At 43.2% G+C, this 72,089-nt stretch overlaps 1 protein-coding gene across 1 annotated transcript; it reads left to right on the forward strand.

Annotated features, from left to right (window-relative positions):
* The first annotated feature begins 27,846 nt into the window (after positions 1 to 27,846).
* LOC147432988 (alpha,alpha-trehalose-phosphate synthase [UDP-forming] 5-like) lies at positions 27,847 to 53,102 on the forward strand. Its single transcript, XM_086492731.1, has 4 exons — positions 27,847 to 28,109; positions 28,250 to 30,502; positions 30,625 to 30,898; positions 52,244 to 53,102. Exons 2-4 carry the CDS (start codon positions 28,509 to 28,511, stop codon positions 52,541 to 52,543), a joined length of 2,568 nt encoding a protein of 855 aa, XP_086348857.1. The 5' UTR covers positions 27,847 to 28,109; positions 28,250 to 28,508; the 3' UTR covers positions 52,544 to 53,102.
* Positions 53,103 to 72,089: the final 18,987 nt, after the last annotated feature.

Genomic DNA, 72,089 nt, shown 5'->3' on the forward strand with positions numbered 1-72,089 from the left:
CGTGTCAAGGTACGCCAGGTTTTATTCCACCTCTGATGAAAAGTTTCCAGAAATTTGTTTCTGCCCAGCATTGAAGGTGGGTCATTGTTTTAGGTACTATGGTTTGACTGGCATTGAAATGCTGTGGAGTTTCTTTGCCTCGGGCCACGGCAAAGGGGAGCATGTTGGGGCAGGGGCAGTTGTTAAGAGGGCTTTAACACATGAGCAGTTCAAGGCTGATGCATGGCACATGAAGTGTGCCAAGGATGTTGTTGGCTTCTTGAAGCATAAATTTAATGATGAAAGTGGTCACATAGGGGTGAATTGGATTTTTTGGGAGGTCCAAGCAACTGAGGTGCCAAGGGAGAAGAAGTGGAATTGCAAGCGAGTTGAAGGCTCACAATCAATACACTGTGTCAATGGATACTCCAAGAGCGACAAGTGTGCACTCCGTTCCAGACTTCTCGCTTGTTTTTGTGAATTTTGTATGTCCCAGCGTTGGAGGCGATGCTTGAACAACACACATGTTGAGTACTGGGAGTATCTAACCCTTGAGGCATTGGATGGTGACAATGCAGAAAGTGAATATTTTAGCAATGACGAAGGATCAGATCTGCCGATGTATGGTGGGCACCATGACGCAATTAGTGATGCTCTATGCATCGGTGATGCCTTTGCCACCAATGCCAATGAAGATGGAGCTGACTTCTACCTTTTGAGGTGCTCACAGGAGAAATACAAAACAACAAGAGCCTTGAGTGATTCCTGGGGAAACATACTTTCTGCAGGGAGCTATTTGGTTGAGGGGTACTATTACGAGCTAGTGGAAGGTGCCGAGCATATCTATTACATGCTTGCTAGTCAACCAAAAGTGCTTCTTGCATCACACTTGGTTAGATCGATTAAGATACCCTTGGAACCCTTAGAAGGAGAGCCACATAAGTTCAAACTCGCTGCAGAAGTATATGAAAATGTGTACAACAGTATGCCAATAGTGATATAGGTTGTTGCCCAAATAACTTGTAGAAGTACCAGTAATTAGCTTCAAAGTACCATGAAACTATTCCACAGGTGGTTTTTGTAGGAGCCTATCGTAGGAGTCAAAACCTCTTGCAAGCCAGTCCAAACAAGTACTTGTAAACTCTTTTGTCTACTTGAGTAACAAAAATAGCATTTCAATTCTGGAACACAAAGTACCTATCTGTCAGCCTAAAGTACCTTACAGGTAGTTCACAAGCACATCTAAAAGTTTATCTACCGGCCCAAAGTACCTTTAAGGTAGTCCTCAAGTGGTTTCTGTATGTTAAGATATGTAAGTAACAAGCACTTGTAAAACCTTTTGTATGCCATCCCAAAGTACATTATAGGTTCTTTACAGGTCTGACAACCAAAAGTACCTTACAGGTAGTTCACAGGTGGAAACTGTATTAAACTATGTAGGAAACAAGGACTTGTAAAAGTTGTTGTATGCCAGCCCAAAGTACTTTATAGGTTCTTTACATGTCTGACAACCAAAAGTACCTTACAGGTAGTTCACAGGTGAAAACTATCTTAAACTATGTAGGAAACAAGGACTTGTAAAAGTTGTATGCCAGCCCAAAGTACCTTATAGGTTCTTTACATGTCTGACAACCAAAAGTACCTTACAGGTAGTTCATAGGTGGAAACTATCTTAAATTATGTAGGAAACAAGGACTTGTAAAAGTTGTATGCCAGCCCAAAGTACCTTATAGGTTCTTTACAGGTATGACAACCAAAAGTACCTTACAAGTAGTTCACAGGTGGAAACTGTATTAAACTATGTAGGAAACAAGGACTTGTAAAAGTTGTTGTATGCCAGTCCAAAGTACCTTATAGGTAGTCCCTGGGAGGTTTCTGTACACAACAAGTTTTGGTATGCCAACCCAAAGTACCTTACATTGTAACTGTTTTAAATTGGGAAACAATAACAGAATCAGAAAAATAACACTTCAATGCTTGGACACTTAAACAGTCTTAAACTACTTGAATCAGAAAAATAACACTTCAATGCTGGGACACAAAGACAACGCATCCAACCAGTTGGAATATATTACATCTTCAACAATTTGGCATCAAGTCATTACATCAGTTATAATGGCAATCAAAATGAAGCCAAAAAATTTGTTTCCGCATGGAAAGTAGCATATAAATATACAAGGTTCTGGCACGGGTTTAGTTTAGTTACAAAAGGTACATAGAGCATCTGTCATCCTAAAAAAATCAAGGGACGTCATCGTCGCTTGCACTCTATGGGCATGAGCTATGGCCCACATAAGTACGCATCATACGATGTCTTTTGAAACCCTTTTGCAATTGCTGTGAATACATACTTGTCGTCATCAGTAGGTTTTGGTTTGCTAAATGTGTCCGCCAAGGCACGACGATCTGTAGCATGCTGCCATCCTTCTAGCCAGGCCTTTAGATCTTTTGACAAGTATTGGCTAGAGCGGTGCTCAATACCAGGCGCTATGATGTAAGTACCACAGGGATTATAATGACATTTATAGGAACTGTTGTCAATTAAAAGGACATTGCTGGTATCATACCGCTGCAGCTTCGCCAAAAAAATTCTGCAATACCTTGAAAAATGTTGGCCTTCCACCACCAAAACAGTAACTACCCACATCACATAACTGTTGTCCAGCCCATCCACTAATATAACTGTGAACCTGGGGAAAACATCTTTGAATTCTTGAGCCCACTCTATTGAGCATTGCACTGCTCCATATGTAGACATTTGCCCATGTCACAGCCCATGCAATAAAATCCTGTGCATCTTTCGAAACAAACAGGTACCTGCCATCTGCCTCCTCATGCTTGACAAATGATGTAGCTTCAATATCGGGGACAGACGAAGGGTCATGCTTATTAGGTGTACATGTAAGACAAAGTACACCATTAAGATCTAATATGAGGGCTGATCGGGTTGGATCATCATATGGCAAGGAGGAGATAACTGGGGGAATGTACTTTGGGGGATCTCTGATGATGATGATTTCCTCTACGGGCAGCTTGAGGGTCCCCTTTTCCTTTGGACACTCTGTAAAAGACAGCATTCAACATTGAAAAATAAACACGAGGCAATATTTGACATAAAAGCGACAAAAACATAGAGGCCGACAAAAACATAGACATTGTGCTTATGAAACATAAAAGCGACAAAAACATAGAGGCCGACAAAAAAGTTTCTTTTGCATTCAAAATCAAGAATCACAGTTATATTAGTGGATGGGTTGGACAACAGTTATGTGATGGGAAACACTAGAAGTTATATTAACTAGTGTATCCAACCCCCCCAAGTCACAATTTCTTCTAGTGTATCCCACTCGAGGCTTCGGGGGGTGGGAAACACTAGAAGGATTGCGGAGGGGAGTACTCTTTCTGGGAGTCTTCTTCACGGCAGGAGGTGATCTGGGTGCTTCCCTCTCTCCCATATCTCCATCTACATGATGAGCATGGTGCTTTGAACGTGTGGACTCCGAAGGTCTATTCTTTTTGGAAGATCCACCTATGTCATAAAACAACACATCAGCCCCATGCAGACATTGCATAGAAGTTGACAAGTCCAATACCATTACCACTTACCATCACTGTTTTTCTTGCGCTTCTTTGACACCTTCACCATGTCACTCAGAAAGATGGGAGAATCTGGATTCTCATCACCAGCTACCATGCGCTGCACTGCATCCACTCCCTCTTGCGCTATTGCCTCCGCATCGTCAACCGTTGCATCTTCCTTTGGACTACTTTCGCTTGGTTGTGGCTCAACTGCTGCTGTGCTTGCAGGGGGGTCTACCTTCACAACAGGAGTGTCCTCACTGGAGTACACACTATGGGCTTCAGGAGTAGCTTGTAGCACAACCTTTGGCACGTCATCCTGTTTCGGCGCCACACAAGGAATATGGCCAGAACCTGCAAGCACATCAGTGAAGTTTAGGCTTGTGCAATCAGCAGATACTTCAAGGCAACCTCAATTGTTCTTGGATTTATATGATATTGGAAGCAACGGTAACCAACTTGTATGCAGGAGCATTGATATAAGTGAATCTGGAATACTACTCTTGCAAGAGGCGTCTGCACATACCGTCTCTGATCTAAGCCAGGCAGCAAAACACAGAGCATGGTATGCATGACCACATGCTAGCGTGTATACACAAACCACATGGGAAGCCATGAATGCAAGACCACATGCAGCACATAGTCCTGGAACAGAGAATGTAGCCTGCAAGTGGCTCAAGTGCTGGCCAGCTGTCGGAAGCAGTAACATTGTGTCACCAGCCTTCACCTGCTCCAACATGCTCTCACAAAAGTTGATATGTTGCACACACGTACTCGCTGATGCTTCCAAGTCAGTCACTTCTTTCTGCATGACAAATGAAGAACAAAAGGCCCACAGGAATTAGATATGAGAACCACCATAACAACACAAATTACCATGACAAGTACCTTTGACAGAAAAAACTACCATAAAAAAGTACTTTGGACACTCCAAAAAACCGCCAAGGCAATTAAAAATACCATGGCAAGTAGAAAAGTACCTTGGACACTACCACCATAACAGAAAACTGCCATTCCATTAAAAACATAAAGGCAAAAGCTACTACCATAACAAGAAAGACTATCATGATAAAAAAGCCACCATGACCAAAAACAAATTACAATGACAAGTTTCTTGGACACTACACACTAATAAACAATGACCGTACAACCACCTTAATAGGAAAAACTACCTTTACAAGTACCTTGGGCACAACCACAATAGCAACAAACTTCCTTAAAGAAACAATCAACCATAGCAAAAAAAACCATGAAAAAGTACCTTGGGCACTGCCACCATAACAGAGATGGCTTTCCAAAAAACCTCTAAGGTAATGACATATACCATGGATAGTAGAAAAGTACCTTGAGCACTACAACAATAGCAAAAGAAAAGTACCATAGCAGGAAATACTGCCATGAAAAAAACACCACCATGATCAAACGAAGTACCATGACAGGCATTTTGGCCATTACATGATACCTGGAAAAATAGCCATGACCCTTGCACCTGTCATGGTAGAAAAAACTACCATGAAAAGTACCACAATAATAGACAAACTTCCATGGAAAAAACAAATACTCATAGCAAAAAAACCACCATGGAAAAGTACTTGGTCAATGTCACCGTAACAAAAAGAATGTAAAAAGAAACTACCATGCCAAGTACCTTGGGCACTATTACCATGATAGAATCCCACAATAGAAAAAACTACCATGTCAGGTATGTTGGGCACTTAGCACCATAACAGAAATAATTGGCATGACAAAAACAACCATCTAAATAGAAAAGAGTACCATGTCAAGTATCTAGGGCATTACCACATAAATAGAAATAACTGGCATGGCAAACAAAACCACCTAAATAGAAGAGAGTACCATGTCAAGTACTTAGGGCATTACCACATAAACAAAAATCCTGCCTTGACTTGGTCAACACGTACCTGGAGACGATCCACCTCATCTGTTATGTTCGAGCTGCTTGCATCGGCCCCAAGAGCTGTGAGTGCACTAGTTAGAGCAGCCATCTTGCCTTCAATCACCAAAAAATCAGGGTCAATATCGACAACTCCCTTCATGCTGGACCGCAATATCTGGAGCTCTTGCAATTGCCCCTGAAGCATTGCCGCGGCTGAAGATGTCCCTTGTATCTTCCACATATTTTGGTTCCTGTCTTGTAGCTCTACTCTCACATTATCCAATGTTGTGTTCAAAACCTTTAATGCATCCCTTTTTGCATCCAGAATCTGCTCCACCTGTGCATTTACTTGTTGGCTTATAAAGGAGGCACTAACTAGAGAAGTGCTGCCAGATAAGAGAGCATTTTGCCCACTTTTATGACTTGCCCCGACATTGTCAAGACGAAGGGGCTGAAGTGATGTCCCCTCATTATTCTCCAGCCAAATCTTTACTTTCTTGTCAATGCCACCCGGAAGCTTCTTGCAATGGTCCAAAACCTGTTCACCAAAAGCAGCCCATGCAACCTTTCGACCTGCAAGATCTTGCCAAGCAGCTGGGCATCGCTCATACACAAACAACGTTGCAAACTTGTGTGTGATCTCTTTGTTGGCTGGCATGCTTTGGTAGACTTTGTGAAACAGTAACCTACATTCGTCTACAAACTCAGGTCGCATCATATGCAGAAAGATTTTAGAGCCCTTCTCCCTTTTCTTCATGAAGACCGACAACCAATCCTAATTTGTGACATCAACCTCACTGAGGTGCTGGTAGAGCTTGCCCTCCAAGCTTAAGCCATACTCCTCATGCAACTCCTCTCGTGTGTAGCAAAATCGAGTTTGCTTAGGGTATTGAATCCTCCAGGAAGATCTTGCTACAAACCACATTTGACATAGTAAACAAACATTGAAAAGAACATTTCTACAATTGAAGAGATAGAGTTGATATGTACCAATGCTTTTTTCGCCGATAGTTTCAAACTTCATGCCCAATATTGTGGAGCTCCTAGGCTTGCTACTGGATGAAAGCATGCTAGCTGAACCACCATCACCTGCTGCCATGGTGCACTTTCGTGGTGGAGTCTTCATATTACTGTACAAACAAAAAAACACAATCCATGATTCACAATGTCCTCAAACAAACACATTGCTCAACTACAACGAGAGAGAGAGAGGGGGGGGGGGATTACAGTACCTGGTGAAGATTGAGGTCGCACAGAGAGGGTAGGCGTCTGCACTTCTTCCTTGCTCTATTCACGCAGGGTGCATGAAGATGCAGTAGCGCGTGGGTAGCTTCCTACTGTGTAGAATGGCATGCAAGAGAAGTCACAGTCACCTTCTACCCATAAACAATGTTCAAAAAATGATGGCATTCTTGAAGTGGCAGCATTTTCCATTTCTTGCAATTTTCCACGTCCCCGATAAATTATTTGAAGGGAACAAATAAAACTTGAGAAGTACTTCAAAAACCACCTAGAAAAGCCCTTAAAACTGACCACCATTTCATGCTTTCACCCTGATAGATTGTCATCTAGGGTACCATTGGGCATTGAATGGTTTGTCCCCTCATTTTCACCAATCTTTTACTCAAATTCTTCGTCTTCAGAGTTAATTTCGATGCTACTAGTTCCAATGTCAGTCAAGCCTTCATTTGATAGGTCATCAGAAGCTATATGCATTGCCTCTATCATATTTAAAGGTAGAGTTGTGGCACTTCGTCCCCTCAGGTGTTATCCAAGTCGTCCCTCTATTTCCCCAAGTGTCTATGATTGTCGCTAGGTGGACCCAGTCCACGTTGTGAGACTTAGCCATTCCAGGTAGAACATCCATATAAGGGAAATCTTCCCCAACATTGGTGTCCTTTTTACACGTGTAACAATACTACAATAGGGCCGAGTGAATTGTGGTGTCAGATCAATGGTCAATTATAAATTTGTTTCCTAAAGGATGTGCTTGACCAGTCACACAAGATCAACACGAATGACAGAGTCTTGGAACTGTAAGTAGACATGGTTTTTAGACCAGTCATGCACCAGTTTTTCTTCCTTCATGAAAGAACGTCCTAAGATCATTTCAGATGACATAGTGTGCTTGAAAAAATCCATAATAATGAAGGTGTGTCTTACCTTGTGTCCAAGAACCTTGAGCTTGAGATCTTCTAGCATCCCAATAGGTTTAACGATGGTCCCATTGGCCATCTTTACCACTATGTTTGTAGTCCCAAGGTGAGGTCTCCCTATAGATTCCCAACAATTTTTAGTTACAATGCTAACCCCAGTGCCCCCATCAAGGATTCCCTTCACAATTAATCCTTTGGTAGTGATTGATAGGGTTGCATTGGCTTCACCGCCTTCAAAGTATTGTCCTAACTTGTTGACATGTATTTCAACAATAGAGTTATCTAGATTGGGTTGTGGATCTAAGGTTTCCTCCTCTACTGGCACTTCAATAAACCTATCTACCGGTGAAAATTGTGGTAACCCAACCTTCAGTTCTCCATTGAGGAAAGCTCAAAGGGCTAGGAATAGCTCGGGGTCTCCATATAGTTTAGACATGATGGTGGTTCTAACTTCTAAAGCCATGAAATCCATCAATTTGGCAATATTTAACAGAACTTTTTGGGCTTCATTTCCTTGACATGGGGACGTTGGAATCTCCATTTCTTCAATAGGGTTAGGTAATCCCATTGAAAACCTATCTACCGGTGAAAATTGTGGTAACCCAACCTTCAGTTCTCCATTGAGGAAAGCTCAAAGGGCTAGGAATAGCTCGGGGTCTCCATATAGTTTAGACATGATGGTGGTTCTAACTTCTAAAGCCATGAAATCCATCAATTTGGCAATATTTAACAGAACTTTTTGGGCTTCATTTCCTTGACATGGGGACGTTGGAATCTCCATTTCTTCAATAGGGTTAGGTAATCCCATTGAAAACACAGAATGAGCAGGCTAGGGGTATGCCAAAAAGGATGTTGATACTTTGCGTGATAGTAAATTGGATGCACCTTTGTCTAGTTGTACTCGTTTAGGTTCTTGCTATGCGTCTTATGCATCAGATTCTTATGCTTTGGTTGTGTCTAGTTTATGTGATGTTGAGGAACGTGTATCTTTTGATGAAGCACATAATTTAGAAAATTGGATGGCTGCCATGCAATCAAAATATGATGCACTTATAAAAACTGACACATGGAATTTATGTGATTTGCCTCCTGGTAAAAAGGCCATTGGTACAAAGTGGTTTTACAAGTTGAAAGGCAAGCCAGATGATGAGATTGATCGCTATAAGGCTCTACTTGTTGCAAAGGATTATGCACAACAAAAAGGCATAGATTATGAAAAGACTTTTGTTCCCACTTGTCGTATGACTACTGTGCATTTTTTATGTGCATTGGCAGCTCATTTTGGTTGGGATGTACATCAGTCAAACATTGTTACTGCTTTCTTGAATAGTGACATATTTGAGGAAGTTTATGTCATGCAACCTCGCGGTTTTGTCATTAAAGGGCAGGAAGATAAAGTGTGCAAATGTAAAAAAAGCTTTGTATGGGTTGATGCTTGGTATGAGAAGGCTGACACTCATTTGGTCAAACAAGGCTTTCGTAACAGTCCAATAGAAATCACATTGTATGTAAAGCGTGAGGGTGATGTACTTCTCATTGTGATTCTCTACGTGGATGATTTGCTGATCACTTGACCAAATGAGAGACATATTGCTGACTTTAAGGCTGATTTGAATGCTACTTTCAAGATGAAAGATCTGGGGCTGTTGCATCATTACTTGGGTGTACAGTTCAAGGAATGTGATGGTGGTATTGCCTTATGTCAAACAAGCTACATAGAGACATTGCTATTTAAGTTTGGACTTGAGGATTACAAACCTATTGCCACTCCCATGGAAAGAGGTTTGAAATTGAGTGTTCAGATGTTGGTGATCCTGCCGATGTAACTCTTGCCTTATTTATGTATGCAACACGAGGGTGGATATTCAGTTTGCAGTCTCACAGGTCAGTAGATTCATACATAGCCCAAGGTCTAAGAATTGGTTGGCTGTCAAGAGGATTTTTCGCTACTTGAGTGGCACTTTACATCTTGGCTTGTTTTATCCCAAGGGGTGATCATTGCTGCCAAATTTACATGCTTTTTCAGACTCGGATTGGGCTAATTGTTATGACATGCTAGTGTTCGCACGAGTGGCTTTTGTTTTATGATCGACAGTTCATGCATATCATCGTTGAGCAAGAAGAAACCTATTGTGTCCACTTCTGGTTGTGAGGATGAGTACAAGGTAGTCTTCACAGCTATGGTTGAGTGTGTATGGCTTAGACGCCTTATGGTTGATTTGGGTGTTGGACAAGACACTGCCAACACTATCTACACTGACAGTCAAAGCGCATTGGCAGTTGCGAGGAACCTAGTTTATCATGCTCGCACAAAGCACATTGAGGTGCATTACCACTATGTCAGGGAGAGGCTCTCAACAGGAGAGATCAGCTTGGCTTATGTACCAACAAAGGACAACCTCACAAATATTTTCACAAAGGCATTGTCTGGTGAGAAGTTTGAAGCTTTTCATAAAGCTTTGGGCTTACTCCCCTTTGTAGACTGATTATGTCCTTAGGGCATGGCACTTCCCTATACTCGATGTGCCAACTCTCATTCATCGAATCACTCCCAAGGGGGATTTGGTACCTTATACATGTGGTAGTGATGTGTGTGAACACACTTAGGACCGCTGGGAAAATTTTCCCCTCACTAGGAGGTTTTCTCCCCCGTGCATTGTATATACGCCCATCACTCTAGGGCTATCTTATCTTTCTATTGCACTGTGCGCTCCTTGCCGCACTGTCGAAGTAAGGGACTTGCCTAACACTGTGTGCGAGCCACAGACGGCTCCAAGCACACAACTAGCTTAACTAGTAAGCTCAAAAGAGGGCAATGGTGTGTCACTCACCGCTCTATGCTCCTGCCGTGGAGGATTCCTCGCCGCGAAGAAGAAGGAGACGCCGCTACGTCGCGCTCAACCGCTTCACCGCTGTCGTGCCGCCGCAATGCTTGATCACACACACACACACTCTCTCTCTCTCTCTCAAGTACACACACACACTAGTACACGAGGAGATGGAGAAGGAGATGGAGCAAGAGCACTCTTCTTGCATTGCACAAATGAGAGAATACTACATTTTAGGTTTAGAATGACTTTTATATGGGCTTGCCCCATTCACACTTGGGCGCCCATGCTTAGCCAACTAATCCCTTGAATGTCCCAGTTAGAGTGCGCCTCTCATCGGCGATCACTCTTACCCTTTTCCTATTGGACCGACAAGCCCGGTACCTGACTCTACCAAATACATAATACACGTCCGTCGTAGGTGATGGGGTGTCCGTAAGCCGTGAGGGTCAACATGCCCCCCTTACCCATTTTAGGTTTAGAATGACTTTTATATGGGCTTGCCCCATTCACACTTGGGCGCCCATGCTTAGCCAACTAATCCCTTGAATGTCCCAGTTAGAGTGCGCCTCTCATCGACGATCACTCTTACCCTTTTCCTATTGGACCGACAAGCCCGGTACCTGACTCTACCAAATACATAATACACGTCCGTCCTAGGTGATGGGGTGTCCGTGAGCCGTGAGGGTCAACATGCCCCCCTTCTTGATGTAGATTCTGTCCTCGGAAGCTATTGAGTTGAAGCTCGTTCGTAGAGGTGGGAGAGCATTTGAGATGAATGTCCTTAGCCTTCTTCAATCATTGCAAAATCAAACAACATTGGTACAGTAATTGCATTCTCATAAGCGATTAAAAAGCATATGCAGTTTTAGGCAGACAAATCGATTGGTAACAAAAATTTAAACAATTTGTCAGCAAATAAACATTAAATTGCAATATAATCAAATGCATAAACAAATGTAAAGGTAAAAAATTAAACAAGTCTGGGGTCGCTAATTTAACGGTCGAAAGGCACTAGAGATCGACTATTAATACCATGGGTAAGCTTCTTAATTTTCTCTGGTCAATTAAGTTGTTTAATCGCGAGAGCCAAGTATTTCATGTTCGAGGGCTGACTAGAGGCTATACCTAGAAGACCTTGTAGTTAAGCTACGATAAAAGGAATTTCTCATGAAATCATCGCCTGACTGATTACCTTTTCTTTGATCCCCCAAAGTCTTTTCACAGTGATTCAATTTTGATGTGTGTGCTTATTTTGTATGCCTTGGGTTTTTTGCTTTTCAAGGAAAAGCGCCCACACTGGTAACCTCTAGGGATCTAGTACCATAGGCGATACATATGAGTGGAGTACCAATTTAAGCAGGGATTTCTTTTCTAGCTTAAAATTTTACATTGTGGCACTTTGATATTTTTTTGTTTTGTTTGTTTTCATCATTTTAATTTTGTAGCTTTGGGGGGTCATATAACTTTGATACACCTCTCCAGGCTCATCACACTAGTAAACTCCCTTTATAATACTTAAGCTAAAGGTCAATAGGGCCAAGCCCACTAGAAAGCCCTAGTACATTTCACACAATGCTGCTTAAATCGGATTAAGAACCTAAGTAACCATTGCTTATTAGGAAGGCATTCCCCATGGTATTAAGAGAAGATTTCTAACACCTAGCTTGGTCAAACTAGCTTAGTCGGACTGCTTGATTTTTAAACCTAGACAAGTGATTATGACAAAAAATTACATTGAATTAAATGTTTGATACTAAGCAAATGCAGTGAATATTAGGCTACCAATCACAATTAAAGCAGACAAACATGGATGCAAAATAGATAGGGGCAATGCTAATGGACAAAAAACACCTGTTTGTGTTGATGGTCATGCTTGATCTGAAGTGTGAACGAGAGAAAGGTTCCATGAAGGTCCAAATCCTATCAATAGCAACACACTCCTGTACACACTAGGAAACAAAAGGAATACCTCCAGGAGGCACATTAGTGGGAAAAGGTACCAACAATTATTGAACACAACAAAAAACATAAGGAACCCTAACCTAATTATTTGCACTCCCCCTAAAGAGTCAAGGGAATAGGATATTGTAGAGGTTGTGGGGAAACCCTAAGGCTAAACCCCTATCCTCGTCGTCGAGATAAACAAAGTCATCATCCATGAGACCATATGTGCCATCCGTGTAGTCATGTAAATTTTCTTCTTCATCATAGGTGCCCATGTTTACTAAGAAGGTCACTAGACGCCTATAGTCATCTTGGTCAAAAGGGTAGGCTTGTGCAATGGGAGAAACGCTCTCTACTAAGTATGGATCAGACATGGTCAAGAGACGTATCAGCCATTCTAACTCCTCAAAATTCCTCTCACATGCTAGCGTACCTATCAAATCCCATTCACATGCAAGCACTGGAAAGACCATGTGAAACATTTGTGAAAAGTAACGAGGGTACCTCTCACCCCAGGCAGGAGTGGATGACTCTAGCGTACTAGCCATATCTGTACACGCAAATAGATGATGGTTAGAGTGCAAATATTACAAGGGTCGTGTTCTTGTGCATAATTTGTTTTTATGATTTTGTGTTATGGCTCTTGCTCTTTTACTTTTTTATCTTGTTTTTGTGAGTATAAGGCTTTATATATACATTCCCTAAGATTGGAGATTACGAGGTTAGGGAGAAAGGTTGAGAGGGAAGCAAGTGAATAATGGATGTCAACAAACACTCCCCCCTTCCTTGGGTAGATCATACCGTTTGAAATGATGTCGTCACCCTTTAAAACCAGTTGTTCCAAGTTGTTATAGGTGAAGATTTTTGCCAGTAGTTTTCTATTACCTTAGGTGCCTCGTCGAGTTGCAAGGGTGGTAAGGTACTCTCCCAGGATCGAACTTGAAGTGGTTCATCAGGTGATTCTTGAACACTGGAAGGTGTGGATTCCTTTGTAGCTTCATGGAGGTTCACTATTGTAGGTGGAGGCTGTGTAGAAGCTTTTACCTCTATGGATGTATTACATGAGGAGCTAGAAGCTTCATGGAACTCCCCCCTTCCTGAGCTAGGTGGAATAAATTGGTTTTTCCTTGGAGCCCAAACTAGCTCTGGACTAGGTGTGTAGCATTCTGTGATCTTTCCCTTCCCACGGTCTGCCATTGGCTTTAGCGTTACACTGTTTGACTCATATGGGTTTGTTGTCAATAGGGAAGGACACATTTTACATTTAGGTACCCAAATTTGCTCATTTCCATCATAGTAGCCTTGGGCTTCTAATAGTCGTTTTGGAATCCATCGTGATTTGGTCTTGATTCTCCTAGAGCGCGCTCTTGGTTTTCCAGGGAAATTTTTTCTTGAAATGGATGGGAGGGTTGAGGTAGTTGGAAGTAAGGCCTTGGGGACCCATTGATATGTACTCTTAGGTCATGCAGGTTGAGTACTTACAATATTACTGCTTGCTGCAACTACAAGTGTTGAAGTGCTAGGTTCATGGGTAGCCGGCAAAGACGAGTTAACCACCTTGGCTTGTGAATGTTGGCTATCCTTCAACTTTGCTAGAGTTTGCAACGTAGGTGACTTTGCTTGAATGATAGGGGTAAGAGTCGGTGGTCGCGTCGTGACACTACCAGTATCCCAATCAATAGTGCATTTGGTTGCCAACATCCACGTGCGTCCCAGGTTTACGTTGCCTTCCATAGCCCCCGCGGGCATGACTAGAAACCTCTGCACTATGCTTCCATTGTCATAGACAACAGGGGTCTGAAGGACTCCAAGAATAGCAGTTTTATTTTTATTAATGCCCTTGACTTGCATCGTACTCGGGGATAGGGTCGGTTTCCCTAATTGACACCAAACTCCATAGGATAACAAATTGTGTTTAGCTCCCGTATCTAATAAGGCATTGTATAGTACTTTCCCATAGGGGCTATTTAGCTCAATTGGGTATCGTAGGGGTGGCTCAGATTCTAATGAGTCGTCATCTGTGTCCTCGAAAAATGCTTGCGTGATTCCCAGATTAGCCTCTCGTTGGCGTCTAAGATGTTGTTGTCGTTCTCGAGCCTCAACTCTTGCTTGGATTTTTCTAAGCTCTGTTTGTTCCTTGGCGGCAGCCTTCTTTTGATGGATGGCTTGCAACTCTTCCTAGCTTAGAGGATCATAATATCTTTTGAATTTACTCCCATTAAGGAATCCAATGGTTTCAACTCCATCTAGAGTCTCCACACGAATGGTACCTTGCGGGGTAATTTCACACACTCCATATGGTCCCTTACCAACGTATTTCAATTTCTTCTTTTCATTACGTACCTCGTACATAAGAACTTTATCACCAACCTTGATGTCTTTATCCTTTAAATGGCTATCAAACCACTTCTTTCTCCTATCCTTCTCCACTAGAGCATTTCGCACAGCTAATTGCCTCTCTTCATCTAGCATTTCCAAGATATATAATCACTCAACTAAGGGGTTACCATCCCAACCTTCTTGAGAAGCTACTCGAAGACTAGGAATGACAAACGCCCATGGCATAACTGCTTCTTGGCCATACACCATCTTAAACGGTGTGCAATTAATAACAACTTTATACGTAGTACGATAAGCCCATAAAGCTGATGTAAGCTTTAGGTCCCAATCAGTGCGATGAGCCTCAACTGTCTTTGTCAAAATGGAGATGAGAGTTTTGTTGGTACTCTCACCTTGGCCATTTGCTTGGGGATAATAGGGTGTAGACTTGTGGTGAGATATCATGAAGTTTGATGTGAGTTCTTTTATTACTTCATTTATAAAATGAGTTCCATTGTCACTCACAAGTTCAAAGGGCATCCAAAACGTGTGATAATGTTCTCAAAGAGGAACTTAGCTGTTGTTTTTGCATCCGCCTTTCGTGTTGCTTTTGCTTCAGCCCATTTGGTTACATAGTCGGTAGCCACAATGATATATCGTGATTGCGTGTTACGTGCAGCCGGACTAATCGATCCTACAAAGTCTAAGCCCCACTTTTCAAATGGCTGGGTTACCTTGATGGGATGTAGAGGCATCCTATCCTTTCTTTGTGGCTTCTTGAAGCATTGGCATTCATCACATCCCTTTGCAAAAAGTGATGCATCCTTAAACAGAGTGGGCCACCAATAGCCTGACTGTAAGATCTTTCGCGCAGTCAACTTTCCTAAAAAGTGACCACCAGCTACGCCCATGTGTGCCTCTTGTAGAATATATAAATACTCATCCTCGCGGGCACAGCATCTAAGAACATCATCTTTTCCTCTCTTATAGAGAGTTCCAGCCAGTAAGCAATAGGGTTCGCATTCCTTGATTAATTTTCGAGCTATATCTTTTCGCAGCTCTTTGGGTGGAAAACCATTAACTAAGAAGTTAACAATCTTTTTACTCCATTCAGGCATTGTCTCAACAATGAACAAAGGAGTATCAGGCAATTCATCATCAACCCCCGTAGGAGCTTCGCCATTAGGGATACGAGATAAATGATCCGCCATGACATGTTTCCTCCCAGGCCTCACAACAACGGTGAAGTCAAACTCAAGAAGAATTAACAACCATCGTGTAATTCGACCTGTGGAACACCGCTTGTTTACCAAATATAGCAATGCTTGATGATCAACATAAAACACAAACTTGGTAGCAAGAAGGTAATAGCGAAATTTCTTTACTGCGTAAATCATAGCTAGACCTTCGCGCTCTGTAGTAGTGTAGTTCATCTCGGCATCATTTAATTGGCGACTTGCAAAGCTAATAGGGTAGTCCAATTTATGTTCTCCTGGTTGAGTTAGAACACACCCAATAGAAAAGTTTGATGCATCAATATGCACATGAAAAGGTACATTCCAATCAGGTGTTCGCAGGATTGGAGCACTTGTTAGGGCCTTCTTTAATAACTCATAAGATTGATGACATTCTTCCGTCCAGTGAAACTCGATAAGAAGCTTGTACAATGGACGCGCTATCTCGGCAAAGTTTAAAATAAACCTTCGATAATAACCAACATGGCCCATAAATCTTTGAACTCCTTTATAGTTTGTAGGTGGTGGCAAATCGGCAATGGCTTTAATCTTACTCTCATCTGTGGATATCCCGTTCTTGGACACTATATGCCCTAGAATGACTCCATGCTTAACCCAAAATTGGCATTTGAAAGGGTTCAATGAGATGCGATAAAATCTGTACCTTTCAAATATTTTTCATAGATATAACAAATGCTTCTCCCAAGAAGAATAAACACAAAGGTCGTCTAGGAAAGCTTCACAAAACTCCCTTAGAAATTCTTTAAATGCAGTGTTATTAATCGTTGGAATGTAGCAGGGGCATTTGTTAAGCCAAAAGCCATAACACGAAATGCAAACACTCCAAACTCTATGATAAAAGCAGTTTTAGCTTGGTCCTCTAATGCAATTGTGATTTGATTGTAACCAGAGTACCCATCTAAAAAGCTATAAGCTTCCTTGCCCGCAACTCTTTCAAGCACATGTTCTGAATATGGCAAGGGATAATGATCTCTCCTAGTAGCTGCATTAACTTTCTTGAGGTCCACGCACACTCTTAGTTTCCCATTCTTTTTTGGCACAATGACTATTGGAGAAACCCATTATGAGTGCTCAATAGGGTATATGAATCCACATTGGATAAGTTTTTCAATCTCCTCTTGTACAATTTTGGCGTACTTAGGATTCATTGGATGGGGTCGTTGTTGGACGGGTTTAACAATGTTGATCATGGGAATTGTATGTTGCACCACAGAAGGTGGAACGCCCTTCATGTCATGATATGTCCAAGCAAAGATATCCTTGTATTCCTTGAGGATCTCCTTAAGTACAACCTCTTCAGTTTCGGTAAGGTCTTGAGCAATAAAGACTGGTTTAGACTCCTCACCTGGTTTTGCTAATTCTATCTCTTTAACTACCGCTGGACCATCATAGACTCCACTGCTTCCATTGGTAGGTATTCGTTGGGCTTTGGCATACACAACCTTTCGCTCCCCCGTGGTATAAGATTTAAAATGTTCAGGAGCCGTATGTAAGTCAGCAGGCTCTTGTCCTGACAGAGACCTTTCTTTTAGTTCTGCCTCCTTTTGTTGTTGTGCTAACTCTCGGTTTTGACGTCTTCTTATAGTTCGACTCAATTTCGGCTCTGTAACCTCCAATTGAGCGAGGTCAATGGGTCGCGGGCTGCACCACATGACACTCTGGAGATGTTCACCCCAATTGTCTACTAGCTTTTGATGAGCATCACATGCTCCTAGATAGCTAAGCCATTCTGCAGTAGATCTTTCCTTGTTTATCCTAGCTCTCACATTTGCTCTATATCGTCGTCTCTTATATGACCTTTGTTTCTTGTTAAGGTTTTGATTTTGGTAAATGTTTGAACTCGACTCGCCTGATAGGTCTTCGCTTGTATCTTCGTCACTCTCATATAAATTACCATAGACGGTCGTACTAGGCCTTGAGTGTTTAGTTTCTATACTTGGTTCACTCTGTAAGTGTAAGGCTTTGAGTTTGACCCTAAGCGGAAAGGCTGGAGATTGGTATAGAACCTTAAGAGTAGAAGAGAAAACGATCTACTCTACTCTTAGGAGATTGTTCTTGAAAGAGCACATACGAGAGGGAGTACTTTGGGGTGTAGCCTCTCAGCTCCAGAAAGCCCAGCGAGAAGAAGGTGAATCCGTGAGAGACTTCATTAGTCGCCTAAAGAATTTGAATTCTCGATGCAATCCAAACGAGCGATTCAACAACAACCAATTGCTCGATAGATTCATTAGGGGACTACAACATGAAAGTATCTATAATGGCCTAGTCATTAGAGGTATCACTACTTGGGAAGCAGTCACCATGAATTCAATCCAATTGGAGGATAATTTAATAATTGCAGGAGAAAGAGTGTCTACCGAGCCGAAGTCTAGTAGCTCGCAAGCGTCAGGGCATGAGCCAATGAAGATAAAGCCAATCGTGAAAGAGCAAACGATATCTCAGATGACTTTGGCAGATCTCACCAAGGCCATCCAAGAAAGCCTTAGGGGTAATCGTGCTCCACAAAACACTCATATGTATCCAAGAAGGGAGCAACAATGGTGCTCAAATTTCTTGGGCCCACATACTACGAGTGAATGCCCTACTTTCAGAGTAAAGTTTAACGGGACTTGTAACGCGTGTGGTAGGTATGGCCATCAAGTGAAGGATTGCCTAATGCTTAAACGCATCATGGAAAATAGACCGCCTATAGCTTGGGTAGACTCACCTCAAGTTTCTGCATTGATGCCTACCCCACCCATGGAGCAACAGTTGCCATTATAGCACATGGTCCCTAGAACCCAAAATGTGGTCCAAACCACACCGTTGCCACCTCCAATGCTAGGACTGCAACCCCCTCATCCAAGAGTTACACCTATGAACCAAATAGGTTGCGAGTCATCTAGTACTTATGTAGATTGCGAAGAGGACATAGACTCTAGTATCACCTATGGAGTCGACATGCTTGAGGAGTGTCCCATGTACTATATGGAAGACCTTTGGGGACAAATCAAACCGGTATATCAAGCTACTGCGCTAGAAGCAAGAGGCCAAAACATTAATAGTTTTGCCAGGAGACCACCTCTTCAGTGCTACGAATGTGGTGGACCACATCGAGTAGCTGAGTGCCCCATTAGAATGCAAAAGAATGTTGCACTAATGCAAACAAGTCAAGGGAGTGCATTGGCAATGCCAATACTCACTTGTAATCGTTGTGGCATAGATCATTTGATCGCACAGTGTCCTAACAATCCAAACGCACCGAAAATCACACCATTGAACTTAATAGAGATTGTTGATGGGACACCACCAACTATAAACATAGTACCAGTAAACGCACTCACACGATCGATGCTCCAAAAACAAAATTATATTCTTGAGGAAAGAGACACGGCATCAATTGCCCAATCTCAGAAAAAGAAGAAAACACGAAGAAAGAGATCGCAAAAAGCAGCGAAGTCAGACCCCAGCTCAAAGACCAACATAGGGACTGGTGATGACCCCGTATATATGAACGACGCTGAAGAAGATTCTCATTCAGGTGAAACCATGGAGACCAAAACGACCACTAACATAGAAACCAACAACGAAGATCTTCATGAGCCACAATGGCCAGGATCCAAAAAGAAGATGGGAACTTACCCAAACCCTACAGAGGAGATTGAGCGAGTCAAGCATTTAAGGAGTTTGGTAGAAGATACCCAAAGGGATCTAGAACCAGCACCTAGGAAGATCCAGATTACAGACACCGTGTTCCCTACACAACAACAACCTCACCAAGTTCATAGACCCTTGGACATACCTAGTGTCATCCAAGAAGAAAGTGACTTAAAGTCATGGGAAAGTGGGCGTACTCACTTCTTGATGGAAAGAATGTTTATAGAGGGACTACCTGATCCTATCGAAGAAATGGAGATCCCATCTTCCCCATGTCAAGGGAATCAAGGCCAAAATGTGCCATTAAACATTGCCAAATTGATGGATTTCATGTTTTCAGAAGTTAGAACCACCATCATGTCCAAACTATATAAAGACCCCGAGCTAGTCTCAGCTCTTCGAGCCTTCCTCAATGGAGAACTAAAGTTTGGGGTACCACAATTTGCACAGATGGATGGAGCTGGGGAGATGCCAATAGATGAGGAACATTTAGCACCACCATCTGACCTAGCGGGACATGAATCTGTAATTGAAATACCTGTTAACAAGTTGGGGCAATACTTTGAAGGTGATGAATCTAATGCTACTCTACCAATCACTACTAAAGGATTAACTGTAAAGGGGGTCCTTGACAGTGGTGCGGGAGTCAGCATGGTGACAAAGAGTTGTTGGGAGTCTATGGGGAGACCTCACCTTGAAGCCACAAGCATAGTGGTAAAAATGGCTAATGGATCTATTGTTATGCCTATTGGAATGCTAAAGGATCTCAGGATCAAGGTCTTGGGACACAAGGTAAGGCAGACCTTCATTGTTATGGATTTTTCCAAGCATCCTATGTCATTTGAGATGATCTTAGGGCGTCCATTCATGAAGGAAGCAAAAATGGTGCATGACTGGTCCAAAAACCACGTCTACTTACAGTTCCAAGACTCTGTCATTCGAGTTGATTTTTAAGTGGTCGAACGCATCCTCTAGGAAATAAATTCATCATTGATAATCGATCAGACACAACAATTCACTCAGCTCCATTACAGTATTGTTACACGTGTAACGAAGACACGGATATTGGGGAGAACTCTCCTTATATGGATATCCTACCCGGAATGGCTGAGTCAGACAATGTCGATTGGGTACACCTAGCGGCAACTATAGATACATGGGGAGCTAGAGGAACAACCTGGGTAACACCAGATGGGGAAGAGATACCACACATTGCACCAGTAAACATGTTAGGTGTAGCGCATGTAACATCCGATGATAAGAGAGAGGCACACCTACCTGAGAGTAAAACCGATGATTCCTCAAAGGCTTCAGGCGAATACACATCAGAAACGGAATCTCAGGGAGAAATGGATTCAGAACCTGAGGAAACAGTAGCTCATTGTGCTCTTCCAAGGAATCGCACACATGTTCAAAGACTTCCATATGCTTTCTAGCATCTCCGTCTCCACTGAATTTCTGTGTGAGCTTAGCTACTTGAACTGCCTTGCTCCTAGGCTCTCTATCAGGTGCACTACGCATGTTTTCCGCAATAGAGCGACCGATAGTTTGAGAAAATGCTGCCAAATCTCCTATTTGAGCAGGTATAATGGGTGTATGTGCTCCTGGAACCACATGTGAGATGGGAGTTGGCCTTGGCCTTGGCATACGCGCGGCTCTTGGGTCCCATATTTCATATGGTGGTGTACCAGACGGTGGTCCAAAGTTTACAGGCGTGGCCCTAGGCATAGGGGGTGCCTGATATGGCATGTTATTATTAAATGTCATGGCTCCACTTGTATAAGAGCTTGGATAATGCCATTGTGGATTGTAAGCTCTTGGAATAATCGGAGGTGTAGGAGCTACATGAGGCTGAGGTACGACAGGTGCACATGATTGATACATATATGTAGGTATAGTTGGGGGCACTGTGCTACTAGGCATTGGCGCAGTATTAACAAATGAACTCCATGGTGTACTTGTTGTCATGCTCACCACTGGGATATGCATGGTAGTCGTAGTGTCATTAAGAGAAAGATGAGCTAGATCTGGGAAGGTAAAGCTACCACTTGTGGGCTCAGATTGTATTGAGGCTCCTGGCGAAACAACATATGGAGGATCAATGGGGCTCACTGAGGGAGTCTCCATTTGTGATAGGGTTGGTTGGTTGGCCTTTCCCGTATCCAAGAATCTCATTAGGCCTGTTGAAGGCATGTTGATCCCTGTGTTCTGTCTTTCTAACTCGACAATCCTATGGAGGACATCACAGACTTTCTGTTGTTGCTCATCTATGCTAGTAGCACCCGATGTGGATTGTAGAACATCTAACCAACCCACATGATAGGTGTGTCCTGTGTACCGATCAGTTAAAGCTTCTGCTTGTAGGTCATACTCCCAATTTTCGTTTAGGAATATCCCATCTAGGCCTGGCGTGTTGGAGGTTTCCCTCGAAGTGGAAGCATTATTGCTCCCCATCGCTTGCCCCTCCGTGACTACTACCTTGGGAGCACTCGGTTGCTCGGCTGGCATGATTGTTGTCATAGGAGCCTTTGCTTTCAGGGCTCGACTTTGTTCTAGCCTTCGTAGGTTCTCAATTTCCCTCTCCCTTGTTGCTTGCATATAGCGTTCGATCTCTTGCACTTCGACAAGACTCCTACCATCGGGTAGTAGAACCTCAGAGGGAGATAGTCCTAAAGGATCAGGAGGTGCAGTGGATGGAACATTCACATGCACACTCTCAAGAAGCATAGGGTCTATTTTAGGCATGAATGACGAATTTACTTCCCCACTCCCTTCATTTATTTCATTAACCGCATGTTCGGAGCGAGTAGCTCTACTAAGGGTCTCTTTTAAGCGGCTAAACACGCTGGACCCGGGCCGTAGGCCCATGGCATGCATGTCTTGACTTGAACTATCAGGGTTTGGTGTAGGATACCCCTCCATGACTTCGTAGTCAGAGGAAGAATCACTAGACGCGATATGAGGATCTTGGGTCGCGCTACCTTGAGTCCCGGCCGAAGGTCCAGAACCTAGGGTGGAGGAATAATGGGTGCTCGCGTAAATGGAGGCACTGCATATATGCTCGTGCTCTAACACTCGTCCAGAGCGTAGGTTCATATGACTTTGATCCCCTAGAAGTTGTCAGTGAGTGCCCGTGAAGGCTGCTCACCTAGTATTTTTGGGTGTTTTGCAACCCAAGTCTTTTTTTCTTTTGGTCCTTTTTTTTTCTGACCCAGCTGTAGAATAGAACGTATGATAGCTCAAAACAAGCGTCTCGGTCAGAGGGACGCGCCGTGCTTTCCAGCCCTCCGTTTGGTCACTTTATGCCCTCGGAATCCCTAAAACCGTCAATTTCTAGTAGGGAACTAGGCTCAAATTAGAAAGTCTAAGGGTGCAAGTGGGAAGAGAAGGGAGGAGAGTGGAGGACTTGCCCCACATGCTCTCATTCCCTCTTGAGGGGGTAGGGTATATATATAAGAGTGAGTTTAGTATATATCATAAGACTGAGGACTAAGGCTTGCGCTTGGGCTCTCGATCAAAATTTTAGTGTAGCCCCCCAGTCACTCACGCTTAAATATTTTCGGATTTTTTACAAAAAAAAAAAGAAATATCTTTTTATTTTTAGGTGACCCTTTCTTGCGCCACACACACTGTCGACACCTACCTAACCTCTCTGTCAACAGCTCACAACGCACTACCTTAGCTACTTACTAACAGTGCTGCTAACCACTAACTAATCTACTAACTAATCTGTTAACCACTCTGCTAACTGCTTACTGACAGTGAGCTAACTGTCTACCTACTTCCTCTCTCACTACCTTACTGTGCAAAGACTGTGTGCAGGCAAACCTTAACAGAAAACTGTGTGCAAACATAAATTGCTAACTGTCTACCTACTTACTCATTCACTGCGAACAAGCTAACGACTACTAATTGTGCAAAGACTGTGTGCAAATAGAAAACACAAGATTATGTAGAAATCACAGAACTTGCAGACAATACAGAAATTAACAACTTGCAGAAAAATAACTCATTCCTCTTCCTCTTCCTCTTCCTCTTCTTTCCTACTACAAACAACTCATAGAAGAAGCACAAAGTGCCTCTTGGGCTTAGTGTAGGGCGATTCCCCGGCAATGGCGCCAAAAATGTGCACTCCTTGCCGCACTGTCGAAGCAAGGGACTTGCCTAACACTGTGTGCGAGCCACAAACGGCTCCAAGCACACAACTAGCTTAACTAGTAAGCTCAAAAGAGGCCAATGGTGTGTCACTCACCGCTCTATGCTCCTACCGTGGAGGATTCCTCGCCGCGAAGAAGAAGGAGACGCTGCTACGTCACGCTCAACCGCTTCACCGCCGTCGTGCCGCCGCAATGCTCGATCACACACACACACACTCTCTCTCTCTCAAGTACACACACACACACACACTAGTACACAAGGAGATGGAGCAAGAGCACTCTTCTTGCATTGCACAAATGAGAGAATACTACATTTTAGGTTTAGAATGACTTTTATATGGGCTTGCCCCATTCACACTTGGGCGCCCATGCTTAGCCAACTAATCCATTGAATGTCCCAGTTAGAGTGCGCCTCTCATCGGCGATCACTCTTACCCTTTTCCTATTGGACCGACAAGCCCGGTACCTGACTCTACCAAATACATAATACACGTCCGTCGTAGGTGATGGGGTGTCTGTGAGCCATGAGGGTTAACATGCACACTATGTAATACACTCTTTGTTGTGTGCCTTGAGCTTCCTTTGTCTTATCCAAGCTGTGTGTGTTTTCTTGCAACCCTAATTACAACAATATATCACTCTTAGTTGAGCTCATAAGCTCCCATTGCACTCTCACAAAGCTTCCAAGCTTTCTTGATCTCTCCACCGCCGAGAGCGAGCAAGCTATCGCCTTGAATCTCTCGACATTGTCATGCTCTCTGTGATCACCACACGCTCTAATACTAATTGAAGGGATGAGGGAAGGTGAAGCGTGTGTGGAGAGGGAGAGGGAGAAGGAGAGAAAGAGAGAACACACAATGTGGGTTGGAGCAGAGTGACAAGAAGCAACACTCACTCCTTATTCTTCTATGTATATAAATAATAAGTGAGTGGGTTAGTGAGGTGAGTGGGTGACAAACACTGAACATCTGTCATGGGCCAAGGACATGATGCCTTTATCCCAACATTGATGAGCTTGAATATGACACATATTGCGTGATCTCGTGGTATGGGTCACTAGAATTTGTAGCACGTGGGTGACCCAAGTCTTAATAGAAGATTGTTCAAATTTTTGAGATATTTAATACGTTATGTCTTTGTTATGCAATTTTAACTTTTGTATTAAAAAACTTTTTTAGTCTTTGAGGGCAGTTTCTTTCTTCACATGGAAGTACATTACAATAATTATTAGATGTTTACTAGATCCAATTATCTATATGGTTGATAGGTAGTATGTTGCCACGATTCCGTATGCATTTCTTTTGATAGAATCATTGGAGATGCTTCTTTTTGTTCAAAGGGAAAGTTCTAGAGGTCCAGGCGTCAAAAGTCAAAGCGCAGGGCGGTGCGTTGCATAGAGGCTGCAGATAGTCTCTCTCTCTCTCTCTCTCTCTCTCTCTCTCTCTCTCTGTCGTTTCTCTGTAGCACTACATGCATTGCACATTCGATGGTCGGAATCGACACATTGTCAAGCCTCTAGCAACATTGTTAGCTACATAACATAGAGCTTAATGGTAGTTTTTCCTCACACTCAAAGCTCTCAAGCTGGCAATTTTCACTTTCCAGAAAATCCGCAATCAGAGATGGTGCAAGCACTGTGTCTTCATGCTGAAGTGGGAGGTCTGCACCATGTGCGATGATGGAGGACTTACCCCAGGAGTGTGTGGAGCGCGTGCTGTCCTTCATATTGGACTGCTACGGTTCTCTCTCATGCGCAAATTAGAGGCATGTACTGGTTAATTGAAGGCGGACGTGCATGCAACGACTTGAAGAGGATTTTTGCATGACGAGGGAGGTGGGAGAAACAAGGCTTGAAGGGGATCTCTGCATGATGAGGGAGGTGGGAATGCCATTAGGTGGGCGAAGCAAGGGCAGGGGATGCAGTGGAAGGGCCGTGACGAGGAGTATGGGAACACCCTGCATGCCTTGGCAAAGGGAGGAGGATCTGGAAAGATTCGTACTAATAAAATCTATAGCTAAGTGGAACTTTATCATTTGATAATCACTGAGATTCAACATTTGACATTGGATGCACATCTGGATAAGATTATGTTGTTATAACAAAGATCACTCTCTACTTTTGTAACCACCCTATATATTTTGTAACCTGTCCTAAATTAACAAATAGGACTTACATGGGTTCATTGAGGGACTTCCTGGGGGGAGTAGCATTGGCCCCAATCGTGTTGGATATGGCATTCATTCGTATGTGCTAGCAAGCCTAGTGTTACATTAATACCAAGTCTATATATACACAATTATGAGTTTGTGACAATTGGTTGGTCTATTTGGTTGGCTGTACAATTAAGGAACATTTTGGCCTAGTATAAATTTAGCATACAATTTATTTGACCTTTGCATTGTTCTTAATCATCGCTCTCATTACATGCATATATACAACTTGAGTCATTAAAGGAAATTATGATTTAGGCTAAGAGTCTACTTAATGTGTATGTGTGTGTGTGTGTGTGTGTGTGTGTGTGTGTGTGTGAGAGAGAGAGAGAGAGAGAGAGAGAGAGAGAGATGATCATTTGGCTAGGGAGCATGATTTGGATGACATGCGATGGGGCTCTTAATCGAACAACCGTCGACATCTCATTAGCTATTTTTTAAAGAGGGAAGAGTTTTTTCTTTTGGGGGTCATTCCAACAAAAGTCAACGGACACCTATGATGCTTTTGTACAATATTTATGCTCCTTCAATAAGGAATGCAACGTCAAAAGAACATTTGATCATATATTAATTTGCAGGCTATCATGAATCATTAAAGGAAATTATGGTTTAGGCTAAGAGACTACAACTGCTTCTTCTTCTTCTTCTTTCGCTCTCTCTCTCTCTCTCTCTCTCTCCTCTCTCTCTCTCTCTCATGATCGTCTGGCTAAGGAGCATGATTTGGCTGACATGCGATGGGGCTCTTAATGGAACAACAATCAAACAATGGTTGACATCTCAATAGCTATTTTTTAAGAGGGAAGAGTTTTTTCTTTTGAGGGTTTGGTGCGGGGGGGGGGGGGGGGGGGGGGGGGGGGGGGGTTGTGTGTGGGGGTTATGGAGAGCAATTCCAACAAAAGTCAGCGTGCATCCATGATGCTTTTGTACCATGTGTACGCTCCTTCGATAGGGAATGCAATGTGCATAGCGAAAGAACATTTTTCTTATAAATGCTAAATGAGATATGTATACATAGTATATACATACCTACATACATGAACATATAGATGTGGACACATGTTTTGTGTATATTTATACAAACATTCAAACATTCCACTATGTAAAGTAGACTATATGTGCAATCTTGACATGTGCTTTTGGATATCTCTTATTGTTGAAAACATGAATTTTACCAATGTGATGTCGTTTCTGTTTCTTCCAAATAACCAATGTTTCCCCTTTCTTGCTCCCTCGACCTCATTCTCTCTTCTTCTCAGGTGTGTGGGGGTGTGCTAATAAGAAGAGAAAAATGGTATAACCTTTTTATCACCCAAGTGTGGTAGATTGGTTATGACATTTTCCTCTTGAATTACAAATCTTGAGTTCAACTCTCCTCGTCGGATAGATCTTTAAGGTCTCTTGGGATAGTTTCCTGCGACGTTAAAATTCTCTTCTTCTTCTTCTTTCAAAGCATAAGATAATCAAAATTCACTATACAAGCAAATGAAACACAATATTAGGCATAATGTGTCACATTTTCTCCTCTTGTGGATAGGCAATAAACTCAGTTACCTTTGTTACAAAGATGGTTCAAGATTCAAGTTCATCCTCGCTAGTGAATAATTGTGAAGGCACAAGATTAGGACCTAATCGATGGAAATATATGGTAAGCCAACTTTTTGGTAATATGCGTTGTTGGCTACTGTTTAGTGAGGGCCCTTTTGCTCTCTAGGCTCACTTTTCCAAGGGGGCATAAACCCCTTCTACATTTGGAATCTTCCTTAAAGTACACAATAGAACGGCATGAGAGGGCAAGTAGAATGCTTATTTACTTGGGCTTCCTTTATAGCAGTAGTGCATAATAGAAAGGCATATCCCTTTTGTATTTTATTCCACTTTCACTAGTGCTCAAATCTCGCTCTCGCTCTCGCTCTCGCTCCACCCACATGCATACACCACACACTCTCTAGGGCTACATTAGTCAAAAAACCAATACAGCTTACAACTGAATAGATCACGTAATTAGGAACCTCAAAAAACTCAGTGCTCTAATCATTAACTGACAAGCTTGCGCCTTTCTGCTCTGCCCTTTACAGAGCTCCCTTTTCATCCTTCTCTTCGCCAACTGCAGAAACGTGACAGAAATCGCCCTTTTCTTCTTTCATGTAAGTGGTTACTCACCTCCTCTTTGCAGCTCCATTTGATCTGCAACCTCAAATCTGAGACGCAGAAGCTTCTATGTCTTGGGTTTTCTTTACTGACAAGGTGGTTTTGCTCAATTTCCATCGGTTGCGGTTACCGTAAGCTGCTTGCTCATCAATTGTGCCTTTTTGGGAGTGGAAGGCAGCTTCACGCCACCTAAGCCGAAAGGCAGGCTTTTCAAAGGGCAGGCAAGTGATTGTCGCAGCTGCTTGTAGTATTAGCCTACTAGAAAGAGGGCACTGTAATCCGGTCAGCGTGCATCAGGATACTCAGGGGATATATGTGAGTGGAGCATCAGCTCTTTTCCCTCTGCAAATCAAGGATTTACAGTGCAGATCTTAGCAAGCTTCAAAATAGTGGCCATGTCGTCGAGGTCCTATACAAATCTTCTGGATTTAACGGGGGATTACAACCCTCCTGTTTTCCCAAGAGCGTCAAAGCGGTTGCCAAGGACAATGACAGTACCGGGCATACTTTCTGAGTATCGTGATGACGAGTATAGCAACAGCGTAGCCTCAGATGCTCCATCTTCTATACTGCAGGATCGCTGCATCATTGTGGCCAATTCTCTACCACTGAATGCCGAGAAGAGGGCTGATGGAAAAACATGGTCTTTCAGCTGGGATCACGACTCACTTCTTTTGCAGCTCAAAGATGGCCTGCCTGATGACATGGAGGTCATTTATATAGGGTTTCTCAAGTGCGACATTGAGCCAGCACAGCAAGATGAGGTCGCAGCACACCTCCTGGAAATGTTCAACTGCATCCCAGCTTTTGTGCCAGAGGATCTTCGAAACCGATTTTATAATGGTTTTTGCAAGCACACATTGTGGCCTCTATTTCATTACATGCTCCCACTCACTCCTGACCATGGTGGCCGCTTTGATCGTGCTCTCTGGCAAGCTTATGTCTCTGTTAACAAGACCTTTGCAGCAAAGGTCATGGAAGTCATAGCCCCAGAGGATGACATTGTGTGGGTCCATGACTATCATTTGATGCTACTTCCCACTCTTCTTCGCAAGAAGTGCAACAAAGTGAAAATGGGTTTTTTTCTTCACAGCCCATTTCCATCATCAGAGATTTACCGCACACTGCCGGTCCGGGATGAGCTTCTTCGCGCTCTGTTAAATGCAGATGTTATAGGATTTCACACATTTGATTATGCTAGGCACTTCCTTTCTTGTTGTAGCAGGATGCTTGGTATTGAGTATGAAGCAAAGAGGGGCTACATAGGTGTAGAATACTATGGGCGCAATGTGACCATCAAGATCATGCCTGTTGGTATTCACATGGGGCAGCTACTAGCTGGCTTGAACCTTCCAGAAACAGAGCACAAGATAGCTGAGCTGAATGAGGAGTTCAAGGGCAAAACAGTTTTACTTGGGCTTGATGATATGGATATTTTTAAGGGTATTGGTCTGAAATTACTTGCATTGGAACAGTTACTAAATGAACATCCTGATAAAAGAGGAAAGTTAGTCATGGTTCAGATTGCTAACCCTGCAAGAGGGAAAGGCAAGGATGTGGCAGAAGTTCAAGCAGAAGTTTACACCACCGTTAAAAGGGTGAATCAGAAGTTTGGATGTGAAGGTTATGAACCAATCATATTACTGGAAAGGCATGTTCCTTTCTATGAGCGCCTTGCATTTTACACTGTTGCTGAATGCTGTGTTGTTACAGCTGTTCGTGATGGAATGAACCTGATACCTTATGAGTACATAGTGAGTAGGCAAGGCTGCGAGAAGCTGGATGCCTGTTTTGCCTCTGCAGAAAACCCTCCAAAGAAGAGTTTGCTAGTGGTATCAGAGTTTATTGGATGCTCCCCATCTCTTAGTGGGGCCATTCGAGTAAACCCTTGGAATGTGGAGGCTGTGGCTGATGCTTTGAATATGGCCATTACAATGCCTGAAGCTGAGAAAATAATGCGCCATGAAAAGCATTTCAAGTATGTAAGCACACATGATGTTGCTTATTGGGCACAAAGTTTTATGGGAGATTTAGAAAGGGCTTGCAAGGATCATCTTAAGCGGCGTTGCTGGGGCATAGGCTTTGGGTTGAATTTTAGGGTAATAGCTCTTGGTCAGAACTTTAGAAAGTTAATACCAGAGCACATTGTGTCTACGTACAAAAGAACCAAGAGCCGTGCCATTTTATTGGACTATGATGGGACAATGATGCCACAAACATCAATCGACAAGACTCCCAGTCCTGAAGTCATCTCTATACTCAACTCCTTGTGTGGCGACCCAAAGAATGTGGTGTTCATTGTAAGTGGACGTGGGCGAAAAGAGCTTTCTGCTTGGTTCTCTTCTTGCATGTCCCTGGGCATTGCTGCTGAGCATGGGTACTTTTCAAGGTGCGCTCATAATATGAAAAAGATCGACATCTGTACACTGCTTTGTGTCATCTAAAAAATTGGTGCTTAAACTTTTTATTTCACTCGAGAAGTCTCAATATTTATAGCACCCACTCCTGCAGATGGAAAACAGAGGATGATTGGGAAACCTGTGTAGCGGCCTCAGAATTTGATTGGAAGCGAGTTGCTGAACCAATAATGATGCTTTATACAGAAAGTACTGATGGTTCATCTATTGAGGCGAAAGAGAGTGCACTCGTGTGGCATCACCAATATGCCGATCCTGATTTTGGCTCTTGGCAAGCAAAAGAGCTTTTGGATCATCTGGAAAGTGTTCTTGGAAATGAACCAGTTGCTGTTACAAGTGGTCAACACATCGTGGAGGTGAAGCCACAGGTAAAAGCTGCAACATTTTTAAACAGCACTGCCTACTTTTGCGTGACTAATTTAAAATGTGATTATGCTTCTTTGTAAACCACCTGGTTGGTAGGTGTGTTTTCTGCATTAGTGGGTTTTTAAAAAAAGAAAGAAAGATACTATTAATGTTTTCTAGAGGTCAAATTTGGCCTATGAAATGAATCAATGCAACTGTAGTGTTCACCTATGTCATCCCAAAAACTCGGAAAAACATAATGACAAAACTATCACTAAAGCTAAGCACGGGAATTGAAAGCGGTAACCGACTGGAATATACAAGAACTGGTAGAGGGTGGTGTAAAGTACTGCAGAGGAGTATGAAACTCTTATGACTAGGGGCTAAGAATGCAAGCTATATATGTTCTTTGTGCAAGCATGATATATATAATCTGGCTAGCTCTGTGGTACCATAGTGAGAGAGAAGGATAGCTTGGGAGGGGTGTAGCAAATGAGGGTCGTAATTAAAAGTGATTGTGCTTGTAATCTTTAAAACAGCTTCCATGCTAGAAAACCAAGTCTTACATCTGCAAAGGATTATTTCTAATGTGTGACATCATCCTAATGAGGATGGATCATTTACAATGTTGACTGCCGGATAACAAGATGTTTGGGTTACAATGGATCAAAGAATACAACGTATTAATAATCGTGATTTTGGATTTGCTTACTAATCTTTCTTGCAGTCTGCTTTACTTTGTAGAACGCATTTTAGTAAATTTTTATTAGCTCCTTGGCTTCATTTTGTAGTAGTGTTTCTAAAACTCCCTGCCCCCCCTTTACCCCTCCTTGTACCTTTGTCCTTTCGCTCAGGCTCCTTCTTGGAGTGGCTTCGTTGTGGCCTTATTGTTTGTACTTGTTGCCCACAAGCCTGCTTGCCTTTCCATGTCAAATGTCACCTTGATTCCTTGAGTTGTATAAGTGCGGCGTGCCCTACTAGATGCACCCCACTTCCCCATGTCGGGCTGATAGTCAGGTTGGGGACCAGCCTTCTGTGTGCCCTAAGGGCCCAATTATTTGTTGGGGTAAAGGCACTACGCCTTTGCCCGGTGCCGGACGTCCGATCGGCCGCCTGCCCACCGTGCGTACTCACCCGTATTCTTTCATATACAAAGAATAAGGAGCCCCTCACTCACACTTCCTGAGGTTGCTCCACCCACACTCGTGCTTCTCCCCTTCCCCGCACACACTGCACCACACCGCGCACGCACGCATTCGCGCACTCACAAGTGGTACCAGAGCTACGGCTTGGCGGTCGGCGGTGCTCCCTCGGTGGGAACGGTGTTCGGGGCTTGGCGTCGTCGGATAAGGAGCGGTTCGGCATAGATCCGGCAAGGATTGACCGCATTGGGAGGAGATTCGGTGCAACCTGGAGCGGATCTCTCTTGAGTGGCATGGAATCTTGAGGAGAGTTAGAGCATGTGCAATGGAAATGGTAATTTTCGTGTTCTGTGTGTGCAGACATGGGGGCCATGAAGTGTGGAAAGGAAAAGGGAGATTTCACCTTAGCAATCTTGGCTTAGGCATTGAAGGTAAAGTTTGAAAAGAAAGTGAAGAGCAAAGTGGAGGAAATAATACAGTCGAGTGTGAGTGAGCAGGTTTTGGGAAAAGCCTTGAGTAAAGCTTTGCAAAGCTTACAATTTGGTGAAAATCAAAGACAAAGCAAAGTCAAACAACTGGCTGAAGTTTGTTGAAGCTCTTGAGGGAGAAATTGTGAATGTTTGTGGAGCACACACACACTCACACAGGTTTTTGATAGTAAGTAGAGAAGTGAAGCCAATTCTTTTTGAAGAAGAGTGTCCAAGGGTGTGTTCACACACTCGGGCAAGAGTGTGAAGAGCCGGTTTGAGAGAGAGAGAGAGAGAGAGAGAGAGAGAGAGAGAGAGAGAGAGAGAGAGAGAGAGAGCGCTCGGCATGCGCACGTGCACACATACACAGGTGGCGTATGCAAACATGGGCGAATAAGTCCAGGCATCACCCGACATCGGCCCAACACTCTTCGAGGACTTCAGCAATCAGCAGCGAGGGAGGGAAGAGAGTCCATCGGCTCTCCTCTGACGCGCGCACGGCTTCAACCTCGGCATTTTTGGCATTCTTCTAGGCTTCGCATTGGCGATTTCTTCTTGGCATTGGCCTCGATCACTGGTAGCTACAGCAACGATGCTTCCATCCGGCGGCTGAAGGGGACATCGAGCGTTTTCTCGGCTTCGACATAGTGAGAGCGAGCGAGAGTGGCCCGTCTCTCCTCCAGCATAGCTTCGCCATCAACTTCCCTCCCACTCTCATTCCAGAGCGGATTTGGCTCCCATGCACATCTTGACCTCGACTTAGCAGGAGACTGACGAGCGAGAGCAGCATTGGCTCTCCTCTAGCCCCATCCGGAGCGGCAAGGCTCCAACGTACTCTCCACGGCATTTCGGCTTCCATGATTCTCCAGTTTTCGGCTTCGACGGAACACACCGATACATACGATTCCGACGGCCTATGCGGGAGCGGGTTTTCCCTCGAGTGCGCTCAACTCTTGGCGGGTGTTTCCGGTCGACGTGTTTACTGATCGATGAGGTAGTGTGTGCCAGTTTCCCCAGCGGTTTTACTCACAGTTTGCGTAGTCCTTGAAGTGCACGTTATGTAGCACATGTAGTGCTCATGTATGAGTGTGCGGGGCAGTTTAGAGCGCAGTTTCTAGCACGGGTTTGTGCAATTTCATGCTATATATGCATTTTGTGGATACCGCTTGAGCTAGGTGTAGCTCGTAGGTATCAAGTTTACAAGTTTGCAGCGTTTTTGGACAGGTACATGTCCATAGAGCCACTCGGTGAGGAGTGAGCCAGTTTGCCAGGCTTTTGGCATTGCATGTAGACCATTTGTGGATCTGTTTACTGAGACACTGAGTGTCTGTCCATGGTTTATGCACATCCGCACTTTGCTCTCTGATGGCTTAGTGGTCGAGGGTGACTCCTACTTTGATAGGTTTTGTCAACTTGGACTCAGTTTGGTGTTCTTTTACCAACCCTCGCAGGAGTGACGATTGCGTATGCTTGTGTGGCTACAGACTTTGCGGTTTCATAGGTATTTTGCAGACTTTTGTAGGCAGTTTCTCTTGTGGGATGCGTTTTGAGCTAGTTTGCTCTCTACTTGCGTATATGGTTATGCGCTTTACGCTCGGTTGAGCAGTTTGTTCCAGATTATATGCTTGCAGTTTGCAGATTGTGGAGTTGTTTTATGTATATGTGAGTATCGGTTTTGATGCGTTTGATCATGTTTTCCATGATTGTGTAGTGGTCGAGTTATCTCCCACTTTGTTGCCAATTTGACATGGTTTATGGTAGAGATTGTACTTGAGGTTTTACTCGGTTTACAGAGAAGACTTTGCTAGATTTCTTCGAAGATTTCTCGCCATAGTTTGGTTTCTTGATATTGACTTATGGTTGCAGACATGTGTGATAGTTTAAAGTCGACAGTGATGACTCATGAGAGACGACGGTCTCATAGTTGCTAATACTTGCGTTGTTGGCATTGTGGTCACAGAGGGCACATTAGGCGCCATTGTTTCAGGCGTATGAGATAGCAGCGGAGATCTATGCATGGTGCACATTAGGTTTTGACACATGCTAGAGCAGTGGCTTCATATGCCAATGACGGTGATGTCACCTTTATCTTTAGCGTTCCTCTTGATTACATGTCTTTGAGTGACACTTCTCCTCGTTGGTTGTTATTTTGCCTTCTTAGTTTTGGCTCATTTTTTACACATTGTGGAGTTGATGGTGGGGTCAAGCAGGTGTTTTGAGGGGATTATATATAAGGGCTAGGGGGTACTCCTCTTGGTAACTCATATCTATGGCCATTGAGGCCAACACTGCCATAGAAACGAAAGCGTGCACTTAAAATACGTTTAAGATTATTCAAGTATATCACGTAGGAATCCACACAAAATAATTTTTATAAAATAACGCTGCGAAAATATAACACTAGGGACCAGAAGATGGGCTTGTGCCCCCCTTGAGGAGACTTTCTATTAATTTTCAACTTAATTCTTACAATCCCATGAATCGGAACAGCTCGCATTGTTTTGTGTGTCCCAGAGACTATTTTGATGCATGAAATGCGTGTAAATCATTAGCTTGATGGCTGAAATTTGATATACATGTAGCCGGAAATGGTTGTTTGTCTCATTTTGGATTCCTCTATGTAGGAGCATTCCCTACTGTTAACTGCTTGCTTATGGGGTGCGGGGGTGCTTGAGTGAGGTTGCCTTTGCTGAAATTTGAGCTGGGAAACTCGTCAAAGCGCTGAAAGTCTGTGGACAGCCGGTATAACTCTTGTCTGAGTGCGGCTATTCCCAAAGGGATGCACACAAGCTTCTATGGGGCCCTTCACCTCCAAGCGCGCTACCTGGTCCTTTGCAAAAACGCTAGGGTTGAATTAGTGCTAGCTGCATTTGATGCAAAATGCTGGCCTGGCTGCTCCCCTTATAGTGGAAATTTGGGCTTAAGAACTTAAGGCTTTGGTAGGGCAAAACCTCTGTCAAAGTTTATAAAATAAATCAATGAAATTGACTTATTAATGAACTTGACTTTGGCTAAGTTTCTGGTTGAAATTGTCGCATATCTGTCCATCCAAGAATCTCATCAACGTGGGGAATGGCTCGTTAGATTTCTCTAACCTAAACCTACATGCACGTCATGCCAGATGTCCACCGTAGTGTAACAACACCTGTCAAAACGCTTGTACAACCAGTTAAGCAAGAGGGTTCCAAAACTGGAAAATCTAATTTAATGGACTCGTCCGGACATGGAGGCCCTGCGAATAGGCTCACAAATTGCCGGTACTAATCCTCCTAGGATTCTAGACACTCCTATCTAGGGATAGGTGCAAAATTGGTTGTGGAAGTCGATGAAGCATGTCCACATGGCACACAAAGCTCTGTGTACGTGACATGATTGCTGCCATGTATTTGTTGGGAGATGTGTCATGTGACACATCCAACCTTGTGTTCGTGGACAAGCTATAGCACAACCAGGGTTCAGTCAGTCAAGTCAGTCTAGAATAGGAAGCGATCTGGCACTTTCGTGAGTCTGTTCGCAGATCGTGCATGTCCAGACACTTAGATTAGATGCATATCCTCTGGTTGCACACAGCATGACCATCAGATTCCAATCAGATCCCATCACTACCATTTTTACAATGCATAGACCTATTTTTCCTATTTTTGACATTTTTCACTTATTTATTAAGTGACTTTTGTTGGAAACTGAGTAGGGCAAACTCCATAAGTTTGCATGAATAGAAACCTAGCGCTAGCACTTTCTGGCAGAAGAGGCAGCAGGAGCATCTTGCTCAACAGGCAACTTCTCAGCAGGACACCCCCAGATGGCCTAGCGTTTTTGCATCCCCAGCAATGACCTAGCGTTTTGCAAGATCAGCCTAGCATTTTGCTTCTGCGTCAGCTTGGCGACCAGACCACAACAGATCAGCCTAGCGTTTTGCATTTCAAGGCCACCAGCAGCAGCAGAGACAGCTTTCAGCCCTAGCTTTTTTGCATCAGCATAGCGTTTTGCAGTTTCACCGCGACGGAACACCAAGAAGCATCAGCGTTTTCAGTTTTCAGCCTTTAGACACAGCAAAACAACCCCCGAACCTCGCAGATCTCACCTTCCCGCAGTAGATCCTCGTCGCACGGTCAGATTCCGCAAGGTTTACAGTTTCAGCCCGGAAAACGCAGATTTCAGCATCTGCGTTTTCAGCGCGTCATCGTCGCTTCGTCGTCATCGACATCGTCACCACATAGAGTCAGAATTCAGTAGATACAAGATTTGCAGATTTCAGCCCTTAACGTTTTCAGATTTCAGCCCGTCTCGTCGTCGTCCTCATCGTTGTCGACATCGTCGGCAAGTCCAAGCATTGTAGAGATTTGTGCAATCATAAGTAGACCGCTCTTGCCATAGAGAGTGGGGGCCTTCGGAGGAGGGTTTTACAACGTCTCTGATGTCGTATTCTCTTCTCTATCTCTCAGTCTCATGCACTTCCATCCACAATGTCCATTCACTTTGTTTGTGTCCATTGTACTCTCTCACTAAAGGAACGGAAGGCTCTCCCTTCCGTAAGTAAAAGGAACCTTGAGCACAGTTCGGAGCACTCATCTTGAGCAAAGTTCAAACATTCACTTCTGTTGCACCTTACATTGGTGTCAGAGCTTTGACAGTGTTTTGTATCACTCAAGGAAAGAATCACAAGAACCACGGAATTTTTTTTTACTTGTTGCGGTCGCACGTAACCCAAGACTTCTTGGGCGTGTCGATTCCTAATCGTGTTTTTGAAGAGTGACAGGAATCCCAAGAAAGAAGGGCTTGTCCAGCCTCCCCTTGTGTCTCTTTTCATTCATTGAGAGGGGACCGTGCACTTAGCGGTTGGCCAATCGACGTGAGGTGGGAAAAAGCAACCTTGGTGTGAGCGCAAGGCCGCCAAGGGGTGCGCCCGCGGAAAAGAGCAGAACTCGAGTGAAGAGAAGATCCTTCTCTAACACAGATTGCAAGCGAAAGAAGAACCTCAAGACCCCCAAGAACCCAAGACCCACAAGAACTCAAGTTCCTCGTGACCTTGGGACCCAAAGATCACAGTGCATGGTCATCACCCGAAGCGGAATGGATACTTCGGGTCATCACCCGAAGCCGACGAATTCACGCCCCTTTCCTCAATTGGGCTGATTTCCAAGACAAGCTTAAGGCGTAGTTTCTGCCACCTCAGTACCTCACACGATTGAAGGACGATTGGCGCGCTCTCAAGCAAAATGGTATGCCAATTATGTCTTTTTCTAATCATGTTTTGTAGCTAGGTACCCAAATACGCAAGACGGATGATGAGCGCAAAGAGGCATTCCTTTATGGATTGGACGAGTATATCAAGTATGATGTCGAGGTGCTCGATCCAATCGATCTCAACAAGGCGGTAGCGATTGCTCTCGCACAAGAGATGAAGCACAACAAGGGAAAGCGTAAGGAAAACAAGACATCCACAAGTACCTCTCAGACTTCTCGGAACCCTCAGAACGGTATGAACGGTAAGAATGGTAAGAACGGTAACTCTTTTAACCAATCTTCCAACAGTCTTTCAGAAAAGAACTCTTTCCAATGAACGTAAGGGTAAAGCTACACACAATTGCTAAACCTAAGCTCACTCCAGATGAAAAGGTAGCACAAGGAATTTTAGGAGGATACATCACGTCGGAAGAGCAAAGCACTTAATCTAAGGAAGGTCGTTGTTTGCATTGTCACATTAAGGGTCACATAAAAAGAACATGTCCTAAGATTGACACTAATGAATCTAAAGAATCCACAAAACCCACTTACTCTGTCAATGCAATCAATGACAACATGAGTGTGTCCCAAGTTTCCCATGACCCTCCCATTGATGAGTCTCTCATTAAATGTTGTGGTCATATGACGGGGCAGCGTTTTGTCATATTGTTTGACCCAGGCAGTATGCATGATGTGATCAGCCCCTCTCTTGTTGAGAGAGCCCGCCTAGAGGTTAGTCAGAAATCTCCTCTTGAGGTCTCTGGCTTCGCTCCCGCTATGGACTCTCTCATCACGAAAGAGTGCCTTGATGTGTTGTTTACAGTTCAATAAGTTGCTTTCTATAGAAATTTTTTTGTCTCTCCTCTCTCAGGATGTGACATGATTTGGGTATTCGATGGTTTCGTGAGCATAACCCTCTCATTGATTGAGCGGAAAATACGTTCACTTGCAATGCCAAAAGTGACTCTCCCATTGGCATTCGTGGAGAGCAAGTTGTTCATTCTCCCTCTCTCATTTCTAATGTGCAGGCGAAGATTGAACGGATTCAGGAGAAGGAGACTCTCTTGGTCTCGTCTTCTCCAAAGCATGATACACAGTATTTGCATGATGATAAGCATGATGATTTGAATGATAATGATGAGCATGATGATTTGAATGCCAATGACAAGCATGATGATTTGCATGATCAAGATGTGATTTCTCACAAGCATGATGATTTGTATGATCAAGACGTGATTATTCACAAGGATGATGGTTTTGTTGATGCTTTTTCTAGCGAAGCTAACCTCGTTGCAGATTCGATCAATCACGAAGAATCGATCTTGACGTTTGAGTCGAGGTCCACATCAACCCCCCAGTCAAATTCAATCAAACACGACGAACAGATCTTGACTCTCGAGCTTAGGTCCAAAGAACCCTTACAGGAAGTATTATGTGTTCGCATGATTAGTCAGCACGCATTGTACGAGTGTTTCATTCGTGATCGTTTCCTGTATTTTAGTCAGCATCTTTATGTGATCCCTTTTCCTAGGCATGCCATATTGTACGTTGAGCACGATTCACTCATGAATGAGCATGGATGTATGCAGATTACTCATGGAAAGATGAAATGTTTGCAGTCACGGAAGTCACATTCCATGTCTCTTTCTTGGCATGACACAGTTTCAGAAAGAGCACAAGAAGGATTGAGCATCAAGCATCGGCATTTCCATTGTGTTTTGCCACAGTTGATTGATTTAGATCAGAAAGTCAAGATTCGATCTCATTGTTTGCATGTGTCTGATGAACAGTTTGACACTCCGTCTATATGTTCATCTACATTGCATGCACAGTCTTTAAAGAAGACTAGTATTTTCTAGTCACTTTACATGGAATGGGTATGTTCATGTTTTTGTGTTGGAAGTGGTTTCATGAATTTTCAGCCTCGGAGATTCTTGAAGAAGGTAGATGCATGACTATCGACGAAGTTGAAGCATCGAAGGAGCCACAGAAGACTGTCGCTTTCGGCGCGGCCCAAAGAAGCAAGCATTGTAGACCTTTATGAAGTTCAAGTATCGCACGACCTACACATCAGAGTGGGCCGGCGAAGAGTCCCTTCCAGGATTCCGGATGCTATTGGCGATCTCCCTCGACGCCATATAGTTCGGTACCAATACCTCACTTTGAAAAGGAGGGGATGTCACTGACACATCCAACCCTATGTGTCCGTGGACAAGCTACAACACAACCAGGGTTCAATTAGTCAAGTAAGTCTATAAATAGGAAGTGATCTGACACTTTTGTGAGTCTGTTCGCAGACTGTGCATGTCCAGACACTTAATTTAGATGCATATCCTTTGGTTGCACACAACATGACCATCAGATTCCAGTCCGATCCCATCTCTAGCATTTTTACAGTGCATAGACCTATTTTCCCTATTTTTGACATTTTTCACTTATTTATTAAGTGACTTTTGTTGGAAACTGAGTAGGGCAAATTCCATAAGTTTTGCATAAATAGAAACCTAGCGCTAGCACTTTCTGGCAGAAGAGGCAGCAGGAGCACCTTGCTCAACAAGCAACTTCTCAGCAGGACACCCCCAGATGGCCTAGCGTTTTTGCATCCCCAGCAATGACCTAGTGTTTTGGACAAGATCAGCCTAGCGTTTTGCTTCTGCATCAGCTTGGCGACCAGACCACAGCAGATCAGCCTAGCGTTTTTCATTGCAAGGCCACCGGCAGTAGCAGAAGACAGTTTTCAGCCCTAGCGTTTTTGCATCAGCATAGCGTTTTGCAGTTTCACTGCGACGGAACACCAAGAAGCATCGTCGTTCTCAGTTTTCAGCCTTTAGACACAGCAAAACAATCCCCGAACGTCGCAGATCTCACCTTCCCGCAGCAGATCCTCGTCGCACGGTCAGATTCTGCAAGGTTTACAGATTCAGCCCGTAAAACGCAATTTCAGCATCTGCGTTTTCAGCGCGTCGTCGTCGCATCGTCGTCACCGACACCGTCACCGACATAGAGTCAGAATTCAGCAGATACAAGATTTGCAGATTTCAGCCCGTAGCGTTTTCAGATTTCAGCCCGTCTCGTCAGTGTCCTCATCATCGTCGACATCGTCGGCAAGTCCAAGCATTGTAGAGATTTGTGCAATCATAAGTAGACCGCTCCTTTTTGGCAGAAGAGGCAGCAGGAGCACCTTGCTCAACAAGCAACTTCTCAGCAGGACACCCCCAGATGGCCTAGCGTTTTTGCATCCCCAGCAATGACCTAGTGTTTTGGACAAGATCAGCCTGGCGTTTTGCTTCTGCATCAGCTTGGTGACCAGACCACAGCAGATCAGCCTAGCGTTTTGCATTGCAAGGCCATCGGCAGTAGCAGAAGACAATTTTCAGCCCTAGCGTTTTTGCATCAGCATAGCGTTTTGCAGTTTCACCGCGACGGAACACCAAGAAGCATCTTCGTTTTCAGTTTTCAGCCTTTAGACACAACAAAACAATCCCCGAACCTCGTAGATCTCACCTTCCCGCAGCAGATCCTCGTCGCACGGTCAGATTCTGCAAGGTTTACAGATTCAGCCCGTAAAACGCAGATTTCAGCATCTGCGTTTTCAGCACGTCGTCGTCGCATCGTCGTCATCGACACCGTCACCGACATAGAGTCAGAATTCAGCAGATACAAGATTTGCAGATTTTCAGCCCGTAGCGTTTTCAGATTTCAGCCCGTCTCGTCAGCGTCCTCATCATCATCGACATCGTCGGCAAGTCCAAGCATTGTAGAGATTTGTGCAATCATAAGTAGACCGCTCTTGCCATAGAGAGTGGGGCCTTCGGAGGAGGGTTTTACGTCTCTGGTGTCGTATTCTCTTCTCTATCTCTCAGTCTCATGCACTTCCATCCACAGTGTCCATTCACTTTGTTTGTGTCCATTGCACTCTCTCACTAAAGGAACGGAAGGCTCTCCCTTCCGTAAGTAAAAGGAACCTTGAGCACAGTTCGGAGCACTCATCATGAGCAAAGTTCAAACATTCACTTCCGTTGCACCTTACAAGATGCCATTAATTGGTGTTAGTCCTAGCAAGAGCCATAGATGGCCCAACACCTCGATCATGCCACGGATGGCGCACTATTGTCTTACAATTTGGGCCGACCTCCCAGACAAGGTCAAGGCTCGCTTTATGCCACCGCAGTACCTTGATTGGCTGAAAGAGGATTGGTGAGGCCTCAAGCAAAATGGAACTCCAGATATGTCTTTTTCTAACTATATATTGCAGATTGGTGTTCAATTGCGTAAGTCGGATGAGGATCGCAAAGAGGCTTTCCTCTGTGGTTTGGGCGAGTACATCAAATATGATGTGCAAGTCTTCGACCCAAAGGACTACAATGACACCGTCAAAATTGAAATTGAAGCACAACAAAGATAAGCGGTGTTAGACTTACACCACTCTAATGCATCACAGGTCTAGGGCATACATGTACGGCTAGTATGTCTCCAGGCTGGCCACCCATAGTCTAGGTTGTACCTTGTCTAGGCGCCCACTTTTGTCCCGACGCCCACATATATTTCCATATTTCATTTTTCTATTGGGTCGTGGGGATTTCTATCAGGCTCCCCTTGGGGCCTGTGCACCTATTTATGGGGCAAGGGGGGGGGGGGGTACCCACTTCCACATCTCTCATCTCACAGAGATCACACATCTGATCATTGTATTGGGTCTTTTGCTCCGTATCTTGCGTTTGTGTCTCCTCTCTCTCTCTCTCTCTCTCTCTCTCTCTCTCTCTCTCACACACACACACACACACACACACACACACACACACACACTTCTGCACACGCGCACTCTCACAAGGTATCGGCAGCTTCAGGCTCTCGATGATCCAAGGGCGCGTCATCGCATCAGGTTCTCCCAAGATCAGCATAACCAACGTTTTCATGCAAAATTTGCTAGCGTTTTGCAAACAACCAGGCGCACGATGAGATCTGTGTTTTTCATCGCAGAGGATCCCCCTCCACCTGCGTTTTTGCAGATCAAGTCAGCGTTTTTGCATCCGGCTGCTAGGGCTTCACTTTTGGGATCATTTTTTGCCGGAAACCTCCTTTGCTCCATCTGCGTTTTTGGGTTTTCATCCCATTTTCGGCGGTTTTATTGGTCACTTTGTGTCGTTGACACCTTCCACAAGTTGCTTGGCACCTAGGGTACCCATCAAGCCTTTGTTTTTTCAGCAAACAGAAGGTTTTTGGTGCCAAAAAGTGCAGCAAAAGTGGGCTGCAAATTGACCTGCATTTTTGCAGTAGGAGGGCAGCGCTCAGCTTCTTGACCCCGGATCTTGCCACCACCTACCCGGCCTTGGCATCCGGTGCCTTGCTGGCGAAGTTCCTCTTCAAATCTACAAATTTCAGCTATTACCCCCTACTGTTTTCTCTGTTTTCAGCCTACGTTGGGTTGCTACATTGATTCCCCACCCTCCCCACACTCTCTGCACCGCTCCGGACCATGCCGGGAGCGTACGAGCACGTTGAAAATCGCTGGACAGCAGCGTTTTCATCACCTCGCAGTTGCGTTTTTGGGTGGAGAGTGTCACAAGACGGGCACCACGTGCCAATAGAAAAGAATAGACTGAACAGACTTTTAGCACTTCAATAACAACTGAACTGAAAGAGAGAGACGACACGCGACACGGAGTGGCGGAATTCCACCCCAGAGAGTATTGGCCCCAAACCTTGGCGCCCCTTTCGGTATTTCTTTATATTGCATCAACACAGTACAAGCCGGTACTCCAGACTGTGCACCTTCTCCAGGAAGCATGCCAGAGAATGAGCCCTAACCTCATATTTAAAGGCCCTAGGCCTCAAAAGCAGTTTACAGTAAAAATCCTTTAAAACTCAAAAGCTTCTGGTCCAAAAAGCAATACCAAAAGCTACCAACGTAATTTACGAAAATCCGTACAGCTTGCCACGTCATCATGCCAGCGCAGTTTTTGGAAAACTGCCACGTCATCAGTTTTGGTGTGTGTCCGGATCTTGCTTTATTTTTAGTCCTTTATGTCACTTGAGGCCCCATCGAGCGGGGTCCCCATAAGTTGGTAGGACTTCTTCTGTTACTTGTTCTTCTTGGGGTTTAGGCCCCTCCGCCACATCTGTAAGTTGGCTCCGTTCTTTAGGCTTTGACACATCAGCAGTTTGTTACATCTCCCCTTCTTGAAATGCAGTAATCGTCCGCGATTACTTCATATCTGCAAAACAACTCAAGTTAGCTCAAAAATTTCCGAGGGTCATTCCGAGGGACAATCAATTTGCTCTTTTTATTAAGGAGTTAGCTTTTCCTTTCTGCTCTTTTGATCAAGGAGTTAGCTTCTCCTTTCGGCTGTTTTGATCAAGGAGTTAGCTTCTCCCTTCGGCCAGATCGGAACTCTGATATTCCGGCGTGTAAAATTAGCCATCACACCCAAACCGTATTGATCTTCCACGGGTGTCTTGATGCACTAAAATTACATACCCAGGAAATCTCATCCAATTAAAAATATTCAGTAATTGGCACATCACAATGCAACACAAATGCTTACATATGCATGTTCTAGACACAACAAACGCCGCCGCTGAGCACTCCCAAGAGACAAACGGTCTGCGGTATGAAGCTACTCAAGGACTACCTTGTCACTCCCCCCGCAAATAACCTAAAAAGGTCCGGGCCATGAGCTCAGAGGACTGTACAACCAAACGCGCCCCAGACCGCAGTCTGCGTCGCTTGGAGGTTCAAGCATACAACCAAACGCTCCCTAGGCATCGGCCTGCGTCGTTCGGAGGTTTTCTAGCATACAACAAAACGCTCCCCAGGCATCGGCCTGCGTTGTTCCGAGGTTTTCAAACATATAATGAAACGCTCCCCGGGCATCGGCCTGCGTCGTTCCGAGGTTCAAACAATACCAAAACAGTATTTCTCACTTCTCCACCCGGGAGTAAAATCACCAATCATTGAAACTAGTATCAAACCAGAGTCAAACAATTCAAATTGGCACCAAAACAGGTTCAAAAATAGATACCATCCATTTCAAATAAATTCCAAACAGGGTCACCAAACAAGATCAAACAGAACTCAAACTTAAAATGCAATCTCGACATCAGTCGAGCTCGAAAAGTCGACTGACTTTCCATCTTGAAGCACCAAAAATTAGGGTTAGGTTCCTTCCATGAGGTCGTAGCCGAGCACAGCATGGTCCATCAGCTCTTGGACAGACAATGTTTCTTTGGCGGCGATGATAGTTCTAAGAGATAGCAATCACACCAAACCTCCAAGGTCATCTGCTCGTGAAGAGACATCTACTGAGAGATGTCGAGAAATTTCAAGTTATAATGTGCTAGGTTTCCGTGGCAAGCATTTCAAGATACCCCACTCTGCCAGATGTTGCACTCCGAAGGAAGATGTCAGAAATCATATAACCTCGGACATTTTTTTTTTCTTGAAAGCTTGCCAAGTACTTGGAGTGTGCGGCTTAGTAGCTATAGACATCAACATCTGCATGGCACTGCTTCTGAGGAAAACAGTGACTTGAAACAAATCTGGATCCTTCTCTTGCAAGTGGTCTTAATTGGCTTATGCCGTGTAAGACATGAGCGGTGAAGACGGGAGCGCGCCTGATGCGCGATGAAGTAAGGGTGGGAGTGGCTAATAAGTCCTTGCTCGAGGACTACTTGAGGACGAAGATACCTCGAATAAAGTTTCTGGTTTGCTTTGTCTGCTCTTTTGTGGGACCGCTATACTTTCAGAAAAGCACACGCCTGATGCTCTGATACCATTGTCACAAGACGGACACACGTGCCACTAGAAAAGAACAGACTGAACAAACTTTTAGCACTTCAATAACAATTGAATTGAAAGAGAGACGACACGCGACACGGAGTGGCGGAATTCCAACCTAGAGAGTATTTGCCCCAAACCTTGGCGCCCCTTTCGGTATTTCTTTATATTGCATCAACACAGTATAAGCCGGTACTCTAGACTTTGCACCTTCTCCAGGAAGCATGCCAGAGAATGAGCCCTAACCTCATATTTAAAGGCCCTAGGCCCCAAAAGTAGTTTACAGTAAAAAGCCTTTAAAACTCAAAAGCCTATGGTCCAAAAAGCAATGCCAAAAGCTACCAACGTAATTTACGGAAATCCGTACAGCTTGCCACGTCATCAGCCAGCGCAAAACGCGGAAATCTGTACAGCTCGCCACGTCATCATGCCAACACAATTTTCAAAAAACTGCCACATCATCAGTTTTGGCGTGTGTCCGGATCTTGCTTTATTTTTTTAATCCTTTATGTCACTTGGGGCCCCATCGAACGGGGTCCCCATAAGTTGATAGGACTTCTTCTGCTACTTGTTCTTCTTAGGGTTTAGGCCCCTCGGCCACATCTGTAAGTTGGCTCCATTCTTTAGGCTTTGACACGTTAGTAGTTTGTTACAGACAGCAGCCACATGGTTTGTGTTTTTCATAGAGGATGAAGTTACCTCCTACTAGGACACCATCCGGTGGTGGTCCGTGCGGTCTCTCAGTGACTGCTGCAGTACACGGTAGCTTTGACATCGGCTTGATCGTACACGGGCGTCATATCATTGGGAGATCCATTCGTTCCGGCCTTTCATCGGCGGTTGCGCACTCCAGAGGGGGTGGTGACTTGTGGTTTGCTATGGACACACCTATGCACTTATCAGAGGAGTTCACACGAGATATGGCCATGCTCATGGCATATGGGATTCTGACGTTCCCAGAGAAGACACCACCCTTTTGAGTGGACAGACACTTACTACTTGACCTCAACACGTTAGATCACTTGCTTACACAGGAGCATCTACATGGACTTAGGGAGAGGATCTTGGATCTCTTCTTGGACAGGTTCATTGCTTGGATCTACAGACTGGAGTGGGACTTCAGTGCTTTGGACTCTCTTGGAGGGTTTACCCGCGAGCTACGGGAGATCAGGCATCATTACGTGACTACATTTGGAGTCACCCGGAGCTTGGCTTGGATGGTAGTGCAGTTGCTCCTCACACTCTTGATCCTTTGGATTTTTACCTTCATAGTTGCTCATACTCATCCTCCGTGATGTGACAGCAGACTCCTCCCCCGACCTGGGCAATAGGCCACTCCCAGCTCATTCATCTTGAGAGCCACACCGACCCAGCCAGGTCTAGTGGCATTGTTGGTGGGATTATGCTTTGGTTTACAATGTAGGACTGGAGGTAGGAGTTACAGACAGGTCGGCGCAGACATCTTGGTCTGGCCACTGATTCCCAGATTTTCCTTAGCGTAGACTTCTCAGTCTGGCTTTCCTTCTTCTACAAGATGATTACAGTGCAGACAACTTGGTCTGACCACACCTCTTCTCAGAGGCCCTTGACAGTGAAGACTGTTGAGTCTGGCTTTCCCCTCATCTTGGATTACCCTACCTACTGACAAGACACCATCCGGTGGTGGTCCGTGCGGTCTCTTGGCGACTGCTGCAGCTTTACGGTAGCTTCCATAGTGCAGACTCCTTAGTCTAACGTTCCTTGATTCGGAGGATGTGTACGACGCAGATTACTACATCTGGCCTTCCTGGAGTTTTACACAACTTAGCCACCTGGCCATACTGGGTTGCAGGTTCATGCATTGACAGGCTTCCGTGCATTCTCATGACAGTTCCTGGGCTTCCCCATTTTCTCCAGACGTTTTGACTACAGACACCACAGATCCTATTGGGCTGGACATTTGCAGGTTTATTGGCACTCCTTTTACGACAAGGAGTTGTTTTCACACTCAGTTCAGGACCTTCACCAGTATCCTCATCTTGTATTGACAGAGTACAGCAGTTTGCTACACTGCTCGTGACGGCACTTTACCATGGAGATTTCTCGGAGGTTGGGACACCCGAGACTGCTGCTACAGTCATGGAGTATTGTCCTTTAGTGGATATCGAAGCAGACATCTTCATCATTTGGCTCACATCTTCGGCGTCATGCAGTTTGTTCAGCATCAAGTGCTGAGAGGGGGTGTTAGACTTACACCACTCTACTGCTTCACAGGCCTAGGGCATACATGTACGGCTAGTATGTCTCCGGGCTGGCCACCCATAGTCTAGGTTGTACCTGGTCTGGCCGCTCGAGTTTGGGAACGGCCACCCACTTTTGTCCGGGCGCCCATATATATTTCTATATATCGTTTTCCTGTTGGGTCGTGGGGATTTTTATCAAGCCTTGCCCTACCTCCCCTTGGGCACCTATTTATGGGGCTAGGGGGGTACCCACTTCCACATCTCTCATCTCACAGAGATCACACATCTGATCATTGTATTGGGTCTTTTGCTCATGGTGGTCATGAGGGGCTGATCGCCCTCTCCTCACCATATCTTGTGTTTGTGTCTACTCTCTCTCTCTCTCTCTCTCTCTCTCTCTCTCTCTCTCTCTCTCTCTCTCTCTGTCTCTCTCTCTCTCTCTCTCACGCTTCCGCACACGCGCACTCCCACAAGCAGAAGGAGAACAAGTCAAGTATCCCTCAGAATTAGCAGAATGGTAAGAACAATGGTAAGAAACACACGCTCACTTTCTCTATTGAAGGTGCCTCTCTTGTGGTTATTCGCTATGAGCACAATACGCCTTCTTTGTTATTAATCTCTCTCTCTCTCTCTCATGTTTTGAAAGGGGATAAAACACGCAGTCCAATAGCATCTCTCAGTACAGAGTCACAGAGTTCAAAAAAGTATCAATCATGGCATGGTAAGGAACCTCTCTCTGTCATTCATTCTCCCAAGCATGAGAAGCATTTTTTGCATGATAGAGATTTAATTGTTTGTAAGATTCATCAAGCTCTCAAGTGACTCCAGTCTGTACCGAGTACACCTTGAAGTGATTGTCAAGCTAGATGGTTGTAGTCTGGTGAGCAATTTGGTGATTTGATTGATTATGTTCCTAGTAAAGCTAACCCAATTGTAGATACAATTAATCGCGCAGGACAAGTCTTGGCTATTGAGTAGAGGTTCACAGTACCCATTTAGAAAGTATCTTTTGTTCGCACGAAAAGTCATTATGCATTTGTCGAGTCTCTCATTCGTGACAGTCTCTTGTATTTTCGTCACCGTCTTTGTGTGTTACCTTCTTATAGGAAAGCCATATTGCACGATCTACATGATTCATTCACGGATGAGTACAAAAGCATGAAGATCACTTTAGAAAAGATAGAAAGTTTGCATTTGTGAGTAGAAAGTTTGCATTTTTGACGAGTTTTAGGCTTAGGATTTATGTGTCGAGATCATAGATGCATCGGTCCAGTGCATTCGTTTAGCCCGCCCTTGATTCACTCTCCCTAGCAAGGTGGTCCATGCTAATCTCTTTATCAAAGCTGGAATCCTCTATACCGCGATCAATTCTCTTTGTGTGGTATTTGCATCGGAAGTCATCTGCATGATGTTAGGAACATCTGTGTGACTTTGGGTCATGGACTAACTTGAGTGAGTTTTGCAGGAACCGATCGAGAGGCCTAGGGTCTAGGAGAAACAGAAGAAATTCCCGACTTAAAGTCCTGTCGAATGGCCTAGAGTCTAGGAGAAATTGAAGAAATTCTCGACTTAAAAGTCTTACCGAGTGGCCTAAAGTAAATAAGTGGTCGGGAATTATTAATCCTAACCCCTACCAACTTATGGAGCCCTGGCTGAGGGGCCTAAAACCTCAAAGTCAAAAGCTTGGACTCTGGAGCTGATTTTCGTAAATCACGCTAACATACCACGTGGCATTGCTGTACAGGTATCCGCGTTTTGCGTTGTTGGCTGATGAAGTGGCACTGTTGTACAGAATCTCCCCTTTTGCGTTGACAGATTTTGACATATTTTAGCGCTATCTTTGGAGAGCAGATGCTTTTGATTTCAAGTGCTTTTGGACTAAAGCTGTTGGGGCTCTGCTTTTGGCACCCCTTGTATTGTTTATAAGTGCCCAGGGCCACTCCTCGAGGGGATCTAGACGTAGAGGGAATGTCATGTGCACATTTAACCCTATGTGCATGTGGACAGGCTAACTCTTATTTCTAAGGTTTAGGACAACCAATGAAGTGTTCTGGCACCCTTGTGAGCCTGCACGCAGGACCTACATGTCTAGGCACTCTGATTGCACATGAGCATAGCCACTGTCTGCTACGTGTAGGCATTAGAGAGTGTTCCCATACAATTGATTGCATTAGTATCCAACCTAGGTATTTATGTACATGTGAAGCCTCTCATAAGTGAGTTTATTAACTTATTAATAAGTGACGTTTTTAGAAATCGTGGAATTTTTATTGGCATTGCCCGACCCAGCTTTAATCCCATACCCTAGGGGTCACTTCTCAAGCATAAGTTAGTACCTTCAATACCAGCACCAACTACCCGTAGTACCTTAGCACCTCTGGCATTTTTGCACCAGATCAGGCCATCAGCACCAGCGTTTTCAGTTTTCAGCCATAACCTCGCCGTACCATCGCAGAACCATCCATCAATACGAGCGTTTTTAAGTTTTTAGCTCAAGAGAGCATATCAACAAGCGTTTTCAGATCAGCTCTCAGGTCAGCCAGCATTTTCAGCTTTCAGCCCTAGCCTCATTGTATAATTGCACTCCCAAACCAGATCAACCCTAGCGTTTTACATTTTCAGCCCTTAGCCTCTCAGATCCATTTATCAATAGCAAGATCCCATCAACATCTCAGTATCTAGGACCATTGTTTCAGCATTTGTGCAATCTAAGGCAAATACCTCTCTAGCGATAGAGAGGGGGGACTCTAGGAGGGGGGTTTGAGACCCATCTAGTGTTAATCTTCTCTTTCTCTCTCTAGCACTCAAAGAATCTTCATTCACAGTATCATTCTCTCTTCTCTCTCTAGTCTTTGCACATCTCTCATGAAGTAAAAGGAACTCTCTCATAAGTACAAGGAACCTTGGGTACGCACTGAGCACTAATCATGAGCGTTCACCATCAATCACTTCCGTTGCACATTACAAGTTAAATATTGAAGAGTCATTGAGGAGGTGCATGATCGCGCTTCATTGTCCTTATTATAGTATCATATTCAAAAAAGTTGATGTATTTTATTTTTGAATCTCAAAAACACGTCTAGTATGCGTATTGTACGCCGTGTATTTACTGTCCCGTCCTGTAACTTGACTGCTACGGCGGTTCATACTGCATGAGAGGGGAACCATTCCATTCCTTTGTCACATATCACCTAGCATGGGATAAAGTCAATAATTTCTCCATGAGATTTTAGGAATACTGACAGTTTGACGGTATTTTGCTGAATGACTTTATGGAAAGATGTATATTAAAATGGGAATTCCTAAAATGAACTTGTTACATGTGCTCTCTCATGTGTATTGTTTGAGTAAATATGAAATAATTACAACATATTATCTGTTTCACCTGACGGGTGACATGAATGTGATAGTAACGAGATTTAGTAGATGTGAAAAGATGATTATCGAGTAAGTTACAATGATGACGATTCTCATCTAAGATCTTGACGGGAATATTGACGTGAATGTTCAATGACTGTTGTCTTTGTGCAAGTGGTAGATGTGTGCAGTCTGGTGCATGGGTACATAGAGTTGGTGTCTACCGAGCCAGTTTTGGTCCTTTGTTTGTTTTGTAGGCATAATCAAGGGTGATTACTCTTCTTTCAAGAGGAGGGTATATCACAAGTGAGGCGACATAGCATGATGCCTAATGGCCACCCAAAGTGTCATTAAAATTTTAAAGAAGCCGAACTTAATGCCTAAAAAGAGGAGGCACGAAAACATGATGCAATGACATGTGGGAGCTCTCCACAAATTGCGCCGCAAATCACAGAGTGATGATGTGGCAGTATGAGTAGAGGGTCCCCAATATCAAACTCCAATTATCCGAGGCCATAAAGGCACATCCCAACACAGGGCTTCATCTCCAGTTCATAACAAATATGCATCAAACAGCAGAAACTCCAAAACGGCTGTCAGAGAGAGGCACTACCAAAGCTTGCATAAAAATCTTCTATGAGCAGGACAAGGCGACGATGACCACCGGAGAGAGAAACCTCTGCTCTTGCATAAAGATAAACAAAACCGAAGGGCGGGTTGATGGTGAGGAGAGTTGCATAACCATCTTCAACATAGCAGGACAACCGAAATTCTTACTGCCACGCTCCAACTTACCAATCCCCACCTGCAACAAACAGGAGAAAAAACGGCACCAAACAGGCAATGAACACACACTCACAACCCCCACCTTACATGCAAACAGGCACACCAAACCCACCCACAAACAAACCAAGCAAAAAGGCAAGCAAACAAAAGAAAAAAGTTGCAGACATGAATAGGCAAGCAGACAGCAATCACAGAGAGAAGAAAGCAAGACCTGTGGTTGAAAATAACAACAAAACAAAGAAGCAAGACCTGTAGTTGAAAACAACGATGAAACAAAGAGCGAAAGACCTCTCTCTCTGTCTTGGGCCCGGGGTTTTGGGGGGGGGGGGGGGGGGGCGGCTACTGAGATCTTGAATTCTGACTTTCTCTTGTATTGCTTGTGTTGAAACAGGGAGTGAGCAAAGGTCTGATTGCTGAAAAGCTACTTACTTCAATGGTTGAGAGAGGCATGCCACCCGATTTTGTACTGTGCATCGGGGATGATAGGTCGGATGAGGATATGTTTGAAAGCATTGCAAATGCCATGGCGGGGCCTGATTTGCCTGCTGCTGACGTTTTTGCTTGTACGGTGGGGCGCAAGCCCAGCAAGGCCAGGTATTATCTGGAAGATACAGGGGATGTGATTCAAATGCTGCAAGGCCTAGCTGAAGCCTCTGAAGCAGCAAAAGAAGCTCGTCGTGCAGCTTCTTAAGCTATTAAAAACAGTATCTATGGTTCCTTGCTTCATGTTCAAGTTTCCCGATCGATGAACGAGCACTGGACTGTGTAGGGGGGTGATACTCTTCTTGGTTGAGAATTTGTTGGAGGCCGGAGATTGTACCAGGAGGGCAAGACATGCTAAGCATTCCAAGGATGGACTATGATGCTGGGCATGGCCAGCTATGTGACATCATTAATCCAAGGGCCACCCCATCAGGTCATGTATTGGGTCATGACAAGAAGTGACCCACAATGCTGCCATACATCCGGTCGGTTTATTGCAGGTTGTTTGATGCCCACTAAGCAACCATGGATTTGTAGTGGTAAGTGTGTGTATAATAATATGCTCACCAGATAGGCATTTATGTGAATCAAGCTTTTTCCCCCGAATGATGTACAGAGTTAGACTAGTTAGTTCACTATTGATTTCATGTTGATAGTATCACTTCATCAAATAAGATAGACTCTCACACTGCTATTGTGTTGAGTCCAAGGACTGAGTTTGTACTGTTCTTATATTTCTTTGGAAGCTTTACTCTTGTTTCTTGTTATTTTGAAGGGGATGAATATCTGCTTTTGGCTATGCGTACATGTATTTCTGTTACTACTAGAAATCCAGGAACAGAAAAAAAAATGGTTTGAGAGAGAGAATGATAGTTGAAGGTAAAGATGTGCATTCCACTACAACTATACGTTATAGTTCCTGCAGACTCAAGTCTAGCTTTATCATGTCCCTTTGATGCTGTACATGTGTGTGCTGTGTGTGAGAAGGGTAAGACATCACTGAATTTACTCTTTTGGCGGTTTCATGTGTGCCATGTTGAGGGGTCATTTGTGTGTTGTGTGTGAGAAGGTCAAGACATCACTGTAATTTACTCTTTTGGCGGTTGCATGTGTGTCATGTTGAGGGGTCTTTAAGATTCAATAATTAGTGGCATAAGTGTCCTTGTCATGTGGGTATGGTGGCTTTAGATGAATTCAAATTTGTGCCAAGTGGGTATTTGTACATAAAAATAGTCTTAGAATACTTGGTCATAAGGCAGATAATTGCTTTTTGGAAGTCCTTGACTGGGGAAGCTACTTTACTTGCGCATGCGATAAAAGTTGTAGCTGTATATTTTCCGGCCAAATCCTAGGGCGCTTTTGACGCAGTTAGAGTAGGGTCCCCAACATTGTTATTAAGTTGAATTAGCATAATTCAGACATCATTAGTAAGTCATGAAGCATCAATAAGAAAACAAAGGCAACATAGACACGGAGGGTCGAGGTTTGAAAGCTTCTTGGCATGTTGTATGTGTGATAGGCAGCAAGACAAGGAATTTGAGTAAACATTGATAATATGAAAGGAGGCATTTGTCAGCGAAAACGACTTGAGTGTATCAGATATGTCTTCACGTTGTGAAGTCAAAAGTTACTACTTAGAGGTCTTTTTGAGTGCATGAAAGTCCACATGCATAAAGAACCATCCTTCATGTACACAATAATTACATTGGCAATTAAACAGATAATAGATGGGGTGAATTGTCCCTTTCTTTAGTAAAGTAACTTGAGGCACAATGTCTTGTTGTGCATAGGATACCCTATAAGGAGACTTACATATTTAAGGGCACCACTTTTTGTGATGAGCATATTCTATGGTCATCATCTCTTTGAGAGGGAAGCAATTCATCTGGATGAAGTCAGTAGGAAAGGCTTAGTGAAAATCACTCAGTAGTCAATAACTTATGAGTTTTGCACGGATTGGAGAAAAAGTGACTTTGATGAATTGCCTTTGGCAATAACAATGTACACACAAATAGAAGACTTACAATGATGTTTAATAGCATAAGGTGATATGAAAGAGATGTTATACTCCTTAGCATTATTCTTCAGTGGAAAATTGTTGAATCTAAGAGATGACTGTACCAATAAATTTAGCTCTAGTAGTACAATCCAATCATGGTATGCCATCTTTGTGCAAGAGGAGAGGCACAAAAATTTTACTTGATGTACATAATTTTGCACATGGAAACATTTTAATTGATAGAGGAATAACAGTTTCGGTCTATAAAGGCTTCTTCAACTTCGCGTGCATGTCCTAACTCGTCAGCTTTATACCTTTCTTTTTTGAAGGGTGAAGGATGGGTTGATCTAGCACCAATCTAGCACCAAAGAGTATGAAATCATTGTGGCCTCAAACCTTAACCCAAGATTAACACAAATGAGGAACGTGTTGGCTATGTTGGAATTATCAAAGTTTGGGAAATCTTTCGGTTAATTGTCCCATCTGTAGTGACACCATTGAATTGTAACCTCTTAGGTCATTTTTCCCTTGTGGTATTGTACAATATGAAAGTCAAGATTTGTCCTAGTTCTTGATGCAGCACTTGTATGGTGTTGAGACATTAGGGGTGCTCGTTGAACTTGTGTTTTAACTACTAAATCATGTCCAATGCTACCATTTTGAGGAGGTTTGTTCATCTATGTGATCATAAGCCCAACAACATTACAGAAATTAGAGTTGTGGCATTGAGTTGGGTCTTGGGAACATGATGTTCGAATTGCAAGTGTGTGCTCAACACCACGGGGAAACTTTTAATTGCCATTACCACTTAAAGGTTGTTGATCTTTTATGGTAGAATAATTTAGAAAATCGTCTAATTAAACACGTATATGTGATAATAGTACTTTGATGGGCGACCTCTCGGTATTTTTGTCACTGTTGGAAATAGGGTTGCAAGGAAACACACACAACTTGGAGAAGATGAAGAAGCTCAAGGCACACAACAGATAGTAGTATTGTTTAGTGCACAATGAAAAGATTAAGTTAGTCCTATAGTGAGGGGCGTATATACAATGCCTGGGGAAAAAACCTCCTAGTGAGGGGAAAAATGCCCTGCCTCTCTTAATTGTGTTCACACACATTACTACCACAAAAATATATGGTAACAAATTCCCCTTGGGAGTGATGCGGTGAACGAGAGCTGGCACATAGTGTATAGGGAAGTGCCATGCCCTAAGGACACGATCAATCCACAAAGGGGAGTAAGCCCAAAGATTTAAGGAAAGCTTCTAACTTCTCATGAGACAATGCCTTTGTGAAAAGATATGCAAGGTGTGTTGGCACATAAGCCAAGCTGATCTCTCCTATTGAGAGTCTCTCTCTGACATAGTGATAATGCACCTCAATGTGCTTTGTGCGAGCATGAAAAATTGGGTTCTTCGTAATTGCCAATGCGCTCTGACTGTCAGTGTAGATGATGTTAGGAGTTTTCTGTCCAACACCCAAATCAGCCATAAGGCGTCTGAGTCATACACACTCAACCGTAGCTGTTGTGAAGATTGCCCCGTACTGAGCCTCACAACCAGAAGTGGCCACAATAGGTTGTTGTTGTTGAGTTGAAAAACATGTCACTTATGGAGATGACACATTGCGTAGATAAAAGCTAAGCTTTGCCACATGTTTTGGCTCGAGGCAAGAAATTGGATGATAAGGTTTTGAAATGTAATTTTTTGGTTATTGTTTAGAAAGAAGGTTTCAACTTGTAAGATCTTGTAACATCTGCAAACCAACCGTAACTTTAGTCAAGATGTTGTTCTTGTGGAAGATACAATTCAATCTTTGTTAGCATTAACGAATGAGATTGATGTGGGCTCAAAGAATGTATATGATTCATTGTTGCCTTTGTTTAATGGTAAGAGCACAATTGTCAGTCCTAATGAGGCGCACATATAGCCTATGTAGGTATCAAAATGATGTTATGGATCAGCCAATCAATACTGTTGATGTATAGGAGGTAAATGATGAGGATATGGCTAAATATAAGCAAGCTAGACGTATGCCAAAATGGATGGTGTAGAATTTACTTGGCAATACATTAGGTGCACATGCCTCATATCATCCGTTTGTTATAGTTTAGATGTGTCTAGGATGTATGATGAGGGAGAACCTTTATCATTTAAAGAAGCACAAGATTCAATTATTTGTTGGTTGCAATGTAGCTTGAGTATGCTATTAAGAAGAATCAAACATTGTCTTCATGTGACTTGCACCCTAGGAAAAATGTTTTGATGTAAATCTTGATGGTAGTGTGGATCACTCTAAGGCTAGATTTGTGGCCAAAGTCAATGCACAAGAAATAGAATTAATTTTGATGAGACTTTTGCTCTCAATTGTATCACTACCATTCATAGAATTTGTATCTTGACAGCTCATAGTGGTTGGAATGTACATTAGTGAGCTTAAAAAATCTTGGTATGGTTTGAAGTAAGCTTCATGTGCTTGGTATGCAAAAATACATGCTTATTTGGTTGCACATTGTTTTGAGAATAGTCCAGCTGCAAACCGCCTTTGTACGTCAAGCCTGCAGTGTAATTTTTATCTTTGTTCTCTATATTGATGAATGTTGCTCATTGGATCAAAGGAGGGAAAATTACCGATTTTAATACTTGTTTGAATGCCTCTTTTGAAGTGTTGGCGTTGGGGCTTTTGCATCATTATTTGGGCATACATTGTGATGAATATATTGCTCTATGTCAGAAAAAGTACGGTGAGGCATTGCTAGATAAAATAGATCTTGAGAGCCGGAGGGCACCTTGGGCTAGTGATGGATGCAAGGGGCGCAGGGGGGGGGGGGGGGGGGGGGGGGGGGGGGGGGTAGGTGAAGAGAGAAAGAGAAAGAGGGACACTGAGAGAGGGGGAGGGAGTAGGACAAATGGATTAAAAAGACATTGAGCGCAAGAGTGTGTGTGTGTGTGTGTGTGTGTGTGAGAGAGAGAGAGAGAGAGAGAGAGAGAGAGAGAGAGAGAGGACGAGGGACAAGTGGTTAGAGAGAGAGAGAGAGAGAGAGAGAGAGAGAGAGAGAAAGTGATTTTTGTAAAAAAATGTATTAATAAAAAAGTAAAAATATTTTTTAAGAAAAAAGTTAAATGATAATTTTCTTGAAAAAAATTCAAACAATTATTATTCAATAAATCTTATCTGCAACTTAATCTTAATTATTATGTAAATTTAATCTCTTTTATTTTTTAAGGATGTTATCTTATACTTCTTTTTATCTATTGTTTATCTATTGAGTTACTTCTCACTATTTATTTATTTTCTTATGGCTTGTACGCTTAGTTTTTTTGCTTTCAATCAAACTTTTCCCTTTTATAATGGAAAGGTCATAATTCTTGAAAGTTACTTGATGATCAAGTTGCTTCATCAAAATTCATCTCCTTAAATGCTGTACTTAATATTGGTACTACAAAGCGAATATAAATAGATTTGGAACATACAATCAATCATTCTGGAAAAGGTTGATACATATTGGAGGAGTATTTGCCAATTATTTATAAGATAAGTGTTATAAAGCCATCAACTTTTCAATGCTTTATTGTTAGCACTCTCATTTTAGTGTTAAAACTACCCATTTTGTCTTTAACCAAGCACCACAAAATTGATTTAAGTACCCCCAACGAGATTGATGTGTTTATGGAAGCGTGTTTGCATAGTCACTATTTACAAGGAATGAAAAAAGCCTCCTAGATCTTTTGAGGTTTGCATCACGGAAGAACACGTCAGTGAAGGTGACAAAGATTTCCAAAACTTAGGATGACATGTCATTTTTGAGTTTCCACTGATTGAGGAAAAAGTGCATGCAATGGACTTCATGGAATATCGATATGACCCTCATCTTTGAATGGAGCCCCAAACCTCAAACATAGCCTTCTTCGGGGTCGCACGACAAAGCGAATATCTTGGTTCTTTGAAATGCATCAATGAGATTTGTCATAAATTTTTCAACTATTGATATTTCAACAATATACACTATTGTGGTAGCTTGTTGAGGGCATCAATAATGACGAAGGTGTGCATCAAGAAAAGTAATAACTCACTTTTATTGATTTTTTAATGTATTACGTGATACTCTCGGATGAAACATGTAGTAGGATATTGATTTATTATGGCATACACTATCACAATGTCCATAATGGCACATCCAAGTTACTCAAAGAGTTGAATGGAATGGTGTGGGTACCTGCGATGGAAGGGGGGTAGGTTGGTAAGAAGGGAGGGTAGAAGGAGGTGCCATCAATGTGAGACTCTAGACATATGAGCTCCCCCACAATGTGGTCTGCTACGAAAGACCATAGGCCGCTACCTGATGTGGAATGTAGCGGCAAAACAATCCTTGCATCGAACGCATGTACTCCTCTATAAAAGTAGTGTGTGCTATAGGTCTGGATCTACCACTGGCACATGAAATTGAGTAGATAGACTGACACCTCCATAGCCATAAGAGGGCCATGTGTGCAAATAATGAAAAGAAATCTACACTCATGCTCACAAAAAACTAGCTATAGATAAACCTAAATCCATTGACTGGACTTATCGCCTCAAGAGTCGACTCCACTAGAGGCAACATCCACTCTAGATGGGTGCCCATGGGACATGAACCAGCCAAAGAAAGAATGCAAGGGATGCTTCTTAGGAGGAGATCTCTCGTCCAACATCTACAAGAGATTAGTTGGTAAGTATTAGTGTTGGAATTAGGGTTGCAGAGAAATGCACACAACTTGGAGAAGACAAAGGAAGCTCAAGGCTCACAATGGAGAGTGTGTTACTCAGTATGCGATGGAAAGATGGATAGCCCTAGAGTGATGGGCGTATATACAATGCTCGGGGAAAAATACCTCCTAAAGAGGGAAAAAATGCCTCGGCAGTTCTAGTGTGATCACACACATCACTACCACATGTATATGGTAACAAATCCCCCCTGGAGTGATGCGGTGAACAAGAGCTGGCACATGAGTAAAGGGAAGTGCCATGCCCTGAGGACATGATCAGTCCACAAAGGGGAGTAAGCTTTGCGGAAAGCTTCAAGCTTCTAACGAGACAATGCCTTTGTGAAAAGATCTGCAAGGTTGTCCTATGTTGGCACATAAGCCAAGCTGATCTCTCCTGCTGAGAGCCTCTCCCTGACATAGTGGTAATGCACCTCAATGTGCTTTGTGCGTGCATGAAAAACTGGGTTCCTCGCAACTTCCAATGCGCTCTGACTGTTAGTGTAGATAATGTTGGCAGTGTCCTATCCAACACCCAAATCATCCATAAGGCGTCTGAGCCATACACACTCAACCGTAGCTGTGAAGACTGCCCTATACTCAGCCTCACAACTCAAAGTGGCCACAGTAGTTTGCCTCTTGCTCAACCATGATATACATGAACTGCCAAGCATGAAACAAAAACCACTTGTGGACACTCGCGTGTCAAAACAACCAGCCCAATCTGAGTTCGAAAAAGCATGTAAGTCTGGCGGCAATGATCCCTCCTTCGGATAAAACAAGCGAAGATGTAAAGTGCCGCTAAGGTAGCGGAAAATCCTCTTGATAGCCTGCCAATGCTTAGAGCCTGGGCTATGCATAAATCTGCTGACATGTGAGACTGCAAACTGAATATCTGGCCTCGTGTTGCATACATAAATGAGGCAACCAGCAATAGTTTGGTAAAGAGTGACATCAACAGGATCGCCAGCATCATGTAGACTCAACTTCAAACTTGTTTCCATGGGAGTGGCAATAGGTTTGAAATCCTCAAGTCCAAACTTACATAGCAATGTCTCTATGTAACTTTTCTGACACAAGGCAATACCACCATCACACTGCTTAAACTGTATACCCAAGTAATGATGCAACATCCCAAATCTTTCATCTTGATAGTAGCATTCAAATCAGCCTTAAATTCAACACTACGTCTCTCATTTGGTCCAGTGATCAGCAAATCATCGACATAAAGAACAACAATGAGAAGTACATCACCCTCACGCTTTACATACAATGTGCTTTCTATTGGACTGTTACAAAAGCCTTGTTTGACCAAATGAGTGTCAGCTTTCTCATACCAGGCATGAGGAGATTGCTTCAACCCATACAAAGCCTTCTTACATCTGTACACTTTGTTCTCTTGTCCTTTTATGATGAAACCGCGAGGCTGCGTTACATAAACTTCCTCAAATATGTCACCATTCAAGAAAGCAGTAACAATGTCTGATTGATGTACATCCCAACCAAAATGAGCTGCCAATGCACATAGAAAACACACAGTAGTCATACAACAAGTGTGAGCAAAAGTCTCTTCATAATCTATGCCTTTTTGCTGTGCATAACCCTTTGCAACAAATCAAGCCTTATGGCGATCGATCTCACCATCCGGCTTGCATTTCAACTTGTAAACCCACTTCGTGCCAATGGCCTTTTTGCCAGGAGGCAAATCACATAAAGTCCATGTGTCATTTTCTATAAGTGCATCATATTTTGATTGCATGGTAGCCATCCAATTTTCTGAATTTTGTGCTTCATCAAAAGACAGAGGCTCCTCAACATCATGTAAGCTAGACACAGCCAAAGCATAACAATTTGATGCATAAGATGCATGGCGAGAGCCTGAACGAGTACGACTAGACAAAGGTGCATCCAATTTACTGTCACGCAAAGTGTGCACCAGCCATTTTGGCATACCTCTAGCCTGCTCATTTTTAGCCCTTTCCTCATCAAGTACATCATGTACATCTGCATCAGTACTAGGCTGATCTGTAACTATTTCAGAAACCCCCATAGGCTGTACAATTGTCTCATTGGAACTTACATTCGTATTTCCACCACTGAAAAGAGGCAACAAAGTGTCATAAATGTCCTGTGAGCTTACATTAGTGTCTCTAGTACATGATAGCAAGGGCTGAACAGAATCTTCCACAAACACTACATCTCGTGAAAACAAAGTATGCTTTGTTTACGGATGATATAACCTGTAACCTTTGCTTTCAACACTATAACCAACAGAAATACATTTGACAGCCTTATCATCCAATTTTCTGCGCTGTGTTTGTGGCACCAAAGCATATGCCAAATAGCCAAAAACACGCATGTGCTCAATAGAAGGCTTTCTATCATGCCATGCTTTATATGGAGTAATAGAATGCAAAGCTTTCATAGGACACATATTTAGTACATAAGTGGCACACATGATGGCCTCAAGCCAAAAAGAATGCGGCAAAGCTTGACTTTTGACCATACATTGTGCCATTTTCGTAAGTGATCTATTTTTCCTCTTAGCAATACCATTTTGCTGAGGTGTATAAGGCACTGTACATTGGTGTTTTATCCCACGACTAGCCAGAAATGCATTAAATTCATGAGACATATACTCCCCCCCTCGATCGGAACGGAGGGTGCCCATAGTACATTTTGAGACATTTTCAGCCATAGCCAAAAATTGTTTGAAGCACATAAAAACTTCGGACTTCGCTTTAAGCGGAAATACCCATGCATGCCTGGAGTAATCATCAATGAAAGTCACGAAGTACAGGTAATTGCCCAAGGACGGAGTTTGCATGGGCCCACAAACATCACTATGCACAAGCTGCAACCTGCATATGGCCCTAACTGAACCATCCTTTGGAAACTTAGAACGCTGCATTTTACCCAGAATACAGTCTTCACAAACATGTTTGACAGGTGCTTCAAGAGGCGGCAAAGAAGCAACCATATCAGATTTCTGCAAACGCAGCAAACTGGCAAAATTCAGATGACCAAAACGTGCATGCCAAAGTTTTGCATCTGAAATAGCCCTTGAATCTGCAACGGCATTTGCAAATTTTATCCACACTTGCCATACAAAGTGAGCTTATAGAGCCCACGGAACAAAAGGCCAGATGCAACAATTTCATCACCAAAACTGAGATCATGAACTGTACATCTGTCATCCACAAATTTGACTACAAGTCCAAGTCTAGCAAGTGCGGATACAGACAAGAGATTCTTCTTGATCCCAGGTACATAAAGTGCATCAACAAGTGTGAAAGAACTGCCATTTGCAACAGTAAGCACAATCTTTCCAAATCCCTGAACCGGATAAGAGGCATTGTTGGCGCAAGTGACTGAATTCCCATGAGGGACAAACTCGAGAGAGGTAAACAATTCACGATGTGAGGTAATGTGCTTTGTAGCACCACTGTCGAAATACCACACATGTGAATCTGCAGCAAATGACAAGCATGCATCATGGACAGCAGGATTGTAAGTGCACTCTGTGCTAAAAGCCCTTCTGCATGAACATCAGCAACACAGTCTCCTTTCACAGAAGACTCAACAATGGCTGCATTTGTAGTGGAACCAGCATTTGCAGTGGAACCACCCTCTTTCTTCTTAGCCTCTTTGGCCTTCAACTTAGGACACGACTTGATCAAGTGATCATTAGCTTAACGCATCTTCTTTTTGCCCTTATCACCAAAATTGCCAGACGAAGTGCTGCCAGCAGAAGCATTAGGAACAGAAGTTTTGCCACTCGCTGCAAAACCATAAGAAGTGGCTGCATTACTGTTACCACCCTTTCTTTGAGAAGCAATAAAAGCCTGTTCAACTGCACGCTGCCTAGTCTTGTTTTTTCTGGAAAGTGACTCTTGCAACAGCAATGTGCATAATGCATCAAACTTGATAACTTCAGGATTTCCTTGGGTCATAAGTCTCCAAGCACTAGCAAAAGTCTGGTAAGAATCTGGTAAGGCATCAAGAACAGTCTGTACTAGGGAACTGTCTGAAACAACTTCACCTGCAGAAATGAGTTGCTCATTGATATCCTTGACACTAGCAAGGAAAGTGTCCATATCATCTTCCTTATGCATAATCTTCGATTCCATCTCTTTACATAGCAAACCAATTTTAGCCTCATTGCGACTTGCATAAAGACCTGCTGGAATATCCCAAGCCTGTTTTGTAAATTTTGCTGAACGGATGTGAGGAACAATGGTGCGCTTCACAGACAACGCAATCAATGTATGAGCCTGCGCATCCTTTACATACCAACGAGCTTGTTCTGCCGTAGGCAAAACAACTCTAATAGCTGCAATCCTTGCAGCAAGACCTGCAACATCCTCAACATCGCCTACATCCTCAGAAGCAGGACGTACATCAATGCCCTGCACAATATTCCAGACGTCCTTTGACACAAGAACGTGTTGCATCATATAAGCCCACATAGGGTAATTGTCCCCATCTAACCTGTCCTCAGTAGCAAATATCTTGAACACATCTGTGTTGTTGTTGTCAGCCATGGTAAATGCTGCCTGAAAATAGTAGAAACGGTGGGAACAACACGTGCTATATAGCACACACCCTAGAGGACTGTAAGGCACATGTTATGCAGAAAACGACACTGACAGAAATTCTGCACAAAATGACGAAATTGCTTGTGCACATCTGCCTATAGTGGAAACGGAGGCCGAAATGAGCCCGAATAAAAAATATGAGCAGATAAGCTCTACGAGCTATCCTGAAATATTTGTCGACCTGTGAACGCTTGCCAAAGCTCACTGAAATTGGAGAAAGTGAGCAGGCGTGTGCTGGAGCAGCTGGCGACTAAGGCCGGGAGGACGCAACCTGCTCTGATACCAATTGTTGGAATTAGGGTTGTAGAGAAACGCACACAGCTTGGAGAAGACAAAGCTCAAGGCACACAATAGAGAGTGTGTTACTTAGTATGCAATGGAAATATGGATAGCCCTAGAGTGATGGGCGTATATACAATGCTCGGGGGAAAAAACCTCCTAAAGAGGGAAAAAATGCCCCGACAGTCCTAGTGTGTTCACACACATCACTACCACATGTATATGGTAACAATTAGAACATAGCCTCTCTATAATATCCATATAATTAACCTATATGCTTACACCCAATCTAAACCTAATGTAAATCACTTCTCTACATCTATATTAAATCTACACACCTTTATATGTCTACCCCTACTAGAAGTAGATTATGTGTAGAGAGAGCATAGGTACAAAGACACATAGATACATATATACTATTAGACCTAAGTAGGGGCTAGTAGTGCCAATAGTCTAGTGACACCTCTTTAGATATCATCACAATCTCAATCGTGGTAAAACCAAGGGTATATTGCAGTAATCTATACATGAGTGGATCAAGGACCACAATGCCACGATTAAAAAGGTACTATACCGTAGAGAAAGTGTTCAATTATCGCGTGCTATGCTCCCTTACTTAGTGCCTACTCTCTCTCTCTCTCTCTCTCTCTCTCAACAAATTCAACCCTAGCCGCAACAGACTCAAATCTTCTTTTCGGCCTCCCTGGGGTGAGGGGGGCAGCCCTATGGGAGTTCCCTCAACACCAAAAGCTCCATCCTCACTCCCGTCATCCATTGCACACTACTGTGTTGTCTCACTGCGGTGCGTTTTTTTATGGCGCCTTTGCTGCTATGACCTCGAGCCCAGCCCACATAATCCACTTATACCTATTGAAACATGAGAAGAGTACAAGCTCTCTGAATTGTCAAGAGCACCCAAAAACAAACCCAAGCAAAAAAGTAATCATATGATGGAATCAATAGCGGAAGCACTTCAATAGAGGAAGCACTTCAAGAACCTAGAAATATTCACCAAGAGATATCCTAGGGAGATGAGTGCGACGGCATGTAGAGATGTGATCAAGAAATCCCCATGCGTATGAGAGAAATAACATAGAAAATGTGGGATAGTCTCATCCTTGCAGTGCAATGAATGCATCGTAAAGAAGCAACTCTTAGGGTATGAAGAAAATTTCTAGTTGGGAGAACGCCAATGAGACATCTCCACATGAATAATCACTCTCTCAAGGCAAGTTTATCATGCCAAACATTCATGACCTTGCTCCCATTACCATCAACCACATCAGATATTGAAGTAATGCCTTTCTGGAGAGAAAATATGCCTGCCTGGTTGGCCATTGAACTAAGGTTTGAAACAAAACCATGCCCAATGTATAATTTCTAGCTTGAGCAAATTTCCACTATCACCATCCCGACCATGCTAAGACCAATGCTTAGTGACTTGATTCCAATCGGGTATAAGACTAGATGCAAGGCGGCATATCAAACTTGTAACTTCAAGTTCTCCAAAAAATCACATCCCAGTATGAAGGTTTCCAATGAAAAAAGCGGGTGCAAAAATTGCATGAGAGCATAAATAAGCAAACATCAGTGTCCAAGGTTGTTTTTGAAATTTGTTCCACTAAACCTAACAACAATGTGGCCTTCCTGGCAAGAACTTGAGAGCATAAATGTAAAATATTCAAGCCACCACAAGATTGCGGAGTACATATTTTATCCATAGAAATTAGGTGCAATTTGTGTTTGTGCAAGCAAGTGGACCAAAAATGTTCTAAAATTTGAGTCATGAAAGCTCAAAGACGATGAGCTGGTCAATGTAACAATGGTATTAAAAATTGCTTGTATGCTATCAAGATGGAATGAACTATTTTGAGGCATACATGTAAGGGCCAAGTAGACAATTTCCAATAATGTAATTTGGATCAAAATTTATGCTCAATCCAATCCAATCATTTGGCATTGTTTATCGACCAAGATAAAGGATATCCAAGATGTCGCACAATCTAATTTGGCCTCACAATCTCACCTGGTCCATAATATAGAATGCCAATCCTTCTGATGTAGTGACAACAATTAGATTTCTAAAAATTGACCTTAAGACCAACTCATAGATCTGTAAAATATCCATGATACATCGTACATTAGTTGGTTAAATTTTGGGCCAAAACATGGGATCATCAACTTGGACCACAAAATGAATGCCACATTGTAATACCAATCCATGCAAATGTCCAAATGCCATCAAAGAATCAAATGAAGCAACAGAGGATGAGTGGCAATAGCATATAACATGGCACTCAAAGGACATACTTGTCTAACAGAACGACCAAGATCCCATGACTACGTAAGCTTGCCATCAATTATGCCCAAAGATTGACCATGTTCATAAAGAAAATAAACCACCCACTACATTCAAGTACCAAAGCCCAAGCACTCCATTATTTGTGCAATGAATCCCGATGAACTGTATCAAACGCTTTTTCAATATCAACATGCATGAAGGTACATCTTGATTAGTATATTTAGCATATTCAACTCCGAGGAAGGCATTAACAAAATTATCCATATTTTGTCGTCAAGTAACTAACCCATACTCAACAACATGTATGACGGAAGACAAATGATCTTTAATGCATTTACCAATCATTTTGAACATTAATTTGTAGATGATCGGCATATAAATGTAATTGGACGCCAATGAGAGAAGGATTCACATAAAGCTTGCTTAGGCAGTAATTTCACCAAGCCTTCTTTCCATGATACTAGCAAAGACTATGTAGTTCATGCATAATTCATCATGAGAGTATAGATTGCTTTGAAGAATCCCAAAATACCAGTGCTTTGCAATCATGAGAAGCAGATATAAAAGGTCCACCACCTTTTCCTTCCAAAGAAGGCACATAGTTTCTTGATGTAGGTAGAAGTTTAGGCATAGCCATCTTTGGAATCAACCAATTTGGCTTTGCCTTTGGTGTCCATCTTTGCACTAAACTGAGCATTTTGCAAAATCTTATCTATTTGTTGATGATGTAAGTTTTTGTTCAAGTCTCCCATCTTTGTCTTCATGGATGAGGAAAAAGGAGAAACAACATTAATTTTTGATGGTGCAATAGGAGAAGGAGGTGGTTGCAACAGAGGCTCTAGGCATTCAAATTGCATATGTCTAAATTTACCAAAAAAAGAAACCGAGCCTACAAATTTGCCCCATTTGAGTTTGAATTGCCTTTTTCCCACCAATGGATCGCTAGAATTGGCCATGATTCTAGTAGTTCTAGGTTTTTCTATATCCCAAAGCACATAGACCTAATTGAAGTTGGCATGCAAATTTGGGGGGCATATCACTCAATTGAGCAGCCAATAAAGGTACAAAATGTTCTCATGTGCGAGGAAACCCCACTATTTCCATCCAAACTGGACATCGTTGACCGATCAAACTTTGATAATTTTTGTGAGGCCCACAACAATACATGTGTCAAATGCATATTGAAAAAGAGAGGCGACGTTTGCAAAAATTGTGAACAAGCATCCATATCTACCAACAAGACCTCATTAAAACCTCTTGCACCAAATTGAGGCAATAGCTATCTGTTTTATGTCTTTGTACACTGCTTTGTTCTCCATGAAAAGAAAATTATACTGTTGAAACTATGCAAGGATTATTATCTCTCTCTCTCTCTCTCTCTCTCTCTCAATTATGCCCTAACTTTTTTCTTGAGATAAGTAATTGTATATGATCTTTTCATTGATCAACAAATTGTGTATATTTATATTATATGGATAACAAAAGTCAGCCAGTTTAGTAGTCCTCTAGCTATAGTGTGCCCTAAACTCCACCTCAAAATTTGTTAATTGTTGACAGTTTTATAGACAAGACACTGTGAATTCCACACCTCAATAGCTATAACTCTCTATCCCACCCTTGCACATCCAGGCAATCCAGGCAATCCAGGCTACTAGATATCAACGCATATTTATCCAACTAGACCTTGTACTATCTTCAAACACCGACCAAAACAATAAAACTCAGCTTATCTCGATTTTGAAAACGAAAAAGAGATCATAACCTTGTGAGATTGATCATAAGCTTGTAAGATTCTGCATGAGACTCTCTCTCTCCCCCGTTTGCGTGACTTGCTTTGGTGACTATCTCTTATTGGGAAGACATTGTATACCGGTAGGTCATCCAAGTTGGTGGTGCCTTGAAATTAGGACCCACATTCAAGAGGTTGGTGGCTCACATGCTCACAAATTATGTGGGGATCAAATCATGTGGAAATCCTTGCATGCCTTCTCTTATTATCTCTCAGCTTGTACACCTATACCCTCTTTGCTTTCCCTATTCGATTGCCCCCCCCCCCCCCCCCCCCCCCTTCCCTTTTTTTTTGGGATTCTCTCCTTTGTCGCTAGAGCCCCCACTCCTTGCTCACATGTAGAGAACACACATCACAACTTAGGCTCCTTGGATGCGATAAACCAAGTCTCTCTCTCTCTCTCTCTCTCTCTCTCTCACACACACACACACACACACACACACACACACACACACACACACACACACACACACACACACACACACACACACACACACACACACCACACACACACACACACACACACACACACACACACACACACACACACACACACACACACATTTTTTTTGTAATGTCATTTTGAATTACCGATGGGAAACCTCGAGACGAGGAAAACCCATGAAAAATCCTACAAACGGGAAATCAAAAACAATCAAAGAAGAGCTCGTAATGGCTAACAGGAGTCTCATCCAAGTCATAGGCCAATCTGAGAGACTGTAGAAGAGATGTCTTAAAGAAGAAAACATAGTCCACTTGCATCTGCTGAAACATGAGGGAATTACGTGCTCTCCACACCGTCCAAAGTGCCCAGAATATGACCTAGCCAAAAAAGTATGCGTATGGCCGAATCAATAGTGGAAGTACTCCAAAGATCTAGAAAGATCTACCAAAATGCATGCCAAAAAAACGCGTGCGAAAAGCCGCAGAGATACAGTCCACAAACTGTAACATATGAGAACAAGACCACAGTAAATGTGGAATGGTCTCAACTGCTGCACCACATCAAACACATCGCGAAGAGGCCAATCTTCTATAACGTAGAAATTTGCCAATTGGGAGAAGCCCAAGCATGCATCTCCACATGAACAGTCTCTCTCCTTCAGAGGCAATTTCGCATGCCACGCTTTCATGACTTTCCTCTGCCACCAAGTAACACTCTTGCTCATATTCCATACCTTATTACAGTGTTCGTAGATCCAAGAGAACGATTGAAAATGTCCGTACACTTTCTTGGCAGAAATCAAAGAGGCCAAAGAACCAGCATAGCACCAATCACAAATGCGGTTTTCCACAACTAGTGGTGGAACAAGAGATATGGAGTCAACCAGATTTTTAATTATGATGTCCCACATGCGCCTAGTGTGCATCCCAAGCCCAAAGATAAGAGTAGCCTGTTTGAATGAGTGTACTTGTCCATCAACATCCATCACATCAATTATGCTGCCAATAACTTTTTGTGAGAGAAAATAAGCCTGCCTTGGAGAGCGTTGAACAAGAGTTTGATAAAAAACTAGACTCCAATGTAAACTTTCTAATCGAAGTGAGTTGCCACATGCATCATCTCTACCACGCCACAAGAAGATGCATGTGACTAATTTCCAATCCGCTACAAGACTGGAAGCAAAAGGACATCCATGTATTGTGGCCTCAAACTTACCAAAAACCACATCCTAGTACGACGGCTGCCAATGGCCAAAAGCTGGTGTAGAAACTCCATGAGAGCACAAAAAAGCAAACATTTGCATCCAAGGCCACTTTTGCTCCACCAACACTAACAACAAAGTGTCCTTTCTTGCTATAACATGAGAACCCAAATGCAAAATATTCAAATCACCACAACGCTTCGGAGTACATAACTTATCCATCGCAAGTAAATGCAGACCCTTTTTCCGAGAGGAAGTAGACCAAAAGTGCTCCAGTATTCGAGACATCAAGGCTCAAAGACGACGAGGTGGCCAATGCAACATAGGCAGGAAAAATTGCATATATGCCACCAATATGGACTGTACTATTCTGAGTCTTACATGTACTGGCCACGCGGATAATTTTCGATAGTGTAATTTGTTCTCAACCCAATCCAATAATTTTGCATTGTTAACCGACCAAGCCAGCGGATATCCAAGATATCTCACAATTTGATCAGGCTTTAGTATCTCCCTAGACCATAATACTGAGTGCCAATTCATTTGATGCAACGGTAACAATTTGGATTTTTGGAAGTTCACTTGCAGACCTACAGCCAGTCCATAAAGATGCAATGCTTCCATGATGCATTGAACATCCTTAGGTGTTTCTAGGCCAAAACATAGAGTCATCCGCATAAGCTTGCACCACAAAATGATCTCAAGATGGCAATTCCAAACCATGCATACGCTTGGACGCAGTTGAGGAGTCCAAATACAACAAAAGAGGGTGCGTAGCATAGCATACAACATAGCACTCAATGGGCAACCTTTCTAACCGATCTACCAAGATCCCATAACCGAGTCAACTCACCATCAAGAATTCCAACAGATTGACTATTCTCATATAGGAAGTAGACCACTCCAAAGCCATTATAATCTGAGCAATGAAGTCCCAATGAACAATGTCAAATGCTTTCTCTATATCGACCTGCATGATAAGTACATCCCGTTCAGTATATTTCGCATACTCAATGCCAACAAAAGCATTAGCAATATTATCCAAAATTTGCCGGCGAGGAATAAATCCATATTGAGCAGGGTGTATGCCTGAGAACAAATGATCGTTAGTACAAGAAGCTACCATTTTCGACAACAATTTATAAACTACTGGCATAAGCGTGATTGGATGCCAATGCAAAAAGTATTCACATAAAGTTTGCTTGGGCAACAATTTCACCAATCCTTCTTTCCACGACTGCGGCAATGACTGTGTAGCCCATGCATGATTGATCATGAAAAGTAGAGGCTGCTTAAGGGACTCCCAAAAGCAAAGGAAAAATTCAACTGTAAGACTGTCCCATCCAGCGGATTTCTGATGACCAAGATGCAATAAACTGTCATGCAGCTCAACATCAGTAAAACTAGCCTCAAGGGTAGCTACATCATTCATTGACAATACAGGATGCACATACGACAGCAATACTTGTCTGGCTTGCAAAACCTCACTTGAAGGAGCCTCAAGCTTAGCAAAAGCCCGTTGAAAATGATCCACCATGAAATCCGCCAATTGACTTTTATTGGACGTCCATTGCCCGCTATCAATCTTAACCCTTTTTATAGACACGGATAACCTCAAATGATGCAAATGCTTAAAGAACTGCTTCGATGAACAACCTTTATCCATAAAAGCATATTATCTTGATCTAACTTTCCATTTTTCAAGTTTCCTTCTATTATTATGCATCAAAGAGGCTTTTGCTGCACATAATTTGTCTTGTTCTGAATGAGTAAGCCGTCTAGTATCTGCAAGACTTTCCAAAGCTTGATTAGTCACCTTATCTTCATGTACTTTATCTCTCAACCAGTGCATGTACTTTATAGTGTTCCCTAAACTCTGCCTCAAAACATGTTAATTGACACTTATATAGAAAAGAGATTGTCGATTCCAACCCTCAATATCTATAATTCTCTATCCCACCCTTGCACATCTAGGCATTCATGCTACTAGATACCAACACATATTTATCCAACTAGACCTTGTACTATCTTCACACATCGATCAAAACAATAAAACTGTGCTTATCTCGAGTCTGAAAACAAGAAAGACGATCATAACATTTCAAGATTCTTTGTGAGACTCTCTCTCCCCCGCTTGTGTGACTTTCTCTGGTGGCTATCTCTTGTTGGGAAGATGCTGTATGCAGGTAATTCAACCAAGTTCATGATGCCTTGAAACTAGGACTCACATTCAAGAGGTTGGTGGCTCATTGGCCACAAATCATGTGGGGATCCTTGCATGCCTTCTCTATTTATCTCTCAGCTTGTACACCTATACCCTCTTAGCTTTCCCTATTTGATCCCCCCACCCCCCCTTTTTTTTTGGGATTCTCTCCTTTCTCGCTAGAGCCCCCATT

This window comes from Adiantum capillus-veneris, chromosome 20 (genome assembly GCF_014529385.1).
Source record: "Adiantum capillus-veneris isolate H3 chromosome 20, ASM1452938v2, whole genome shotgun sequence".
Taxonomy (NCBI): Eukaryota; Viridiplantae; Streptophyta; class Polypodiopsida; order Polypodiales; family Pteridaceae; genus Adiantum; species Adiantum capillus-veneris.

What these genes read in the sequence shown, in the direction of transcription:
- LOC147432988 (XM_086492731.1), top strand. Translation starts at nt 28,509, where the DNA reads ATGTCGTCGAGGTCCTATACAAATCTTCTGGATTTAACGGGGGATTAC. An exon ending in GAGCATGGGTACTTTTCAAG is followed by an intron (nt 30,503 to 30,624) that starts GTGCGCTCATAA and finishes CCACTCCTGCAG; the next exon opens with ATGGAAAACAGAGGATGATT. An exon ending in TCGTGGAGGTGAAGCCACAG is followed by an intron (nt 30,899 to 52,243) that starts GTAAAAGCTGCA and finishes GTGTTGAAACAG; the next exon opens with GGAGTGAGCAAAGGTCTGAT.